The sequence below is a fragment of the Tamandua tetradactyla genome, chromosome 8, assembly GCF_023851605.1.
Source record: "Tamandua tetradactyla isolate mTamTet1 chromosome 8, mTamTet1.pri, whole genome shotgun sequence".
Classification (NCBI taxonomy): Eukaryota; Metazoa; Chordata; class Mammalia; order Pilosa; family Myrmecophagidae; genus Tamandua; species Tamandua tetradactyla.
In genome coordinates, this window is record NC_135334.1 from 13,660,929 (window position 1) to 13,725,470 (window position 64,542).

Sequence of the window (64,542 nt, forward strand, 5' to 3'; positions counted from 1 at the left end):
GTGTATGTGTGTGTGTGTGTGTGTGTGTGTGAAAGAAGGGGGGAAGGGGCAGGGAGGGATGGAGGAAGGAAGTGTTGAGTTGGTATGGCCATCTATGGACAATAAAATTTTAAAATCTGCCACACACACAATTTTAAAACTTTATTACCATTGTTAAAAACATCATATTACATAGAAAATACTCAGCACAATGCCAGGCACTACACAGTTGCTCCAGATGCATTAATTCTCTTTCCCTTTGATTTACTCTCTTTATATTAAAATATGTATGTGTGTTTTATTTTGAGAGACACAAAATAAAGAAGAAATAAAATAGTGATTTTTTTTATGTTCTGCTGTATGAGTTGTTCAGTCTGTGAATTCCCATTTTACAAATGAAATAATTATGACTCAGTGTTTACTATTTTTATTCGTAAACTGGTGTGGCAGCATGATTTATAAACATATTAATGTTTTGTATGCTTTTAAGTTTTAAGTAAAATTTTTATTTCAGCATAGGTATGTAGTTTGATGATTTTTTACATAGTGAATGCATTTGCATAAACAGCATCCTTATCTGAAAAAGAACATTACAAGTAACCCCAATGCAGTTTTCAGATCCCTTTCCAGTCACTGGGCCCTGGCGGCGTGAGGGCAAAAGCTATCTGACTTCTAATACCATAGGCTTGCTTTGCTTGTTTTGAACTTTATTTAAACGGATCATAAAGTATATATTTTTCGTGTCTGGATTCCTTCTCCCTAATAGGTTTGTGACATTTATCCTTGTTGCATTTCATTAAATTTCACAGCTGTGATAGAACTCTATTTTATTAAAATCCTACAATTTATTATCCGGTCTACAGTTGATGGATATATGGGTTGTTTTCTGTTTGGGGCTATTATATATAATGTTGCTGTGAACATTTTTGGCATGTCTTTTTTTCCCTTTTCTTTATCCATATTTTAATTACCATTATTGCACCAATACAGCATACATATTATATACATCTATCTTAAACTTCATTTTCAATTTTTCAGCAATTCAAATACACAATATATTATTATCTTGAAAACAGAAAGAATGCAACATGGAAGAAGATTGAGAAAACAGGTTCACAGTAGTGAGTCCCAAGTGGTTCTGTAGATGTTTTTTAGTGCTTTCCACTAGAACTTAAAAATGTCCTGCCAGGGCTTTGCAAGAACAGAGCTGCCTGAATGGGGCAGGCGTTTCATTACCATGAAAGAAAATGGACCCAGAGTTAAGAAGAGATAAGAGGAAAATTCGAGTAAGAAGATGCAATTTGAAGCTAGATATAAGAACACCATTCAACCCGAGTACACACATCCAAATAGGTAGTAAGAGAAGAAATCATATGCCCCCTCATTTCATCCTCAAAATTGTCTAGTAACAAAGAGAGTGTCCATTCGTCTGAGAGAGAGTGCTCTCTTCACAGCATTGTATAAAGAATGGAGGTGCAGAAAGAAATGAAAATGGTGGGAAGGAAACTTGCTTTTGAGATACCCTGGGTGATAGGTACAACTTTGGGCGAACGTCTCACAACTAAAGCTGCGACTCTCCTATTTCCTTCATAAAAGATGAGAGATGTAGTAGCAGCTTGCTATTGAAGAATCAAATGGATTGGAAAAGAAGTGTCTATGGAAAGGGGTCAGATACTCAGGCAAACAAGGCAATGTGGTTACTGAACAAGAGTTAACTGCTTTCAACCTCTCTGCTCTTTAAATTAGTCTAAACACTCAAAACCCTTCAACTTTAGGTCAAATAAAGGTCACATAAAACACAAAGCTGTGTTTCAAATGCAGCAAATAGCCAAAGCTGCAAGAAAATAAACACTCCTCTAGAATTTAACTTGGAGAGCACAGCCCTTGAATTTCCTTCATCTAAGAGACACCCACTAGCCAAAAACACTGCACTACTTGGCATGTCTTTTGTGAACCATATGCACTTATTTCTGTTGGGTGTATATCTAGGAGGTAAGCTGCTGGTCAAAATGCATGTTTGTGTTCAATTTTTTTAAGTGCCACCAAACAATTTATAGTACCAATATACAGTAGTATACAACAGTATATTGTACCAGTGTTTATTTCTTGCACCAATGTGATTTCTCTTCTCCTATTTTTCCCTTCCACCTATTTCAGGCAGGTAGCCAAGTTTTGTATTTCTGTGTTTTCTGCTTTTTAGCTAAGTAGAACTCAGAAACAATTTGGAGTCAAAGCCCTTCTCTTTTTGAAGCCAAAGTCTACTGAAGAGAGAGTATTGGTTATTCAGGAAGGGTAGGTTCAATTAAGGAAAGCTTTGAGGGCAAGAAGGGTGAAAGAGAGAGAGAGACTCCCTTAGTGTGCTGGTTTAAAACTGTTTTGTACCCCAGAAGAGCCAGTCTTTAATCCTAATCCAATTTTGTGAGATTAGACCTACTGTTTAGGGTGGACAATTTGGGACTGTTTCCATGGAGATTGACTCACTCAGTGGGTGTGTCCTTTTGGTTAGATTATTTCCAGAGAGAGGTGAAGCACCCAATTGTGTGTGTGGCCTTTTGATTATATGGAGATGTGACTCCACTCATTCAAGGTGGGTCTTGATTAATTTACTAGAGTTCTTTAACAGGGGAAACATTTTGGAGAAACCTCAAATGCAGATGCTTGGAGAGCAGTTGCTTCAGGTCAACAGAGATGCAGGTATTTGGAGATGTTTGGAGGGCCAGCAGAGAGAGCAGATGCCTAGACATGGGTGTTTGGAGATGAAGAGCCCAGTAGACATTGTCATGAACCTTCCCATGAGATGCCTAGCAAACCAGAACCCATGAAGGTCCACAGATGCTTAGAGAGGAAATCACTGACATCAGAAGCTGAAAGCAATGGAACTGGGAACAAGGACATGCAGATACCTGCCACACGCCTTCCCATGTAACAGGAATCAGCCTTCATTGAGTCAAGGTATCTTTCTCTGAATGCCTTAGTTTGGACATTTTTATGGCCTTAGAATCATAAATTTTTAACTTAATAAGTTCCCTTTATAAAGTCATTCCATTTCTGGTATATTGCATTTCAGCAGCATTGGCAAACCAATACAGTCAGGAAAGGCAATGGAACTCAGTGTGGCTAGGAAACAGCAGGGGCCAGAGTACCTGAATAGAAGCTTATGCTCTTTTTAGCAGAGTAACAATATAGTTGATTATTTAGTAGAGTAACAATATAGTTGATTATTTAGTAGAGTAACAATATAGTTGATTATTTAGTAGAGTAACAATATAGTTAAACCTAGACACTTAAAACATAATGTAAAACAAAAAATTAATAGTTTTATAAAACATCTTACCATGCCATTAATAATTATGTAGGTATAACGGGCATGAATCAGGGCTGTCCCATGAAAACTGGGATTACTTTAGGCAGCCTCAGTTGGGATTTGGAAATGCAGATGCCTGCATGTTTTGAATATTCCTTAGAATGTTCATGTAGCAGATAATATGGAGAGCAGCTTTACCATAAGGGTTTGGTAGGATTAAAACCTGCAGGTACACCTCCCGCTGTACCTTTGGCCTGCAGCTCATGAGGGCATGTGTGTGGGTGTGTGTGTGCACATATATGTGCACTTCCTTGCATATGTATTGTGATATTTTAATCTCTTCATATATAGCAATAAATAATGGAGAGTAGGTGGTAGTTGCACACTTGAGCAGAACAGCTCATAGTGCCAGAAGCCTTTTTGCTGAGGTTCTCTCAGATAGCATATGGTCCCTACCTCAAAATCAAGCTCAGCCTCCAAGAGTTAATGGAGAGTACAAATTAGTCTCCACACTCAGCTCTCTACAGGATATGAAGTCCCTACAGTAAAGGGAAAGCTTGAGTAGAATTGTGGACCCCAAGATGCTAGGTAAACATCATAACCCAAGTGGTAAACAAAGGCAATGCAATTTCTTCCCTATAGAGACAGATCTCTGAGAAATGCCTAGGGGAAATTATGCCTAATTGAGTCCCTCAGATCATCAAGCAGCATAAAGTTCTTCATGATCTGCCAACTGGATTATAGTGAAAATGAGCATTGCTATTTTTTCTCCTGAAGCTGGAGTATACCATCTGGGAAAATCCATAAAAAGAACTCTTGGTCTATTCCTAGAGCACCTTGTATAGACTGGGGTCTGTTAAATCTCTGATTCTCAGCACCAAGTGAATCAGAACAGTTAACTCTTAAGGCTGTCCACCTTATATACTAACAGGACCATTTTCTCCTCCTGCCTATGGAAAAAGAGGATACATGAGGCCCAGAAGTGCAGGGCCCAGGGAGAAGAAATGTGAATGTTTGAACCCACCTTTTCTGATGGTTTTCTTTTACACTCATCAATCAAAGTTTCTGCGAAATATTGATCGACTCCCTGCTCTCAACATTGATCTTGAGGTGAGACTGAATGAAGGGGCTAGAAAAGGAAGATAGGATATACAGATACAAGTAGGGGCCCAGTTTTCTCTTCAGGCAGGAACCTGGTACCTGGTTGGGAAAAGAATGTGTGAAAACATGGGGATGTGAGAGCTCCTGTCTCTCTAGTTCAGGGATGCTCTTTGGGCACTGAGCCTAGATTGTATTCCAGGCTCTATGGGTGTCTTTCTGAGGGTCCTTAGGCAGCCAGTTTGAATATACTGTCACCTTATCTTTCAAACAAAGGCAGAACTATTGCCTATGAAACAGACTCTAGCTTGGATACATGATCAGCCCAGCAGTGCTGAAGTTTGTTGCAGATGCATTGTTAGTACTCTGGGAGAGAGGAGAATAGATGAGGGCAGAAAGAGAAGGGAGGAACATCAGTGCACTCGTTTAACTTCTAGACTTTTGTCTCAGCAGCCATACTTGTGCTTGGTATTTCTGTCTGTATTTTCTCTCATGTTTCTACAGACACTCTCCAGAAAAGAATGACTCTAAGAAACAGCTCCTCAGTGACTGAGTTTATCCTTAAGGGGTTATCAGAACAAGCAGAGCTCCAGCTACCCCTTTTCCTTCTGTTCTTAGGGATCTATGTGTTCACTGTGGTGGGCAACTTGGGCCTGATGACCTTAATTGCACTGAATTCCAGCCTTCACACCCCAATGTACTTTTTCCTCTTCAACTTGTCCTTTATAGATCTCTGCTATTCCTGTGTATTTACTCCTAAAATGCTGAATGATTTTGCATCAGAAAATATCATCTCTTATGTGGGATGTATGACTCAATTATTTTTCTTCTGCTTCTTTGTCAACTCTGAGTGCTATGTGTTGGTGTTAATGGCCTATGATCGCTATGTGGCCATCTGCAACCCTCTGCGGTACACGGTTATCATGTCTTCTCAGGTCTGTTGTCTGCAGCTCTTTGGTTCATATGTGATGGGGTTTGCTGGGGCCATGGCCCACACTGGAAATATGTTGAGACTGACCTTCTGTGATTCCAACATCATCAACCATTATCTGTGTGAAGTTCTCCCCCTCTTGCAGCTCTCCTGCAGCAGCACACATGTCAACGAGCTGGTGTTTTTTATTGTTGTTGGAGTTGTCATCACAATGTCCAGTATCAGCATCTTCATTTCGTATGCTTTGATTCTCTCCAAGATCTTCCGCATTCCCTCTGCTGAGGGTAGGTCCAAAGCCTTCAGTACATGTGGCTCCCACATAAGTGTGGTTGCTCTGTATTTTGGGTCAGGGTCATTCACTTATCTAGCACCTTATTTTCCTGGATCTATGTACCAGGGTAAGTTTGCCTCTGTCTTCTATACCAATGTGGTTCCTATGCTTAACCCTTTGATCTACAGTTTGAGGAATAAGGATGTTAAGCTTGCTCTGGGTAAAACCCTGAAAAGAGTGCTCTTCTGATGGTCTGTTTCATTGACAGTTGACTCATGGAAAGCATCTGTTGTGGTTACATTCGTGTGTCAACTTGGCCAGATGATGGTTCCAAGTTTCCTGGTCAAGCAAGCACTGGCCTAACCATTACTGCAAAGGCATTTTATGTCTGGTTTATTAAATCACCTGTGTGTTGATTGCATCCATAACTGATTACATCTGCAGTCTGCCAAGGGGAGTGCCTTATGCAATTAGTGACTTTTAATCTAATCAATCGAAGGCTTTAAAGGAGAAGTCAGAAGGAATCTCTCTCTCTCTGCTCCAGCCAGCCAACCTCTCTTGAGAGATTCATTAAAGACCTTCATTGTAGCTGTTAGCTTATGGCCTGCCCTATGGAATTTGGACTTATGCATTCTCACAGTTGCATGAGACACCTTTATAAACTCTCATATTATAGATATCTCCTATTGGTTCTGTTTCCCTAAAGAACCCTGACTAATACAGTTTGGTACTGGGAGTGGTTCTTGAGAAGCAGAATATTAAAAATGGGTTTTTGCAATTGGTTTTCTACTCTGATTAGACTCAAAAGCACTAATGACTCAAATTCCAATCATTAAGATGGCACTTGACAGTCTGTGGCATGAACTGGCAATAGAGATATATGAAATATTACCATTTTATCCTCCTAATTGTATGTTTGTATGAGACAAGACTCTGGGTGACAGTGTTTTTGATACCTTAATAAAATTTTGTGGAGTTAAGAGGTATAAAGGTGATGGTTGATGGTTCTTAGGTCTGCTGGATACAGTTATAAGAGAAAAGGATGAACTGAAGACTTCAAACTTGCAACTTAAATGTTGTATGGAAGATGTAAAAGTTCTATTGTTTCCTGAAAGAAAATCTTATTTACTGTGGTCGCTGACTTGAGATCTCTGTCAACAAGTAGAAGATTTACAACATAAACTAAAATCTCAACTTTGCAGGGTGTCTACTGTTAAAGGCATTGATTGGAAAATAATGTGATCCTGAAAACTGGGATGGGAAAGTATCGGTTGGTAATGAAAGCAGAGGGGACAATGGAACCCTGGATTCTGCTGAGTGCTTGCTAGATAAACCTCTGATGGGTTGCCCTGAGGAAATGGCAACCCTGCCCCGCCTCCAGCCTGCCCTGAGGAAAGACCTTCCCAAGCTCTATACTGCCTTGAAGAAACAGCTTCCCTTCCTCCAGTCTGCCCTGAAGAGTCTGCCATCCAACCTCCACCTAAAGAGATTAACCCTTCATTGCGGGTGAAACCAGTAACCACCTCCTATGGGAAATAGCTCTCGCTCCTCTGCAGCAATTAATCTAGCTTCACTAGGTGGGCTGGTTTGAAGCTGTTATATGTGTGGGAATGGATATAAGAGTGTGGGATAACAGTGGAAGGAATACAAATTTCGATCAAGCTGAATTTATTGATATAGACTCACTTAACAGAGATTCTGCATTCAAAGTTGTAGCTTGAGGGGTTAGAAAGGGTGTTAACAATTTTTTTTTTTGGTGGTAGTGGGGAGGGGTTGACTGAAACAGGATCAAAAGGTGGCCAACATTACCTTAAGTTGAAATGCCAGGATTGACCTGGTGTAATGTAGATGAGGGGATCCAAAGGTTTAGAAAGCTTGGAATGTTAGAGTGAATTTATCATGGAAGACCTTCTCACACACTCCAGGTATATCCAGAGAACACACCTTTTACCAGGACTTTGAGGAATAAATTTGTGAGATAAGCTTCATCATCCCTGAGGAGTTCTGTAGTCGCCCTTCTCTGTAGGTCAGATATTACAGTGGGCATTGCTGCCACTGAGCTGGAATCCTTAAACACAATGTGGTTGATCAGATCCCAAATTAGCAGAAGCCACATGACAGTGCTTAATCACCAAAGGCAAGGCAGACATGGCTACCATAATGGACAGCAGACTCAAAGCAGCAGTCAAAATAAGCTGACTTGCAGAGAATTATGGCATCAGCTAGTAGATCATAGGGTGTCTAGAACTAAAATAGATGGGCAGTCTACTAAATTCTTGTTTGAGCCATATAAGCAAAAGAGGTCTCGGACAAGTGAACAGAAGCCTAACTTGAATTACAAAGTCAGAGAGTCATGGTCACTTAATCAATTCCCAGACTTGAGACAGTTTACAGACCCAGAGCCTCTTGAATGAGGGGAGGGCCAGGTACAACTGAGGAAGGACCCTGAATACTGCCAAAAATTTATGCCATGAATCTTTCTCCAGCCTTCCCCAAGGAGATCTATGCTCTTTTACCAAGTAACTGTGCACTGGGGAAAAATAAATGATAGATATTTGGGGGATTATTAGACACTGGCTCAGAAGTGACATTAATTCCAGGAGACCCAAAATAGCACTCTCGTCCACCAGTCAGAGTAGGGACTTATGGAAGTCAAGTGATCAATGGAGTTTTAGCTTAGGTCTGTTTCAGAGTAGGTCCAGTGGGTTCCCAGACTCATTCTGCAGTTATTTCTCCAGTTTCAGAATACATAATTGGAATCAACATATTCAGCAACTGACAGAATCCCCATATTGTTTCCCTGACTTGTGCAGTAAGGGCTTTTATGGTAGGGAAGACCAAATGAAGGCCACTAGAACTGCCCATACCTAACAAAATGTAAAACAGAAGCAACGTCAGATACCTGGAGTGACTGAAGAGATTAGGGCCACTCTTAAGAACTTGAAGGATGCAGGGGTGGTGATTCCCACTACATCCCCATTCAGCTTTCCTATTTGGCCTGTGCAGAAAATGGATGGACCTTGAGAGATGATAGTGAATTATTGTAAACAAACAAGGTGGTGACTCCAATTGCAGCTGCTGTTCCAGATGTGGTAGCATTGTTTGAGAAAATTAACACATCACCTAGTACCTGGTATGCAGTTATTGATTTGGCAAATGACTTTTTCTCAATAGCTGTTAGTAAGGAAAACTAGAAACAGTTTGTTTTAAGCTGGTAGGGCCAGCAGTATACCTTCACTGTCTTACCTCAGGGGTATTTCAACTCTCCAGCCCTATATCATAATCTTGTCTGCAGGCACCTTATCATTTCTCCTTCCCACAAGGCATCACACTGGTCCATTATGTTAACAATATCATATTGATATGACCTAGTGAGCAAAAAGTAGCAACTACTCTAGACTTATTGGTACGTCATTTGCATGTCAGAGGATGGGAGATAAATCCAACAAAAATACAGGGGCCTTCCGCCTAAGTGAAATTTCTAGATGTCCAATGGCATTAACCTTGTCAAGATAGCCCTTCTAAGGTGAAGGATAAGCTGTTTCATCTGGTCCCTCCTATGACTAAACAAGAGGCACAACACCTAGTTGGCTTTTTTGAATTTTGGAGACATCATATTTCTCATTTAGGTGTGCTACTCTAGCCCAAGTACTGAATGGCAAGAAAAGCTGCTAGTTTTGAGTGGGAACTGGGACAAGAGGAGGCTCTGCAACAGGTCTAGGCTGCTGTGCAAGCTGCTCTGCCACTTTGGCCATATGATCCAGCAGATCCAATGGTGCTAGAAGTGCCAGTGGTAAATAGAAATGTTGTCTTGAGCCTGTGGCAGGCACTTATAGGAGAATAACAATGCTGACCCTTTGGATTTGGGAGTAAAGCCTTGCCATTCTCTGCAGATAACTACTCTCCTTTTGAGAAATAGCTTTTGGCCTGCTACTAGGCTTTAGCAGAGATTGAATGCTTAACTATGGGCCACCAACTTACCATGAGTCCTGAGTTACCTATCATGAACTGTGTGTTGTCTGATCCACCAAACCATAAAGTTAGGCATACACAGCAGCACTCCATCATAAAATGGCAATGGTATATACGACATAAGGATTGAATGGGTCCTGAAGGCACAAATAAGTCACATGAGAAAGTGGCCCAAATGCCCATGACCCCCACTTTTGCCACATTATCTTCTCTTTAACTGCCCAGAACAATGACCTCTTGGGGATTTCCTTCCTCAGTCAACTGAGGAAAGGAAAAACTCAGGCGAGGTTTAAAAATGGTTAGGCATAATATGCAGGTACCATCCAAAGATGGACAGCTGCAGTGCTCTATCACCTTTCAGGGATATCCCTGAAGGACAGTGGTGGAGGAAATCCTCCCAGTGAGCAGAACTTTGGGCAATGCACCCAGTTTTTCATTTTGCTTAGAAGGAGAACCAGCCAGAGGTGCGTTGTGTACTGACTCATGGGCTGTTGCTAATGGTTTGGATGGATGATCAGAGACTTAGGAGGGACATGATTGGAAAATTGATGATAAATAGGTCTGGGGAAGTGGTATGTAATGGACTTTCCTGGGTGGAAAAAACATGAAGATATTTATGTCTCATGTGAATGCTCACTAAAAGGTGACTTTAGCAGAGGAACATTTTAATAATCAAGTGGATAAGGTGACCAGTGCTGTGGGTAACAGTCATCCTCTTTCCATAGCTACTCCTGTCATTGCCCAATGGGCTCATGAACAAAATGGTCATGGTGGTAGGATGGAGGTCAACAACATGGACCTTTTCACTCACCAAGGCCAACCTGGCTACAGCCACTTCTGAGTGCCCAAACTGCTAGCAGCAGATATCCACATTCAGTCCCCTGTGTGGTATCATTATCTGAGGTGATCAACCTGCTACCTGGTGGCAGGTTGATGACATTGGACCACTTTCATCATGGAAGAGGCAGCAATTTGTTCCAAATGGAAAAGACACATACTCAAATATGGGTTTCCCTTTCCTCAAAGCAAGCTTCTGCCAAAACTACTATCTGTGAGCTTATGCTTGGTATTCTGCACAGCAATGCTTCTAATCAATGAACCCACTTCACAACAAATGAAGTGTGGCAATACGCACATGCTCATGAAATTCTCTGATCTTACCATGTTCCCCATCATCCAGAGGCAGCTGGGTTGATAAAATGGTAGAATGGCCTTTTGAAGATGCTATTACAGTGCCAATTAGGTGGCAATACCTTGTAGGGATGGGGCAGTGTTCTCCAGGAAGTTGTCCATTGTCTGAATCAAATTATGTTTTTCCTGTAACCAGGATTCACAGGTCCAGGAATCAAGTGGTAGAAATGGGAGAGGCACCACTCACTATCACCCCAAGTGATCCACTAGAAAAACTTTTGCCTCCTATCCCTGCAGGCTTAAGCTCTGCTGGTCTGTAGGTCTTGTTCCAAAAGGAGGAGTGCTCCTTCCAGAAGATACAACAATAATTTCATTGAACTAGAATTGTAGACTGCCTCTTGGCCACTTTTGGCTTCTCCTTCCATTGAATCAACAGACAAGGAAAGGGATTATTGTACTGGCTGGGGTGATTGATCTTGACTATCAAGGTGAAATAGAACTGCAACTACACAATGGAGGTATAGAAGATTTTCCTGGAATGCAGAATATTCTCTAAGGTGTCTTTTACTACTACCATGCTCTGTGATTATAGTCAATGGAGAAATGCAACAACACAATCTGGGCAAGACTACCAATGGCCCAGAAACTTCAGGAATGAAGGTTTGGGCCACCCCTCCAGGCAAAGAACCATGGCCGCCTGAAGTGCTTGCAGAGGGTAGAGGGAGCATTGAATGGGTGGTGGTAGAGTACACATATGAACCATATGAACTATGACCATGTGACCAATTATAGAAATGAAGATCATGATGGTATGAATATTTCTTCCTTGCTTCGTTATGCGTATATTTGCATTTGTACATAAAGAAAATATCTGTCTTCTTCTCTTTCTTATTCTCTTATCATATGACATAAGTTACATTGTTCATGTCATAGCATTTAAGTTATACAATATCAATTTTAAGAGTGAATGCTACCCAAGGAGTTACACCCTATTCTGGAGAAATTTAGTGCATTTCTGGTGGTACATTGATCAATTTAGTACCAATAGGTGAAAAATAAAAATATGTCTGTTATTGTGTTCTATTTAAAGATTCAGTATAGTGTAGGTGACGTGTTATAGCTGTTGAGTTGACAAGGGGTGGACTATTATGGTTTGGTTCATGTGTCAAATTGGCCAAATGATGGTGTCTAGTTGTCCAGTCAAGGAAGCATTGGCCTTATTGTTACTGCAAGGACATTTAATGGCTGATTAATAAACCAAAAGGCTGATTTATTAAATCATCAGCACGTTGCTTGCATCCATGACTGATTATATGTGCAGTTGGCCAAGGGAACTATCTTCTGCAATTTGGGATATTTGATTTAATCAGTTGAAGGATTTAAAGGAGAATTCAGGAGACTCTCTCTGCTTTAGCCAGCCAGCCTTTTCTGGGGGATTCACTGAAGACTTTCATTGGAGTTGTCAACTCGTGTCCTGCCTTACAGAATTTGGATTCATGCATCCCCACAGTTGCAGGACACACTTTGATAAAATCTCATATTTAAAGACATCTCCTGCTGGTTCTGCTTCCCTAGAGAACTCTGACTAATGCAGTGTCATACTCAAGCATCTTTTTTTTTTTCCAAAGGAGGAAGAATTTAAACTCTTTTTTTCTAAACAGTGTCTTTTTTCCACTTTTAAAATTTGGAAATCTCTTCCAAACTTGGAAGTATCCTCTTCGATTATACTATTTTGTATCTCTTAAGAGTGGTTCAGTGCATGCAACTTAGTATCTATTAAGTACCCACTGTTTATTGAACTCTATACTAGGCTTAACAGATAAATAAGGTGAGTCTTCCTGACTTTTATCTTTCTCTTGGCAGGCAAAATGGCTTTATTCAAGCAAAACCACATTTCTGGCTGGGAGATGGGGCAGACAGTGATATGATGGTACATTATAGTGAATTAAGTTATTTTTTCTTCAGTTATGACAGCAGCCTTATCAAAGACCAAAGGTATATACCTTGGTGCCATAAGTAAGAGTGTTCCAAACCTTAGAGAGGTTGCTTGTCCAGGAAGATAATTTTATGCACATAAATGTAAAACAGGAGATGACCCACAAATGTTACTGAAATGTAAAGATAAACCCAAACCCAAGTTTCAAAACTCCTGCGTGGTAGCCAGGGAGTAAGAAGTCTTTCAATTGAGCCAATTACTTAGCTTCTGGGGACTCAGGTTAAAAGCAAAAGAACAAAGGAGATTTTCTCCTGATCTGCATGATTATGTTAACTGCTACCTCTAACCTATCCTGGATTCATTGTGAAGATTATGGGGACATTTAAAGTGGATTTAGACTTTCTGGTCTCTGAGAATTTGCATCCATATGTCTATGTATATTAGTATTACAGTTAACTATTAGAGAATCAAGGAAAAAGTGGAATCATGTTACACTTCCCACTCTCAGGGAGGTCTGGAAATGATCCGAATTTTGAGTGCCAAAGACCACTCTGTACTACTCTGCTAAAGATTCTGCAATTTAATATTGCATAACTCATATTTTAGAGAACACACCCTCATAAACTGCCCTGAGGACAGGGTGGAAGACAGACCAGGGTCATGCAAACCATGTAGACAGATGGGTTGATGGAGAGTCATAATATTCAGAAGAATGAATGGGGTGCTTTCTGAGTGAGGTTAGAAAGTTGAGGAGTCCTTGAAGAGACTCTTTGTGAAGAATATTTGGTACTTTCTTTTGGATTATGGGAAAATGATATAAAGTAATGAGTCCATATGATTTGCTTTGTTCATATTTCTCTGACAAATTGGAGAGTTTCACAATGTGTGTTGCTGAGAGAACAAGGCAGTAAAGGGGAGTCAGGCCTTCCTTGCACTTACCCCTCTGCTGGCTCTTATGGAGGGAGCAGCAGCATCCTGAGCAGAAAGGTGGCTCATGTCCTCCACGTCGTGACTAGGAGCAAGGCAGTGTCAGGTGGAGCTGAGGTTACCACAGAGAAGCACCTGTATCGTGGAAAGGGCTGAGGAGGAGATGGGAGACAAAACCCATTTTCTCCAAATATGTAAGAGGTAGGAGACCTTTAAAGAAGGTAGGTAAATCTGATGTCTGGACCTTACCTAGATTATGATAATAATGATACTGAACATTTACTGAGCACATATTAACTTATTTATTATAAGTAAGTTAAAGCCATACTGAACCTTGCCAATCTGTCCTCCGGGTATCGCTGAGTCTCATCCTCTAGGAAACTGTGTTTGGGTCCATGGGATCTTGAACTAATAGGAAAGAATCAAGAATAAAGAAGGATGAGATTAAATGTACTTTGATAAGAATATAGCAAAATTAAAAAGTTAACACTGGAAGAAATGAGTAGGAAAAAGTCACAAATCAGGCCCAAAAGGATCAAAATGGAAAAGGATTGATAATGGAAAGTGTCTTTAAAGTCTGAGGATAACTTTCCTACATTTTTTCCATTGAGGAATTGGGTTGTGTAGACATGAGAGTATAAATTTGATTTAATCAGGCACTGCCTTATATCTTTTGGAAACCAGTTTCTTTATGACAGAGTATTTAAAATGACATAAACTCAGAGGAATTTTTCCATGTTCTAGCAACAGCACCTATGATTTCTGCAGAAAATACCATATACTGTAAATTCTGAAGGCCTTCACTTCTCTCACCAATCAAGGATAGGGCATCTTGCATGATGTTCTTTCAGCTTGGTGTTGAGGAAATGTTAGTTCTTAGTGGTCAATGAACTAGAACAGATTTGGAGACTTCTGACTTACAGTAACTGATAGACATGATTTGATCAGTGTCTCATTGTCAGACACCTAAAACGAATCCCTCTGCCACATTACCACAATTCTTTCACCTCACAACATCATGACATCTTGATCTGCAGTAAGACTGATTTTTTTTTTCTAAAGTTGGTCAGCTTTTCTTCTCAGCTCTTCCTGAGACATCTCTCCCTCTCCATGGCTTCAACACTATGTTCAGTGGTGAATCCCGAGTCCAGAACCCTGGTCTTGATCTATGATTATAATCAATACTCAGTTGTAAGTTAGAAATGTAAAAGTATTATCAATGTTCATGTTCAAATAGAAACATCTGATGGTTAGTTAGTGACATAGTTTGGGAATACAAGGGAAGATAAACTATTCTTCACAGCAGGAAGAAATCAATAAAATAAATCAGCTACTAGCTATACTAATTCAGAAAAATGGAGAAAGCACAAATATAAAAAATAAGAAATGAGGGGACAGTAATTATAGAAACACAGGCAATAAAGACAAAATCAACTTTTTTTGCTTGATTCTATTCACATGAATTGAAAAACTTGTATGAAATGTAACTCTAGGAAAATAGAATTTAATAAAACCAATTTAGAAAATTTAAAGTCAAAATATAGAAAGATGTTAAAGGATTATACCAAAAAATAATGAGTCTCAGATGGCTTCACAGGAGAACTCTACCAACAAACAGCTCATTCCAGTAATATTTAAACTGTTTCAGAGACTAGAAAGTGATGAAAACTTTAAAATTATTTTTATGAAGTGTGCATTTCATCGATGGCAAAATCTGACAAGAAAACTACAGACCAACCTCACTTATGAATATCAATACAAAACTCTTAAACAAAATATTAGCAAACACTATTCAGCAAAAGAAAGAAGAATAACTCATCCTATTTATGTGGAGTTTATTCCATGAATGCATGGATGGTTCAACATCTGGAAATCTATTAATATAATTAATTTATTAATAGAGCTGAGGATGAAATCTTATGGTCATCCTGGCAGATGCTAAAAAAGTATTTATTAAAATTCAGCAATTATTCTTGATTAAGTTCATTCCATAAAATAGAACTAGACAGAGCCAATTTGAAGTTTGGACCTCTTTTTTATGGCTAAAACTAAAAACTGTTAGCTTTTTTGCATTCAATTTTATTTCAAGGGATATATGGTATTTCTTGAACTGCCCACTCTTTGGACAAAATTCACAGCAACTTTATTTATTGAATACTTTTTCCTGGCCCTGAGTAATTCATGCTAAATTAGGTAAAATGTAACATTGTCACTGTCTCGTACATGTGCATTTATAGCTCCTTTTATCTCCTAGCTGTTCCTAAGTTTTGGGCAAATATTCTGGGCTCCCTAATTGAGAGAGCAAAAGACACAGCCTACTGTCATTATCTAAGGACCACAGGGCTATCTACAGCATGAAGTTTCTTTGTTTCCTCAGTTTTGTGCAAATATAGCTTCCTAATGCAAATGAAGAAAAGAAGATCTTGTGTCCCACTTTGTGGAGGAAGAAGAATGTGACAGAGACACTTCTTGAGAGTAGATTGAATACTTCCCCATGCAACTCACATTTATGTCTTTTGCTCCTCAGAAGGCAAAAATAACATGCATATGTGTGTGCTGTTTGAAACTTTTATGTACCCAGAAAAGCCATGTTTAAATCCTGATCCAATCTTGTGGGGCCAGACCTACTGTTTAGGGTGGGAAACTTTGATAGGATTGTTTCCATGGAGATGTGACACACCCAGCTGTGGGAATGACCTTTTAATTAGATTACTTCCTTGTAGATGTGGCATGCCCAATTGTGGTCTTCTGATCAGATAGAGATGTGACCCCACCCATTATATAAGGTGGGTCTTGATTTGTTCACCAGAGTCCTTTGAAATGGGAAACATTTTGGAAAAAGCTTTAGAGCCAACATGAGACCCAGACATTTGGAGATGCAGAGAGAAAACACCTCTAGAGAAGCTGTTGGAAACCAGAAGCAGCCAAAGAACCAGCAGACACGGGCCACGTGCCTTCCCATCTGCTGGAGGTGTTTCTGAACTGTAGGTCTTTCTTAAGTCAAGGTATCTTTCCCTGGATGTCTTAGTTTGGACATTTTTATGGCTTTAGAACTTGTAACTTAATAAATTCCTTTTTTAAAAATCATTCCATTTTGGTATATTATGTTCTGGAAGCTTCAACAAATCAAAACAAGATGATCTGATGATCATCTGTTAGAGAGGAGTAAACTGAAATTCTGAGTTAAGAAATCTACCGAAGGTCACTGAAGTGTGGTAAATCCAACTTTACAGCCTACTTTATCTGGATCCAACCTCTGTGCTTTTTTTGTATTAACACACATTGCCTTCCAAGAGGGAATGGAAAGAATCAGGAATATACAATAGAGAAATATGAGAGGAGAAAAAACAGAAATGGTTGAGATTCAACATAAAAGAGAGGGTATCACAGAAACGATGTGCTAGATTCTATAACCTGCATTGGCTTAGATGCCAAAGTGCATACACATGTACTCACATCCTTAAAAAGTTTGTCTTCTGCTGAATAAACAAAGTTGGCAACAAAGAAATATTTAACCAAGGTTTGTTCAAAACAATAATTCTCACAAAGTCGGAAATTGGTCATTATGGGCATGTCAGAATCTCCAGAGATGTCATACACAGGTAAAATAATTATTTATTGTCTTAAAATTTTGTTTATTGAAACTAAAATAAGTTCAAATAGTTTCATAAAGCTACATATTGATCCGAAATTTTGTGGGAAGGTTATATGATAGAATGAGTGAATATATTTTCTTGATACCACTTATTCTAAAGAATGCCAAATAATGTTATTCCTTTGGGGTATACATCAGAGTCTTGGGGGATTTGTGAAATTTAAATGCTCATCAAATGGATTTGAGATGGTTGAAAACATTGGTTTATAAAAATGCATTTAGATCTCCAATTATATTAGAACTATTTAAAACTAGAAAACATTTCCAAAATATACCTAAGTGTTTATAGCACTTTCTACCAACAACTATTATATATTATTCATTAAATAATTCATTAATACAACAAATATTTATTGGGTTCTTCCTATGTTCTAGATGTTGGAGACAGAGCAGAAAATAAAACACCAAGCTCTTTATGAAGCTTTCATTCTAGTGAGCTATTGTATTAGAAGGGTTTGTATATGTTATTTATATTGTGATTGCCATGTCTTAGCCATTCTTTTGGATGATCCAGTGCCCAAAATAGTAGGTGCCCAACAAATTTTGCAAATTGAATATAATCAACCTGTTTAATTTAGATTTTGCTCTAAAGAACATCTTCTTTTCTAAGTTTATGTGTTTGAAAAAGGAGTTGAAGTGTTTATATAAGGAGTTATGTAAAATCCTTGGCTATACATTTTAGGAGCTTAAGAAAGATGCAAAGCATGAATCTCAAGCAGTTTACATCGTGTAGCTTCAAAAATGTGACTGAATCACCAGCACAACCTGGTGGCTGCTTCTATGCACTGCCTGGTTCAGTGATAAAAATCTATAAGCTTCTTTTGTGAGTTGTGTCTGCTTTCTTGCAATTAAAATTCTTATGTCGGGTGGGCAGCAGTGGCTCAGTGGCAGAGTTCTCACCTGCTGTTGCCGAAGACCTGGGTTCATTTCCTGGTGCCTACCCATGCAAAAAGAAAAAAAAGAAAAAAAATTCTTATGTCACAGTTAAAATAAAAATAAGGTTAGTTGTTTCAAATCTGTATGAACTGACCTTCTAATAGCAATGTGATTAATGTGATTGGAAGATTTGTCTCTCCCTGAGGTTAATCAGTTTCTTGAGGGCAAGAACAGTGACATTCACTTTTTAGAAATTATAATCTTGCTCCTCCACAAATAAAAAGTATTTTCTGAATTAAACATAATCATTGCCTGCAGCGTACAATGATGTTTAACTCCTAATAATCTAATGTCATGCATCATGCTCCATCAGGCTTTTGTACTGGGAATAAAGAACTATTGAAATGACAAAAAAAAATCATTGTTTTACCTATTCAAAACATTTTAAAGGGCTTGTGGATTTTTGCATCTGATTGAAGTCCACTTAATAGATTTTGGGAAATAATATCTTTGTCAGATCCATGATATCTATAATCTGAAGAACTGGAGTTAGTCCTCCTTCCAGGTGTTCTGTGGCTAGAAATTTTTAGGCAGAACCTGAATGATCATCTGCCAGAAATGTTTTTAACAATATATCACCATGGACAGGAGTCATTGCACTAGACTACCTCTAATTCTAAAATTTTAAAACCATTAATGTTGTGCTAAAATAATTTCTATCTGCAAATGCAGGATTCAGCAACTGTGAAATTGCCTTAAGAATTTCGGGGAGTCTCCAGAAGCATCTGGTTGTGCTCAGGAACCAGTCCATTTCACTGGTGGCACCACGACTCTTCTTACCTTCTCCTTCAACCTGTTTCCAATCTCAAAGTCAGGTGATACACTTCTCTGGAAGGCTGGGAGAGATGCTGTGCTCCCGCGGCCTCTGCCATATTTGTCTGCTGCCCCTGCTCTCTAGCACTCAGTGATTAAGTCCACGGGAGGACAGATACATCTTTAACGCTCTGTTTCCAGCTCCTGACACACAATACTACCTCCTTGGTCATCATTTCCCACCTCCCACGTACATCTGGTGCTTTCTGGATGTCAGACTCTCTTTTTCAAAAAAATTATTCATCTAAGGTAAAAGCATTTAAATAAGCACCTACAATGTACTGAATCCTGCATTTGATTCTGTGTAGATAGCCCTGAACTGTGCCAGAGTAGTTCTAATTCTTAAGGAACATCCATTCTAGCCAATAAATATGGACATGAAGCAGATCATCCTACCATGAATTAATGAATCCCACTTCATTAGGCAGTATGGATCTCTTTTGATATCATCTAGACACCTATAAGTATTGATACTATTAGCATTGGCAATTACATAATTAATCCTTGTTGAGTTCTATGATGAAATTGTAAACTTTACTCCAACAAAAATAACAATAAAAATCCAAGGGAATCAGACCAAAAATATATTCTCCACAAATGTTAAAATACATATATATATATTTTATATGTAGTAGATAATAAACATCATGGAGAGCCTAGATATTAGGGGAGCTGAGAAACAGAGTATTTTGAAAGCTTGGTCTTTTTTCATTTGTGCTCAGAATTGCATGGAGCTTTAGTTGTTACAAAGTTGGCAGAAGCCTCAGTCAGGTGAGATCACCTGGGCAGAAAAAATGTGGATGCTTTTGGAATTGATACACGGAAAGTTCAGATTCAGGATAATTCATAAAGATATCTGGATGCCGGGGGAGGGGAATGGAGGAGAGAGAGGGAGAGGGAAGGAGAGGAAGTGAGAAGGAGGGAGTGGAGGGGGGAGAGAGAGAGAGAGAGAGAGAGAGAGAGAGAGAGAGAGAGAGAGAGAGAAAACCACAGAAGCAAGAGGCCAAAAGCAACAAAACCCAGAAGAGGGACCACCAGACACAGCCATGTGTCTTGACATGTGACAGAAGAATTCAGGATTGCTGGTAGCCAGTCTTTGGGAAGAAAGCATTGCTGTCCTTTTATAGACACATTTGTCTCCTTTTCCTTTTCTTCTTTTTTAGTTTATGTCTTAATAAGGATTTGGAATTGGTTGAAATTTTTGTGGAAAGAGTTATATAAAATCCACGATTATATATTTTTCATGCCCAAGAGAGGGGCCAATAGCAGGAAGTATTTCAGCAGAAACAGTCTGGCCATTGTGCCACAGTCCTGCCCAGTACTCCTGACCCAGCCCCCTGGACACGGCTGCAGCCATGCATATGGTTCCCAATTGTCTCATTGTGTTTGCTTAATTTGCACCACATTCATTTCTCAGGTGGGGAATTAGTTCAATGTGCCTATCCTCTAAGACTGAGAGATGACTTTAACTTACATGAATCAAATAATTAGGTCCAATTAGGACAACTGGACAATGTTTATTAAAATTATAAATATACATATCCTTATGTACTCTAAAAACTTATATACATGCTTAATGATTTTTTGTTGGGCTATTCATTGGCTTGCCTCAGTTTGCAATTCTCCTCAGGGTTTTCGTCAGAGCAAGTTTAACATCCTTGTTCCTTAGGCTGTAGATAAGGGGGTTCAGCATGGGTACCACATTGGTATAGAACACTGAGAAAAGCTTCCCCTGGCCCATAGAACCAACAGAAGAGGTCTTCAGATGTGTGAACAATCCAGAACCATAGAAAAGAGCAACAGTTATTATATGAGAGCCACAAGTACTGAAAGCTTTGGACAAACCCTCAGCTGATGAGATGTGGAGGATATTGGAGAGGATCAAAGCATAGGAAATGAAAATAATGAAGCTGGATACTATGACAACTGTGCCCACAATAATGGAATCCACCAACTCATTGACATAGGTGCTGCTACAGGAAAGCTGTAGCAGGGGGAAAATGTCACACATGTAGTGGTTGACGATATTGGAATCACAAAAGGACAGTCTGACCATGTCTCCTGTGTGAGCCATGGCCCCAGCAAACCCCATCACATATGAACCAAACATAAGCAGGGAACAGACCTTAGGTGACATGGTGACGGTGTACAGCAGGGGCTTACAGATGGCCACGTAGCGATCATAGGCCATGGCTGTCAGCACATAGCACTCAGAATGGACAAAGAAACAAAAGAAAAATAGCTGAGTGATGCATCCGGCAAAGGAGATAATGTTCTTCTCTGACACAAAGCTCATCAGTATTTTAGGGGTAAGGACAAAGGAGTGGCAGAGGTCAATAAAAGACAAGTTGAAGATGAAAAAGTACATGGGAGTGTGAAGGTGAGAATTCAGACAAATGAGATTAATTAAGCTCAAATTCCCCATCACAGTGACCACAAAGTTAATTAAGAAGAGGAAGAAGAGGGGTAGCTGGAGTTCAGGTTGTTCTGTAAATCCCACCAGGATGATTTCAGTTACTAAGGAGTCATTTTCCATTGCCTTGTCTTCAGGGATATGGTCTGTGAGGAAAGGAGAGAAGAATGCCACATTACAAGGGGACTGTGATCTTTTGTTTCTAGAGTGAGGACTATTGAGGCTTAAGCATGGCTGTGGGGGCTGCATTTTAGAAACAGAGCCATGGCAACGGTGACTATCCATTTTACCTTTCTTCTGTCATTTGAAATTTCCTTCCATGTTTTTTAAATTTCCTCCCCTCTACTGGGAATGCACAATCAAGCATAAAGTCATTTAGTGTGAGCAACAAAATCACGTCCACATTTGAGACATAAGGAAATAATATCTTGCAGGGATAAATGGAATAGCCAAGGTATTGCAGCAGGGAAGCAAAGGGAGCTGAGAATGGTACTTGGAATCACTCACTGTAGAAATTCTTGAAGCTCTGAGACTGGGAAGTCACTGTGATTCTCTCTATACCCATTGCTCGGCCCATTTTCTTCCTTCTACCTTTCAGATACTCAGTAACTAGCTAGGTGAAAGTGCTGAGGATTTCCCCTAATGCCCTACATTCTTCCCACACCTCCCCTTCTTACAGTCTCACCTCAAAATCAGGATGAATTATTCAGGAAGTCAGGGGACCTCCCCAGTCCTCTCCACTCCTGTAGCTGTGGGATGGAAAACATCAGAACAGAGGCAACTCTCTTTCTGCCTGGAGACCTTACTGCCAATGGAGCTTCAGTGTTCTTTCTTCTTCGCTGTCCTGAAGGAGACAAAGGTTCTGATAATAGAGAATAATGAAATAACACAAATCTCAGTCTTTGAGGAGCTGGGATAGTTTTTAGAGGAAAGGACTGTGATTCTGTGGTTTTGCCTAGAATGTCTATTTTAGTGCCAGGCAAATGCATCAACTTTATGTTTCCAAACCATAAACTGGCTGATATTGGAAATTTATCTTACCCTTCATGGATTTCTCAGTAACTTGACTGGAAGCTTGGAAAATGAGCGTCTTATTTAGGATTTCATGCAAAGTTTGACCATGGCCAAGCTCTCAAGGGAAGAAATTACTGAGCTCTATTTACATCTTTTGTCAGTGAGTTAACAGTGGTTCCTTTGGGACTTGTTTTGCTCCAAGTAGCAGTTCACATTAAGAATTTTGAGCCCTCTGTACAGGGAGGGAATAGCCTCCTGTGCATTATCCACATTAACTTCTAGAGCCTATGCTCAATTTTGAGTCATTTGCCATTTCCAAAACTTTTCTACATTCTTGGGGATTGGTATAATATTATATGATAGCTTTAATATTATCTGTCTTCTGGTATCTTCCACATCCAAAGAGAAGTAAAATGTTAATAGAACAGACTCTGGAGTCAGGCTAAAGATGCTTGAATTCAAACTCCTCCAACTACTATATGTGTAATTTTGGAAAGTTATTCTCTCTGAGCCTCTTTATCTGATCTATATAAGGACTTAATAGTTTCTACTTTCTAGGGGTGTTTTGAGGGTTAAATTCCAACAATTCCTAGAGCACTTAGAACACTGCTTGGCATATATTAAGTGCTGTGTAAGTTTTAGGTCTCCTTCTCCATTAACTTATCCTTTACTTGTTATTATCCTTTATTCATCTTTATTCCCTTATAAGCATGGACTCTTGTTTAAGTTCACAATTCTGTTTACCAGACAGCGCCACTTAAATGGCCCCAAATTTAATTCTGCCTGTCTTTGTGGACCCAGAATTTACTCTCTTCTTGTCATCCTTTTCTAAGTTAAGGGTGCCATCATCTACTCAGTTAGCTATTCCAGAAACAGATCATCACTGGGTTCTTCCTTCTCACTCACCATTAGCATATGGTCTTCAGAATCTGTAAGACCAGCTCCTTAAAATCTCCTGAACCTTACTCTTCTCATTTTATTGTTTTTGTGTTAAGATTGTCACCTCACGTTTGGAAAACTCTAAACGTTCCTAATCTAGGGTTCTATCATCACCCCTTGTATTAATAAATAGTGTCCTTCCTTGTCCCTTATGACATATTTACATTTAAATTCTATTTTGCCTGATATTAGCATAGTATTATATATTAGTATATCCTGCTGTATTTTTGGATGCAGCTTTCACGAAACATCTTTTTCCGTCCTTTTACTGTCAATTTTTGTATCTTTGAGTCTAAGATGAGTCTCTTGTAAGCAGCATATAAATGGATCATGTTTCCTAATCTACTCTGCCAATTTGTATCTTTTAATTGGTGAGTTTAATCCATTAACATTCAAAGTTATTACTGGAAAGGCATTTCTTGAATCTACTGCCTTATCCTTTGAATTTTATTTGTCAGATCTATATAGCATCTTCATTCTTTCCTTTTTTCACTTTTAGTCACCCTTACTGGTACTCTTCAATTCTGTGACACCACCCCATGGGGCAGAGTTCAGGGGTTGAGGGGGCAAGGCTTGGGTGCATAGGTGTGGGGGTGGGTGGGATGAAGGCGTGTGCATGCTTAGGGTGGTGGGGGTGTGGGGAGGATGTATGGGTCCTAGGGGGAGTGGTTGGAACATGATTTCTTGGGGTACCAGGTGGCAGGGCTCAAGTGTGTGGGGTACAGGGATGGGGGCATGGGTTGTGGGGGTTAGGACGACACATGTGGGTGTGGTGCATTCAAGGGGGGAGACTTGACTTACTTCCTAACTCTTTCCTCCATGTCTGTGCACTCTTGAGGGCTCTGGGTCTCCTTTTGGAAAGGGGTGTGTAAGGCTCTGTGATGGTTTGGTTCTGGTGTCAGCTTGGCCAAGGATCATGCCCAGTTGTCTGGTCAGGCAAGCACTGGCCTAGCCATGGCTACAAGGATATTTCATGACTGTTTGATAAGCCTGAAGGCTAGTGTATTAAATCATGAGTCAGTTGATTACAGATGTGCAGAATCTTAAAACTGTGTTTTAAAATTTGTTTTCTACTCTGACTAGATTCAAAGGCACTGGATACAGTGATGAGGGAAAGGCACCTTAAGCGCCATATGAATGATGTAAAACTTTCCATGTGTGCCTTGAAAGAAAATCTTATTTCCTGTGGTTGCAGACTTGAGATCTCTGAAAAAGAGACACAGCTTCATTGTGCAAGTAGCAGATTTACAATGTAAACTAAAATCTCAACCTTGTGCTTCTCAAGAATGAGATCTTGAAAAGTGGGATGGTGATATATGGCTTGATAATGATGGCGATGGGGAGATGGAATCCTTGGAATCTGCTGAGACTTTGCTGTAATGGACTGCCCTGAGAAAAGAACTTCCTGACCTCCAGCTTGCCTTGAGGAAACAGCTTCCCAACCTCTTGTCTCCCCAGAGAAGTCTGCCATGCAACCTCCACCTATTGAGATTAACCTTTCAGTGCCTGCTAACACTATAACCACCTCCCCTGGGGAAACAACCCTCACTCTTCTGTCTGGAATGACTAACACTCTTCCACCAGATAAAATGAAATGGAATGCCCTGAGGTAACTGGCTTGAAAAACACTTCTATTTCTTTTCATGACCCATCCCCACCACCCCTCTTTTCTTCAAGACCTATAACTAGACAAAAGTCTCAAGAGGCCCCAAAAGGTGAGGTACAAAGTGTGAACCATGAGGAGGTACCCTATACTCCAAAAGAACTACATAGTTTTCCAATCTATATAGACAGAAATCAAGGAAATATGTGTGGTAATGGATATTAAGGGTGTGAGATAATGATGGAAGGAATATAATTTTGAATCAAGCTGAATTTATTGATATGGGCCCACTAAGCAGAGATTCTGCATTCAATGTCCTGGCTCGAGGGGTTAAAAAGGGCATTAACAGTTTGTTTGGATGGTTGGCTGACAGATGGACCCAAAGCTGGCGGACATTACCTGAGGTTGAAATGTCCTGGTTTAATGTAGATGAGGGGATCCAGGGGCTTAGAGAGATGGGAATATTAGTGTATATTTATCATGGAAGACCTGCTCACACACCCCAGAAATGTCTAGAGGACACATCTTTCACCAGAAACTTGAGAAATAAATTCATGAAACCAGCTCCATCATCCCTGAAGAGTTCTGTAGTCACCCTTCTCTATAAGTCAGATATTACTGTGGTAATTTCTGTCACTGAGCTGGAATCCTTAAACACAATGGGGATGATTGGATCCCAAGTTGGCAGCAGCCATGTTGTGACAGCCATGTTGTAGACATGGTGGGTGTGGCCACCATAAATGGATGGTAGACTCAAAGCAGCAGTCAAAATAATCTGGCTCACAGAGACTTGTGGCATTGGTAAGTAGATCATGGGGTACCTAGAATAAAACAGATGGGCAGTCTATTAAATTCTGGTTGAGATGTATAAGTAGAAGAGTTCTAGGTCAATTGAACAGAAGTCTAACTTGAATTACATAAGTAGAGAGTCACAACCCCTTAATCAATTCCCAGATTTGAGGCAGTTTACAGACCCAGAGCCTCTCAAATGAGGGGAGAACCTGGGACACTTGAGGAAGGACACTTTTACACAGCCCCAAATTTATACTGTTATCCTTCCTCCCAGCCTTCCCCAAAGAGACCTATGACCTTTTATCAGGGTAACTGTGCATTGGGAAAAAGGAAATGATTGGATATTTCAGGGATTACTAGACACTAGCTCAAGAGTGACGCTAATTCCAGGAGACCCAAAATGTCACTGTGGTCCACCAGTAAGAGTAAGGGCTTGCAGAGGTCAGATAATTGATGGAGTTTAACTCAGGTCCATCTCACAATGGGTCCAGTGAATCCTCAGATCCATTCTGTGGTCATTTCCCCAGTTCCAGAATGCATAATTGGAATCAACATACTCAGCATGGTAGAATTTCCACATTGGTTCTCTGACTTATGGAGTAAGGCTATTATTGTAGGAAAGCACAAGTGGAATCAACTAGAACTGCCTCTACCTAGCAAAATAGTGAATCAGAAGCACTACCAAATTCCTGAGTGATTGCCAAGATTAATGCCACTGTTATGGACCTGAAAGATGCAGATGTGGTGATTCCCACCACACCCCATTCAACTTTCTTATTTGGCCTATGCAGAAAACTGATGGGACTTGAATGACAGTGGATTATCATAAAATCAATCAGGTGGTGACTTCAATTGCAGCTGTCGTTCCAGATGTGGTATCATTGCTTGAGCAATCAACCCATCCCCTCACATGTGATATGCAGCTACTGATCTGGCAAATGATTTTTTTTTCAATAGTTGTCAGTAAGAACCAACAGAAACAGTTTTCATTCATCTGACAAGGCCAGCAGTATACCCTCACTGTCCTGCCTCAGGGGTATAACAACTTTCCAGTCTTATGTCAAAATCTTGTCCACAGAGAACTTGATTATTTCCCCCTTCCACAAGACATCACACTGGTCCATTATATTGGATTTAAGCTGGCAGGGCCAGCAGTATACCTTCACTGTCTTACCTCAGGAGTATTTCAACTCTCCAGCCCTACATCATAATCTTGTCTGCAGGCACCTTATCATTTCTCCTTCCCACAAAGTATCACATGGGGCATTATGTTAATGATATCATGTTGATATCACCTAGTGAGCAAGAAGTAACAACTACTCTAGACTTATTGGTCAAGCATTTGTGTCAGAGGTTGGGAGATAAATCCAGCAAAAGTACAGAGACCTTACTTCTCAGTGAAATTTCTAGATGTCCAGTGACATGGGCAATGTCTAGATATCCCTTCTAAGGTGAAGGATAAGCTGTTGCATCTGGCCCCTCTTATGACCAAAAAGATGCACAACAATTAGTTGGCCTCTTTGGATTTTGGAGACAACATATTCATCATTTGGGTGTGCTACTCTGGCCCATTTAATAATTGACCAGGAAAGCTGAGAGTTTTGAGTGAGGACAAGAATAAGAGGAGGCTCTGTGACATGTCCAGGCTGCTGTGCAAGCTGTCTGCCATTAGAACTATATGATCCGCAGATCCAATGGTGCTGGAAGTGCCAGTAGCAAGGATGCTGTCTGGAGCCTTTGGCAAGCCCCTATAGGAAAATCACAGTGCAAACCCTTAGGATTTTGGAGCAAAGCCTTATCATCTGCTGCAGATAGCTACTCTCCTTTTGAGAAACAGCTTTTAACTTGCTTCTGGGCCTTAGTAGAGACTGAATGCTTAACCATGGGCCACCGAGTTACCATAAGACCTGAGTTACCTATCATGAGCTGGATGTTGTCTGACCCATTAAGTTGGGCATTCATAGGAGCACTACATCATAAAATGAGATAGGGGCTTAAGCAGGTCTTGAGGCACAAGTAAGTTACATAAGGTAGTGTCTCAAATGCTCAGGGCATACCACTAGATAACTGCAGGTTATTTGCTTTAGCAGCCAGGAAATAAAAGCAGATGCTATTGCAATGAAATTGTTTTATTAATAGCCTCTTTGGATTGTTCATTGCTGGTGTATAAAAACCCAATTGGTTTTGTTTGTTAATCTTGTATGCTGCCACTTTGCTCAACTTGTTCATTAGTTCTAGTAGCTTTCTTGTGAATTAATTTGGATTTTCTGTATATAGGATCATGCCATGTGCAAAAAGAAATAGTTTTACATATTCCTTTCAAATTTGGATATCTTTTATATCTTTTTCTTGTTTAATTGCTCTGGTTAGAACATCTAGTACAATATCGAAGAGAAGTGGTGAAAGTGTGCATCCTTTGCTTGTTCCTGATCTTAGGGAGAAAACCATGTAGGGTGTTAGCTGTAGTTTTTTCATAAATAGCCTTTATGATATTGAAGAAGTTCCCTTCTATTCCTAGTTTTCTTTGAGTATTTTGATAATGAAAGATTGTTGAATTTTGTCAAATGCCTTTCTGCATCAATGTGATTTTTTTCCTTCATTTTATTTATTCAGTGTATTACATTGATTGGTTTTTATAGGTTGAACCATTTTGTGTTCCTGAGATAATTTCTACTTTGTCATGGTAGATTATTTTAATAATGTTATTGGATTTGATTTCCTAGGATATTGGTAAGGATTTTTGAGTCTATGTTCCTAGGGGAAATTGTTCTGTAATTCTCTTTTCTTGTAATGCCTTTATCTGACTTTGTTATCAGGGCACAGCTGGTCTGAGAGAATGAATTAGGAAATGTTCCTCCTCTTGAAATTTTTGGAAGTGTTTGAGGAAGATTGGTTTTAATTCTTCTTTAAATGCTAGAATTCACCAGTCAAGTCATCTGGTCTTGGAATTTTTGTGTTTTTTTTGGTGGAAGTCTTTTTTATTAATTATTAACTCAATTTCTGTATTCATTATAAGTCTGTTGAGGTTTTCTGTTTTTTTCTGTTTAGGTAATTTTTGTTTCTAGGAATTTGTCCATTTCTGCTGGATGGCTAGTAGGTTTGCATACAATTGTTCATAGTATTATCTTATAATCCTTTTTTCATTTCATTTTTTATTTTAGTATTTGCATCTTTTCTCTTTTTTTTCTGTCAGTCTAGTTAAAGTTCTGTCAATTTTACTGATCCTTTCAAAAAACTAACTTCTAGCTTTGTTCATACTATGTATTTTTTTGTATTCTGTTTTTCATTTATTTCCATTCTAATTTTAAGTATTTACTTCCTTTTGTTAACTTTTGGTTTGCTTATTTTTCTTTTAGTTCCTCAAGATGTGATGTTATATTATTTGGTTTAGTCTGACAAAGCTGCCTGAATGCAACACACCAGAGATGGATTGGCTTTTAATAAAGGGGGATTTATTTAGTTAAAAACTTATGGTTCTTCAAAGGATGGGGTGCACGGGTTGTTCAGTGGTAGAATGCTCACCTTCCATGTGGGAGTCCGGGTTTGATTCCTGGACCCTCCACCCCCCGCGCCCCCAAGAAAAAGAAAAACAAACCATGGTTCTTCAAAGGAAAGGCAGCTAACTTTTATCTGAGGTTCTCTCTTACATGGGAAGGCACAGGGCCATGTCTGCCAGCCTTCTTTCCTGGCTTCTGGGTTTCTACAGCTTTCCCTGAGGCGATTCCTTTCTGCATCTCCAAACATCTGGGCTGAGGGGAGGGCCGAGATGAGATATGTTGAGCTGCTTGGGCTGTGCTGTATTGAGTTCTCTTCTGACCTCTCTCTTTTAAGCCTCCAGCTAATTAAATTAAACATCACTCATTGCAGAAGGCTCTCCTCTTAGCCAATTGCAGATGCAACCAGCCATAGATGAGCTTCACATACTAATGATTCAAGTCCACAGCAGCAGAGCTAGGCACCGTCATTTGGCCAAGTTGACACCTGAACATAACTACCACATGATTGATTTGAAGTCTTTCTTTTTTTAAAAATATAGGCATTCATAGCTATAAATTTCCCTCTGAGACCTGCCTTCAATGAATTCCATAAAAAGTTTTGGTATGCTGTGTTTGTGTTTTCATTCATTAAGTATTTTCCAGTTTCCCTTGTGATTTTTGCTTTAGCCTACTGGTTGTTTAAGAGCGAGATCTTTCTTCAGGTATAGGTCATTTGCCAAGGTCTACGCTATGCATGCATGTGGGAGTAAGTGCTGCCATAGAGGTTTGTACAAGTTACAGTAGTGGCATGTATTTATTATGACCTTTTCAGTACAAATGAAAGAAGTCTAAATGAATCAAACAAACTAAAATTTCATTTACTTGGAAAATCTGGAGATGTATTTTTCTTCAGATAAGGAGTGAACTAAGTGGTTATAAGGGTTGTATCTACCTTTCAGTTTACTGATTCACTTGCTTCTATTTTCTTTTTAGACAAACTACATGTGGAGATAAAAGTTACCACTCTGCTCCTTATAGCTATGTATTTCCACATTAATTACTCTGCATAAATCCTTTAAAAATAAATGCTTTATTTCATCTTATCTTAACCGAGACTTCAAAATAGACTTTACTAACAGTTAGGATAGAAGCAAGGGAAAAATGACTTGACATGAGACCATATTAAGACTCATTTGCTATTGGGGAATATCCCATGCAAGGGAGTGACACTTGCCTGGGCATCTCCTTTCATAACTTCCAGCTTCTGAAATGTGGTAGGCATCAACTTTATCAACCTCCACCCAAAACTACCCCAGGAATGTTTGACACTTTTGGAGACCAAAATAAGGAGGAAAATGAAGTAGTGAGAGAGGAAAGGCTAAATATCTGCTGCTCAATGCCTATATGTTTAATTTTTTTAAATTTATTTATTAATTAAAAAAATTAACAACAAATTAACTAAAACATTAACATGTGATCATTCCATTCTGCATACATAATCAGTAATTCACAATATCATCACTTAGCATATTTTTAATTTTGGTTTTCTGTTGAAAGATGGGTGCGCTGGTTTGAAATGATGTATGGACCCTAGAAAAGCCATGTTTTAATCCTAAACCCATTTTATAAAGGCAGCCGCTTCTTCTAATCCCTATTCATTATTGTATGTTTGAAACTGTAATCAGATCATCTCCCTGGAGATGTGATTTAATCAAGAGTGGTTGTTAAACTGAATTAGGTGATAACATGTCTCCACCCATTTGGGTGGGTCTTGAGAAGTTTCTGGAGTCCTATAAAAGAAGAAACATTTTTGAGAATGAGAGATTCAGAGAGAGCAGAGAATGCTGCAGCACCATGAAGCAGAGAGTCCACAAGCCAGTGACCTTTGGAGATGAAGAAAGAAAACGCCTCCCAGGTATCTTCATGAAACCAGAAGCCAGGAGAGAAAGCTAGCAGATGATGCTGTGTTTGCCATGTGCCCTTCCAGCTGAGAGAGAAACCCTGAACTTCACTGGCCTTCTTGAACCAAGGTATCTTTCTCTGAATGTCTTAGATTGGACATTTCTATAGACTTGTTTTAATTGGGAGATTTTCTTAGCCTTAGAACTATGAACTAGCAACTTATTAAATTCCCCTTTTTAAAAGTCATTCTGCTTCTGGTATACTGCATTCCAGCAGCTAGCAAGTTAGAACAATAGGCTGTTTTAAAAAGTAATCAATACCAGGAAATGAACTCTCCCTCTATTAAATAACTATGAATGAAATTTCAATAGAAGATTATTCTTAGGTAAGTACTGGATAGGGCCAGTGAAGAACCTTATTCTTTACTCAAATTTGCCTACTTTTTTTCCCCTTTCTTTTATTGTTCAATATTTTTATGTTTAAAGCCATTAAAAGAAAATTTTATTTTATTATTTGGCTTCTATTACTTCTTTACTCCACACTCAATACTTACATGATATTAATTTTTCCTCTCTTGGTGTACCAAGAGGCGTCACTTGAAATTGCATGAACTTTTGACTCCCTTCCTGTATATCTTGTGCTGATCTACCAAGACATTCTTTTTTCTAGTTTTCATACTTAGGATGGACTGGATGTTTCTAACTGTTGTTTTAAGGCAAACTAGATCTATCACAAGCACCTCTCTTCTTTCTTTCACAGCTTTTTTCCACCTTGCTGAAAGGAAGGAGTGAAAGGGATCACTTCCTGATATTTAGTGTTTTTCATTCTTAATTTACAGTTATTTTGAAGTTTGGGAATTTTCTGTCCTTGGGTTATGCCAAGACTGTAGTTTTTATAGAGTTTTACTTGCTTTTTCTTATTGTTCTGTATTGCTTTTGGAGGAAATATTGGGATGTAGATCAAGGCAGCTGCCATTTCCGTTTGCTTCCTGAAAGTCTTCTGAGATAATATCTTCAAAATATGTATAAAAGATATACTGTATTGATTTGTAGATGGCTCACTTCTTATTGTTCTCAGAAATATCTTTTGGTTTTAATTTTGTTAAAAAGACCCTCATCCATCATTTAAATTTGTGTTGTTTCAGAAAAGATAAATATTCAAAAGATTATTTGGACCATCACTGGATATAAGGTGGGCTACATTATTCAATTCAATCATTCTGTAGAAAATGATTATGTTGTCCAATGAAATATGGTTTTTAATTTTTTAAAAGAAATAAAGAGCTACTAGGCAAAAACAAATTGCATGAAGGATCCTGTATCTATAAGCAAATTGAATTAATAGTAATTATTCACACACACACACACACACACACACTTTAAACTTTGATGGCCTCACTAGGTAATTCTATCAAACATGTAGGGAACAAATAACATGAATGTTATACAAATGCTTTCAGAAAACAAAGGGAAACACTTTTAACACATTTTATGGGGGCAGCATATCTGACACAGAAATCAGACAAAGAGTCACAAGGAAATAAAATTACACCAGTATCCTTTACAAATGTAAGTGAAAAATTATTTAAACAATAATAGCAAATCTGATACAATATTATATAAAAAGGATAATGCATTAAAACCAAGTGGGATTCATCCCAGGAAATTAAGATCAGTTTAATCTCTAGAAATCAGTCACTATAATTCACTGCATTAATAAAATAAAAAATCAGCTAAGTAGATAACTGAAAAAGTATTTGAGACATTAAATGCCCATTTATGATAAGAATCTTAGAAGATTAGGAATAAAAGAGGATTTTCTCAATTTACTAAGAACATCTACATAAAACCCCTATAGCTCACATCATAATTAATGGTTAAGTAGTAAATGTTTTCCTCATAAAACTGGAAATAAATTAAGATTTTTCTCTGTCCTCTATATCTGAAGAGGAGCTAGCTATTGAAATAAGGCAAGAAAATGAAATAAAATGCCAAAAGATTGAGAAGGAAAGAGTCAAATAATCATTTTTCATAGAAAATATGAATGTGTATGTGGAAAATCCTGAAAAGTACCCAAGACAAAAGTAGTAAACCAGTAACTGAATTTAGCAAGGTCATAAGATACAAGGTCACCATATAAAAATCAATTTTGTTTATTTTAATAGCAACAAAGGTGTGGAAAATGAAGTTGACAAAAATATTATTTACAATAGGATTCCATTCTAAAATAATTAGTATTAATTAAAAACTTCAAAACCTTGCTGTAAGAAATAAAGGAGGATCTAAATAGATGAGAGAAATACTATATTCATAGATGGGAAGACTCATCAAGATCAAAATGCCCATTTTCCCAAAATTGATCTGTAGATTCAATGTAACCCAGATAAAATTATCAGTAGACATTTTTGTAGAAAATGAAAGGTTGATTCTAAAATTTATATGACTATGCAGAGGTACATAGAATGGAAAAAAACAGTCTTAAAAAGGATGAATTTGAAGGGTATGACATCATATGGGCCATGGAGGTACACCATTCAGATGTCATTCAAGAGAACCTCCTGCTGGGAGCATAGTTGACCAGAGCCTTTTTTGGATACTCCACAATGTTCAGGCCAAGGTTATACATAATGTGTGATATCCCTCATCAATGGCCAAGCATGGCTGGGCATATTAGAGTCAGCCCATTCATGCCTGATGTAGGACGCTTCTACCAGGCAACCTTTGCTTGAAAGCTTCCTATCAGCCTATTAGAAATGCTCTGTGGTCAGAGACATTGTGTAGTCAGTACTTTCTTCTCTTTCTTCTTTCATAGATATCAGATTTGTTTCAAAGGCCAAAGGCTCTCTTTGCCACTACTATTCTTTCCTCTTTTATCTCTTAAAAGTGTTTTACCCAATAAATCTCTGGCACATCTAATTATATGTTGGCATCTTTACCGGCACAGGTAGCACCAGGACTAGCAAAGAAAAAAAAAACAAAAACAAACAAACAGAAAACCAGTGTTTGGAGACAAGCCCATTTATCATCCAGCTAATGAGAACAACATCTTGAGCAGAATGTGGGGCATGGGAAAGGCTCTGGTATAAGGAGACAGTTCAATTGTGGAAGACTTCACCAATTATGACTTTATTACAAATACCAGTGGAAAGGAATGCCCTATGGTTTCAAGGTGGGAGTTGGCTAGCTGTCATTAAATAAACTGTGTAGAAGGATAATGAGCAAGTGGGGATAATTAACAAATAATTAAAAGCTAAATATTAGTGCCAAAGTCAAGCTGGTAGCTTCAACAGACATCCTTATCTCCGGCAGTGGTAAAGTTCACACAGTTGTAGAACAGATTCAAAATTTGATAGAATCATAGGGCTTCTAAATGTTAAGCCAAGGCAGGCCATTGTATTAATGTCAGGGTCACAGCTGGAAAATTTTGCACTCCAAAACATACAGGCATCTGTGTGGATGCTTTTGAGGATTTTGACTTTGTAGATTCCTGAAACCTCAGAGCTTGATGAGACTACATATTCCTTCTTTACTAAAAACCAGGTCGTCCCCCATGTGAAGATGTTGTAGAGAACTGTGATCAGTAATACAATGGGGTCCTCCTCGTAGGGTGCTCCCATCTCCTCTCCTGGCTGCCAACATAACTGGCAGAGGATATGCTAGGCCAGACAAGATAGAAAAGAATTAAAAAAAAAAGTACTAAAGGAGCTCTAAGAATCATGTAACATGTACAGGCAGAAGCCAGAGGAGATTGAATTTTGAGGGTACTTGTTCAGATAGGTTAATACATAAGATTGAATAACCAAGAATTCATTGACTTGGGGGTAGTTTCATGACACATAAGATTTAACACTGCAGCAAGAACCCCAAAGAATGACACCAACTTATTGCTGGGGGTGGGGGGCTCTCTCTAAGTCTAGATAAAATAATGGCTCATGTTGAACAAGTGGAGCTCCTAAGCAGTCTTTAAGATTTCAAAAGAAAGAATAAACATGTGAAGAGAGGTGTGCATTCTGGATTAGAAATAACATGTGAGGGCAGAGATCCAACAAAGTATAAATTTTCATGTGCAGGTTTAGAGGTTACATCATTTTACCAAATCCATCCAGCATGCACTGCCGAGAGGGGTATTAGCATCAGTAAGGTCAGTGGTGCTTCTCCTTTACAGGCCAGGGCTGATGTTAGAAAAGGTTGTCACAGAGATGGGGCTATTAATATTTATGAAGACGATGAGACCTCAAAGTAACACAGACCCATTGGAAACACTGAGCGACCAGAAGTCAGGGTACTACAATTACCACAATGTCAGCAGTGTTGGAGTGAGAGAGCAGTTAGAGCTGACATAACATAGAGGTGACTAGCCAGTGAGAGGTCTGCTTAATACCTACCACCAGAAAAAGGCAAAAGTGGAAGAGCAGGAGAAGGAAGGTGGGGGGAAAGTCATAATCCCTTTCTCAGATACCAGAGCTGAGCTAAATTTTAAATTTCCACCTGTTGACTGAAGAAACAGCAACACCCTATTCCTTCCCCTAACATGAACACAAGCTGCTTTCTTGCTTGTGGTTCTTTCCCATCCAAAATGAATCACAGAGCAGGATGCTGTCTGACTCATCGTTTCTTCTTTGTTTTCTCTGGCAGTTATATGGTCCCTTTTCTACCTTAAAAATTTTAATAGTTATTATCATATTAAAATAGAGATAGATAGCAAAATTGTATATATGGTAAAGTCTTTCATAATATTTCAGTGCTCTTATATTGCTGATTTCTGTTCTTTTGTTCCATTCTTTTCATCTGTGATGTAGCGGAAAACCCTGATGAACATGGCTCTTTCTTTTCTTTTTTAATTTTCATTGATAAAACAATGTGCAAGTACATACATTCCTAACTTACAAAATTCCATACATGATGTACAATCAGTGACTCACAATACCATTGTACTGTTGTATATTCATCACCATGATAATTTTTTAGAACATTTGCATCACTCCAGAAAAAGAAATAAAAAGAAAAAAGAAAAAATTTATACATACCATACCTCTTACCTCTTCCTCACATCGACCACTATTATTTCCATCTACCCAATATATATATATATATATTTTTTTAATTTTAACACTTGTTCCCCCTATTATTTATTTATTTATTTTTAATCCATGTGTTTTACTTATCTGTCCATACTGTAGATAAAAGGAGCATCAGACCCAAGGTTTTCACAACCACGCAACCACATTATGAAATCTATATCATTATGCAATCATCTTCAAGAAACATGGCTCATGGAACACAGCTGTACAGTTTTGGGCACTTCCCTCTAGCCACTCAAATACATCTTAAACTAAAAAAGGGATATCTATATAATGCACAAGAATAACCTCCAGTATAACCTTTCAACTCTGAAATCTTTCAGCCACTGACATTTTATTTTGTCTCATTTCTCTCTTCCCCCTTTCAGTCGAGAAGGATTTCCCAATCCCTTGATGTGGAGTCCCAGCTCATTCTAGGATTTCTGTCCCATATTGCCAGGGAGGTTTACACCCCTGGGAGTCATGCCCCGTGTAGAGAGGGGGAGAATGATAAGTTTGCTTGCTGTGTTGGCTGAGAGAGAGATAGGCCACACAACAACAACAAAAGCAACAAAAGAGGCTCTCTGGGGGTGAGTTTTAGGCCTAATTTTAAGTAGGCTTAGACTATCCTTTGTGGGGATAAGTTTTATATGAACAACCCCCAAGATTGAGAGCTCATCCTATTGATTTGATTGTTCCCACTGCTTGCAAGAATATCAAAAATTCTCCAAATGAGAAAGTTGAATTTTCCCCCTTTCTGGCCATTCCCCCAACAGAATTTTGCAAATACTTCTTTATTCACTGTTCAAATCACTCTGGGATTTGTTGGGCACCACAATGGACAAAACCAGAAAATCTCATACCCTATTCGAGGTCCAATTAACCTGTCCATATAAGTAATATTAGGAAATGCACTAGTCAAAATATAAATTTTGTACCAAATAAACATTTTTCACTTTAGTCTCATGTAGAAGTTGAAGTTTTAAAATATGAATTACCATCTATTTTCAACACCCTGCAGTATTGACATTCCTTTGTTCTTCCTCATGCAAAATCATTTTTTAATTGGTACATTTTGTCACTATCATTGTATACTCTAGGCACTCTTAAATTGTACAGTCTCAGTCTTTATTGTCTATCTTTCTTCCTGGTTTCATTTGTGCCCCCAGCTTCTATCATTCTCACATTCAGTTTCATTCAGTGTACTAACATTATTTTATTACAATTAGGTAGTATTGTGCTGTTCATTTGTGAATTTTTACAATCAGTCCTTTTGCACAATCTGTATCCCTTCAGCTCCAATTACCCAACAGCTACCCTATTTCTAACTCCTGAGGGTCTCTGTTCTTAACTGAAATTCTCCAAGCTCATTCATTAATGTTAGTTCATATCAGCGAGACCATACAGTGTTAGTCCTTTCGTTTCTGGCTAATCTCACTCAGCATAATGCCCTCAAGGTCCATCCATGTTGTTACATGCTTCATAACTGCATTCTGTCTTACAGCTGCATAATATTCCACCATATGTCTATACCACAGTTTGTTTAGCCACTTGTCTGTTGATGGACATTTTGGCTGTTTCCATCTCTTGACAATTGTAAATAATGCTGCTATAAACATTGGTGTGCAAATGTCCATTTGCGTCCTTGCCCTCATGTCCTCCAAGCAGATATCTGGCAATGGTATTGCTGGATCACATGGCAATTCTGTACTTAGGTTCCTGAGGAACCTTAAAACTGCCTTCCACAGTGGTTGTACCATTTCACATTCCCACCAACAGTGGATAAGTGTGCATCTTTCTCCACATCCTCTCCAGCACTTGTCATTTTGTTTTATTGATAATGGCCATTCTGGTGGGTGTGATATTTCATTGCATTTCCCTAATAGCCAGGGAAATTGAGCATCTTTTCATGTGTCTTTTAGCCATTTGCATTTCTTCTTCTGAGAAGTGTCTATTAATGTCTTTTGCCCATTTTGTAATTGGGTTGTTTGTCTTTTTGTTGTTGAGTTGAACAACCTCTTTATGTACTCTGGATACTAGAAACTTATCTGATATATCATTTCCAAATATTGTCTCTCATTGTATAGGTTGTCTTTTTCCCTTCTTGACAAAGTTCTTTGATGCCCAAAGGTGTTTAATTTTGAGGAGTTCCCATTTATCTAGTTCTTTCTTCAATGCTCATGCTTTGGGTGTAAGATCTAGGAAGCTGCCTCCTATTATAAGATTTATAAAATATTTCCCTACATTTTCTTCTAAAAGTTTTATGGGCTTAGATCTAATGTTTAGGTCTTTGATCCATGTTGAGTTAATTTTTGTATAGGCTGTGAGATATGGATCCTGTTTCATTCTTTTGAATGTGGATATCCAGTTCTCCAAGTACCATTTAAGAGACTGTTCCATCCCAGGTGAGTTGGCTTGACTGCCTTATCAAAGATCAATTGTCCATAGATAAGAGGGTCTATATCTGAACACTCTATTCTATTCCATTGGTCAGTATATCTATCTTTATGCCAGCACCATGCTGTTTTGACCACTGTAGCTTCATAATACCCTTTAAAGTCAGGTAGTGTGAGACCTCCGACTTACTTTTCTTTCTCAGGATATTTTTAGCTATTCAGGGCACCATACCCTTCGAGATAAATTTGCTTATTGGTTTTTCTATTTCTGAAAAGTAAGTTTTTTTGGATTTTAATTTGTATTGCATTGAATCTATAAATTAATTTAGGTAGAATTGACATCTTAACTATATTGTCTTCCAATCCATGAACATGGTATGCTTTTTCATTTATTTACATCTACTATGACTTCTTTAGTAATTTCTTGTAGTTTTCTTTGTATAGGTCTTTTGTATCCTTAGTTAAATTTATTCCTAAGTATTTTATTCTTTGGGTTGCAATTGTAAATGTATTTTTTTCTTGATCTCCCCAAGACTGTTCATTACCAGTTTATAGAAATGCTACAGATTTTTGAGTTTTAATCTTGTAACCTGCCACTTTGCTGTACTCATTTATTAGCTCTAGCAGTTTTGCTGTGGATTTTTTTGGGTTTTTGACATATAGCTTCATATCATTTGCAAACAGTGAGAGTTTTACTTCTTCCTTTCCAATTTTGATGCTTTGCATTTCTTTTTCTTGTCTAATTGCTCTGGGTAGAACTTCCAACACCATATGATGTTCACTATCACCATATCAGCAATGGTGATAGTGAACATCCTTGTCTTGTTCCTGATCTTGGGGGGGGGGAAAGTTTTCAGATTTTCCCCATTGAGGATGATGTTAGCTGTGGGTTTTTCATATATTACCTTTATCATGTTGAGTAAGTTCCTCTCTATTCCTGTTCTTTGAAGTGTTTTCAACAAGAAAGGATATTGAATTTTGTCAAATGCCTTTTCTGCATCAATCGAGATGATCATGTGGCTTTTCTACTTTTTTTGTTGATATAGTGTATTACCTTAATTGATTTTCTTATGTTGAACCATCCTTGCATACCTGGGATGAATCCTACTTGGTCATGGTGTATAATTCTTTTAATGTGCTGCTGGATTCAATTTGGAAGAATTTTGTTGAGGATTTTTGCATCTATATTCATTAGAGACATTTATCTGTAATTTCCTTTTCTTGTAGTATCTTTGTCTGGCTTTGGTATGAGGGTGATGCTGGCTTCATAGAATGAGTTAAGTAGTCTTCCTTACTCTTCAATTTTTTTTGAAGAGTTTGAGCAGGATTGGTACTAATTCCTTCTTGAATGCTTGGTAGAATTCACATGTGAAGACATTCTCGTCCTGAGCTTTTCTTTTTTGGGAGCTCTTAATGACTAATTCAACTTCTTTACTTGTGATTGGTTTGTTAAGATCATCTATTCATCTATTTCTTCTTCTTCTTCTTCTTTTTTTTTTTTTTTGCATGGGCAGGCACCGGGAATTGAACCCAGGTCCTCTGGCATGGCAGGCAAGCATTCTTGCTGCTGAGCCACCATGACCCGCCCCATCTATTTCTTCTTGAGCCAATGTTGGTTGTTCATGCCTTTCTTGGAAGTTATCCATTTCATCTATGTTGTCTAGTTTATTATCATAAAGTTGTTCATAATATCCTCTCATAACCTCCTTTGTTTCTGTGGGGTCAGTGGTTATGTCTCCTATTCCATTTCTGATTTTATTTATTTGCATCCTCTCTCTTCTTCTTTTTGTCAACCTTGCTAGGGGTTCATCAATCTTATTGATTTTCTCATGGAACCAACTTCTGGTTTTGCTGTTTTTCTTGATTGTTTTCATGTTCTCAATTTCATTTATTTCTACTCTAATCTTTGTTATTTATTTCCTTTTACTTGTTTTGGGTTTAGTTTGCTGTTATTTCAAAGTGAACAGTTAATTCCTTGATTTTGCTCTTCTTTTTTGATATAGGCATTTAGGGCAATAAATTTCCCTCTTAGCACTGCCTTTGCTGCATTCCATACATTTTGATATGTAGTATTTTCATTTTCATATGCCTCAAGATATTACTGAATCTCCTGTTATTTCATCCTTGATCCACTGGTTGTCTAAGTGTGTCCTTAAGCCTTCATATATTTGTGAATTTTCTGGCTGTCTGCTTACTATTGATTCCCAACTTCATTCCTTTATGATCTCAGAAAGTGTTTTGTATGATTTCAATCTTTTTAAATTTATTGAGACTTGCTTTGTGACCCAGCATATCATCTATCTTTGAGAATGATCCATGAGCACTTGAGAAAAAGATGTATCCTGCTGTTGTGGGGTGTAATGGTCTATAAATGTCTGTTCAGTCTAGTTCATTTATTGTATTATTCTCAGTTTCTTTATAGATCTTCTGTCTAGATGTTCTGTCCACTGATGAAAGCAGGGAATTGAAGTCTCCAACTATTATGGTAGATGTGTCTATTTCTCTTTTCAGTGTTTGCCTCATGTATTTTGGAGCAGTCTCGCTTGGTGCATAAATATTTATTATTGTTATGTCTTCTTGTTCAATTGTTCCTTTTATTAATACATAGTGGCCTTCTTTGTCTCCTTTAATTGTTCTACATTGGAAGTCTAATTTGTTGAATATTAGTATAGATACCTCTGCTTTTTCCTGATTGTTGTTTGCATGAAATATATTTTCACAACATTTCACTTTCAACCTATGTTTATCCTTGGGTCTAAGATGTGTCTCCTGTAGACAGCATAGAGATGGGCCCTATTTTTCAATCCATTCTGTCAGTCTATGTCTTTTGATTGGGGAGTTTAATCCACTAATGTTTAGTGTTATTGCTGTAAGGGCAGTACTTTCTTCTACCATTTTGCCTTTTGGATTTTATATGTTATATCCAATTTTTCTTCTTTTTGCCTTTACTGATAGTCTTCATTTCTATACTCTTCTCCACACCCTTCCTGTCTTTTCCTATCTGTCTCTAGTCCTCCCTTTAGTTTTTCTTGAAGCCAGTCTCTTGGTCACAAATTCTCTCAGTGATTTTTTTTTTTGTCTGAAAATGTTTAAATTTCCTCCTCATTTTGAAGGTAAATTTTGCTGGAGATAGAACTCTTGGTTGGTCGTTTTTCTCTTTTAGTATCTTTAATATATTATACCACCATCTTCTTGCCTCTATGCTTTTGCTGAGAAATCTATGCATAGTCTTATTGGGCTTCCCTTGCATGTGATGGATTGCTTTTATATTGCTGCTTTCAAGATTCTTTCTTTCTCTTTCACATCTGACATTCTGATTAGTAAGTGTCTTGGAGTATGTCTATTTGGATCTATTCTGTTTGGGGCATGCTGTACTTCTTGGGACTGTAATTTTAAGTCTTTTGTAAGAGTTGGGAAATTTTCAGTGATAATTTCCTCCATTAGTTTTCCTCCTCCTTTTCCCTTCTCTTCTCCTTCAGGGACACCCACAATATGTATATCATACTTCATGTATTATTGTACAGTTTCTTGAGTCCTTGCTCATATTTTTCCATTCTTTTCCCTTTATTTTCCTTTGCTTGTCAGATTTCAGATGTCCCATCTTCCAGTTCACTAAACCTATCTTCTGCCTCTTGAAATCTTACCTTGTAGGTTTCCACTTTTTCCCCCCATCTCTTCTACTGTGACTTTCATTCCCATAAGTTCTGTGATTTGATTTTTCAGACTTTAGATTTCTTCTTTTTGTTTGTCCCATGCCTTCTTTATATCCTCCCTCAATTCATTGATTTGATTTCTGATGAGATTTTCCATGTCTGTTTGAACATTCTGAATTAATTGTTTCAACTCTTGAATTTCATTTGATTTGTTGGTTTGTTTCTTTGGGCCATATCTTCAATTTTCCTAGTGTGATTTGCTATTTTTGCTGGAGTCTAGGCATTTAATTTCCTTAAGTAGTTTACTCTGGAGATTGTTTTTAGCCTTTTTATTTTTACCTAGGATTTTCTTGCTGAATGACTTTATTGTCTATCTGTTCTTTGACATTCAGTTCAGCTTATTCTAAACCTTTAGCTTAGGTTTTGTTTAATAGGTCAGAAATTTTTAGTTCTTCCTTTTTTGTTTCTTGCCCTGCCTGTATGGTGCCTTTTTTCCCTTAGGAGGGTCTACTTAGGTATTATAGACCCCAGTCAGATTTTCCCAGACCAAACTGGCCTCCTCTCAGGAGGAAAGGGTCACCTGTGTCCATTTTACCTGAGGGTGAGACCCAGCAGGTGGAAGATTTTCTATGAAGCCTCTGGACTCTGTGTCATTCCTATCCTACCTGGTATGTGGTGCTTGTCTGCCTGCAAGTCCCACCAGCATAAAGTAATGTGGTTCCTTTAACTTCAGCAGACTCTCCTTGCTGAGGCTGTGGTTGAGACAGAGGAGAGGTTGTGGGCTGGCTTTAATCACGTCAGTTTTCCAGACCCTGGGGCCTGAGAAGTGCTACAGCTATATCCAAAGAGCATTTAAGCCGTAGAAACACAGCCACAAAAAAGAAAAGAAAAAAATTCCTTTTCAGAGCAGGACCCCGATTCCTCAGGTTTACCAATCAAGGGCTTAAGTTGGTATGTTTCTTTGTGTATTTCTAGGTCTTATGTGTCCCCTCACAGGGCCCAGACTCTTTCAAGTATTTTGTGCTGTCAACCAAAAACCCTCAGTTTTTTTTTTTTTTCCTGCCCTCTCTGCACTGGGGCTAAAAACAGCAACCTCAGCTTTTACTCAAGGCTCAGCTGAGCTGGGGGCCTATTTTTAGTGGTCAGAATTTGTTAAGTAATTCCATAATTGGAACTTGGTTGTGTTCAGCCCCTGCTGCTGGTAAAGTCTCTTTCCTTTCCCCTCTGGGAAGCCACCTATGGGGGAGGGGCACCAGCTGCCATGGCTTGGGGAACTCATGGTCCTGGGGGGGCTCATAACTGGTCCAGCTTGTCCAGACTGAGGCATGCTGTGTGTCCCATCACTGATGTGGTCCCAGCAGTTGTTCTGTAGTGTTCCTGGCTATTTATTATCTGCTCTGGAGGATGAACTAAATCCTGCACCCCACTAAGCTGTCATCTTGGTTTTTCTCTGCTCTAAAGGCTGTGAATACTGCCACCATAAATACCAGTATACAAACGTCCATTTGTACCCCTGCTTTCAGTTCTTCCAAGTATATACCTAATAATGTGCTGCAAGATCACAGGGAGACCGTATACTTAGCCTCCTGTGGACCCATATGCCTCAGAAGGGCTGCAGCATTCTACTTCCTTACCAACAGTGAATAGGTACATCTCTCCACATTGACTCCAGAACTTGCATCTTTCTGTTTATTTTATTTTAGTTTTGATAAAGTATGATGACCACATTTTAAATTTATACGCCTTAAAAAAAAAAAAGCTAGTGTAGAGACTGAATATAGAGGCCTGTATTAGTCAGGGTTCTTCAGAGAAACAGAATCAACAGGGAATTCTCACAAATACAAAATTTATTAAAGTGTCTCACGAGTCCAAAATCTGCAGGGCAGGCTGAGAAGCTGATGATTCCAATGGAGGGTCTGGATGAACTCCACAGGAGAGGCTTTCCAGCTGAAGCAGGAAGGAAGAGAGCCTGTCTCTTCTGAATTCTCCTTAAAAGGCTTCCAGTGATTAGACTGAGCATCATTCATTACAGAAGACACTCCCCTTCGCTGATTACAAATGGAGTCAGCTGTGGATGCAGTTGACGTGATCATGATTTAATTCTATGAAATGTCCTCATTGCCACAGATAGGCCAGCACTTGCCCAATCAGACATATAGGCACCATCACTTAGCTAAGTTGACACATGAACCTGACCATGACAGTCCACCACTTGTCAACTTGGCAACTATATATAGATATATCACCTTAAACCATACCTAATTTCTAAATAAAAAACATTAAAACACACATTTTTTCCTTTCACCTAACAATACTCAACTGTCCTGCATATAATTGGAAACACTTGAACTCTCTCCAGAATGGGGTAAAAGTCCTTGGGTAATATTCATTCTTAAACTTGAGATCTTATAACTTAAATACTATAACAGGAACAAAACAGCATCACTGTCCTTGTTTCTGTAACTGATCATGTGGTCATAGTTCATATTGATCACTACCTTCTTCCATTACCCATACCATGTTCCCTTTACCCTCAGCAAGCACTTCAGCTGGCCATGGTTCTTTGCCTGGTGGGGTGACCTAAACCTTCATTCTTGAGGTTTCAGACCCATTGGTAGTCCTGCCTGGATTGGGCTGTTGCAATTTTCCATTGATTTTAATCACAGGGCATGGTAGTACTAAAAGATGCCCTACGGGATCTCCTATATTCCAAGAAAACTCTTCTTTACCTCCATTGTGTAGTTGCAGTCCTATTTCCCCTTGATAGTCAGGGTCAGTCACCCCAGACAATAATGCAATTCCCTTCTTGGCTTGTTGATCCAGGTGCATGAGCAGCCCAAAGTGACCAGGTGGCAGTCTTAGATTCCAGTTCAATGGAATCGTTGTTTCTCCTGGTGGAATCACTCCCCATTTTGGAACTAAAACCTGTAGACCATCAGTGCTCATGGTTGCAGGGACAGGAAGTAAGAATGCCACTCCCATTTCCACCCCTTGGTTCCTGGACCTACGGATCCTGGTTATGGGAGAAACAGCACCATATAGCAGACGCTGATTCAGAGCACACATAGCTTCCTGGTGAACATTACCCCAGCTCTTCAAGGTATTGCCATGTAGTTGGCACCATAATTGAGTTTTCAAAAGGCCATTCCACTGTTCTATCAATCCAGCTGCTTCTGGATGATGGGAAACATGGTAAGACCAGAGAATTCCATGAGCATGTGCCCATTCCTGCACTTCATTTGCTGTGAAGTTTGTTCCTTGATCAGAAGCAATGCTATGTGGAATACCATGATGATGGATAAGGCATTCTGCAAGCCCACGGATGACAGTTTTGGCAGAAGCATTGTGTGCAGGGAAAGCAAACCCATATCCAGAGTGTGTTTATTCCAGTTAGAACAAATCGCTGCCCCTTCCATGAAGGGAGTGGTCCAATGTAATCACTCTGCCACCATGTAGCTGGCTGGTCACCTCATGGAATGGTGCCATATCGGGGGCTAAATGTAGGTCTCTGTTGCTGACAGACTGGGCACTCTACAATGGCTGTATCCACATCAGCCTCGGTGAGTGGAAGTTCATGTTGCTGAGCCTATGCATAACCTCCATCCCTACCACCATGACCACTTTGTTCATGAGCCCACTGGGCAATGACAGGAGTGGCTGGGGAAAGAGGCTGACTGGTATCCACAGAATGGGTCATCTTATTCACTTGATTATTAAAACCTCCCTCTGCTAAAGTCACCCTCTGGTGCGCATTCACATGGGGCACAAATATCTTCATGTTTTAGCCCACTCAGAAAGGTCTATCCACATAATTCTTCCCCAGACTTCTTTGTCACCAATTTTCCAATTATGGTCTTTCCATGTCTCTGACCCTCCAGCCAAACCATTTAGCAACAGCCTATGAGCCAGTATACAAATGCACCTCTAGCCAGTTCTTCTTCCAAGCAAAATGAACAACCAAGTGCACTGCTCGAAGTTCTGCCCACTGGGAGGATTTCCCCTCACCACTGCCCTTTAAGGACACCCCAGAAAGGGGTTGTAGTGCTGCAGCTGTCCACTTTTGCGTGGTACCTGCATATCATGCTGAACCATCTGTAAACCAGGCCCGAGTTTTCTCTTCTTCAGTCAATTCATTGGAAGGAATGCCCCAAGAAGCCATAGCTCTGGTCTGGGAAAGAGAAGGTAATGTGGCAGGAGTGGAAACCATGGGCATTTGGGCCACTTCTTCATGTAACTTACTTGTGCCTTCAGGACCTGATCTGGCCCTACCTCATATATACCATTTCCATTTTATGATGGAGTGCTTCTGTGCATGTCCAACTTTATGGCTTGGTGGGTCAGACAACACCCAGCTCATGATAGGCAACTCAGGCCTCATGGTAACTTGGTGGCCCAAGGTTAAGTGTTCAGCCTCTACTAAGGCCCAGCAGTAGGCCAAAAGCTGTTTCTCAAAAGGAGAGTAGGTATCCGCAGCAGATGGTACGGCTTTGCTCCAAAATTTTAAGGGTCTGCGTTGTGATTCTCCTATAGGGGCCTGCCAAAGGCTCCAGACAGCATCTCTATTTGCCACTGACACTTCCAGCACCACTGGATCTGCTGGATCATACAGCCCAAGCAGATAGCAGCTTGTACAGCAGACTGGACCTGTCACAGAGCCTCCTCTTGTTCAGTTCCCCTCTCTAAATTAGCAGTTTTTCTGGTCACTTGATAAATGGGCCAGAGTAGCACACCCAAATGAAGAATATGTTGTCACCAAAATCCAAAGAGATCAACTAGGTGTGCCTCTTTTTTAGTCATAGGAGGGGCCAGATGTTGCAACTTCTCCTTCACCTTAGAAGGGATATCTCAACATGCCCCACACCACTGGACACCTAGAAATTTCACTGAGGTGGAAGGCCCCTGTATTTTTGTTGAATTTATCTCCAGTCCTCGGACATGCAAATGTCTTACCAATAAGTCTAGAGTAGTTGCTACTTCTTGCTCACTAGGTCCAATCAACTTGATATTATCAATATAACAGACCAGTGTGATGTCTTGTGGGAGGGAGAAGCGATGAAGGTCCCTGCAGACAAGATTATGACATAGGGCTGGAGAGTTGATACACCCCTGAGGTAGGACTATAAAAGTATACTCAACTCATTTCTCTCCCTAGGAAAAGCAAAGAAACTAATAGTTATTAAACAGTCTTTACATGGCAATTGCTTTTTTATTTTCATTAATTTTTTTCTCTTTTATAAAATCTTTGTCATAAATGGTTGTCAAAAATATGAAACATATGGTATTGCTTGTGAAGTCATTTGCGTTTTCTAGCTACAGAGATGTAACACCCAGTTCATTGCTGTATATGAGTATAGATTTTCTTCCTGGGCTGTATGATTTGGAGTTTGTTCTCTTTACCAGAGTCATAATAGACAAATCATACTATGTCCTTTAATGTCTGGCTTATTTCACTCAGAATTATACCCTCTAGGCTTATCCATTATGGCATATGTTTTAGGACCTCATTTTGTCTTACTGCTACATAATATTCCATCATGTGTATATGCCATGCCCAATCTCTACCCTCTTTCTATCTCATGATAATCTGCATTCTCAATTTCAGCTCTTAAAGTTCTCTCATTAATGTTAGTTCATATTAGTGAGACCATATAGTATTTGTCCTTTAATTTCTGGTTCGTTTCCTCAACATAATGTCCTCAAGGTTCATCCACATTGTTGCATGCATCATAGCTTTGTTCTAATATATCATATCTTATTATTATTTTTCTCTTTTTACCCTTACTTATAGTCTTCATTTCTAGCTCTTCACCAAAACTCTCTCTCTCCTGTCTTTTCCTATCTGCCTCTAGTGCTCCCTTTAGTATTTCTTGTAGAGCAGGTCTTATTCACAAATTCTCTCAGTGTCTAGTTCCTGAAAATATTTTAAACTCTCCCTCATTTTTGAAGGACAGTTTTGCCAGGTACAGGATTCTTGTTCGACAGTTTTTCTCTTTCAGTATCTTAAATATATTACGCCTCCATGGTTTCTGTTGAGAAAACTGCACATTGTCTTATCAAGCTTACCTTGTATGTGGTGGATCATTTTTCTCTTGCTGCCTTCCGAATTCTCTTTGACTTTTGACAGTCTGATTAATAAGTGTCTTGGAGTAGGTCTATTTGAATCATTTCTGTTTTGGGTATGCTGCGCTGCTTGGATCTGTAATTTTATGTCTTTCATTAGAGAGGGAAAATTTTCAGTGATAATTTCCTCCATTATTTTTTTCTGCTCCTTTCCATTCTCTTCTCCTTCTGGGACACAAATAAACATGATGTACTTCCTGTTGTCATTCAGTTCCCTGAGACTCTGCTAATATTTTCCCACTCTTTTCCCAGTCTGTTCTTTTGTGTATAGGATTTCAGACCTACACACTAATTCTAGTTCACTAATTCACTAATTCTTTCTTCTGCCTCTTCAAATCTATTGCTGTAAGTGACCATCGTGCTTTTCCTCTCTTCTATTGTGCCTTTCATTCCCATCAGTTCTGCTATTTGTTTATTTAAGCTTTTAAGTTCTTCTTCATAGTTGCCTAATATCTTATTTATATCCTTCATCTCTTTTCCATACCTTCCCTCAAGTTGTTGATTTGCATTTTGAATTGATTTAGCATGCTTATTTGAAAATCCTTAATTAATTCTTTCAACTCCTGTATCTCTTTTTTTTTTTTTTTTTTAAGGAAAGACAGAGAGAAGGAAGGAAGGATAGAAGGAAGGAAGGAAGGAAGAAAGGGAAACATCTTTAAACATTTTCTTGTTTTATTGTATTCTGTTTCTCCGTTTTTGTTACATGGGCTGGGGCCGGGAATCGAACCGAGGTCCTCCGGCATAGCAGGCAAGCACTTTGCCCGCTGAGCCACCGCGGCCCGCCCTCCTGTATCTCTTTTAACATGTCAGTTTATTCCATTGTCCAGGCCATATCTTCATTTTTCCTGGTGTGACTTGTAATTTTTTGCCAGTGCCTAGACATCTGATTTCCTTGATTAGTTTATTCTGGAGGTCTTTCACTCTTTTACTTAGGGTTTTCTTTGTGGTTGACTTTGCTCTCTATCAGTTCTTAGGCTTTGTGTTTTGGTAGGCTTTGTTTTACATCTGTTCTTCAGCATTCAGTTCAACTTATTCTAGACCGCTGGTGTAGCTTCTGTTTAACTGATCAGAATTTTTCAGCTCTTGTTTTTTCTGGTTCTTGTTGGCTCTGCCCCTGGTCACCCCCAGAACTGGATGCTCACAGCAGCTTCCTTAATGGATGGGGGTAGACACTAGGCACCGCGGCAAGACCTCTGTGGGTAAAGCAAGCCTGCTGGTCCCCGTGGTGCTCTGCTTTTCACTGGCCCACAAGACCTAGGTTTGGTTTAGGTCACTGTTTTAACAACTGGGTCATCTATATTTCTCAGCCAACAGAGGGGTAGGATCCTATACAGGGATCTGAACCAGTCCCAATGGTTCTGATATATTTTCTGGAGAGTATCTGAAAAAGCTCTTCAATTCCCTTTGCATTTTCTGTCCCGTCCAGCAGATGGCACTGTGCAATAACTTAACGTCGTCAAACGCTTCTTTCCTTGCAGGTCAGAAGGACTCTGACCCGGAGCAGCCAGAATTTCAGGTTTCCCGTAAACTCACTTTGCCGGCCAAAATCTGACCCCCGCCCCCCACTTCATTTGCGGCAAAAGACCGCCCCACCCCCAGGCTGAACCCGTATTCGTCCAAGCACTAGAGGGGATCAGACCGCCAGCTGCTGTTTCCTTCAGGAATGGGGGCAGGGCTTTTGGACCCAAGGCTGGAAATACAGACTATGTCCAAGTTTTCTCAGATTCTATTCCTCACTGCCCTGGGTTTTGAGATGTCCTCCCCTGTCCCATGGGTCTGCAAACAATTAGGTTCTATCTCGCTGCTGTGAATATAGGTTCTATCTATGTTCTGGGTCCTCAGTGGAAGGGATCACAGCTGCTGCTTCTTTGCCCACGTGTGCTGTGTGTGAGACTGGTTGTGGGGGTGGGGAGGGGACTGTCTGCTCCAGTGCTGAGGTTTCCTACCTGACGTTTCTCTCTTCAATTCGGCATCTTTCGGGTTCTTCTCCAGTCTATACCTTCTTCCAGAGCGCTAAAAAATTCAGATTTGTCCTTTTTTTTTTTTCATTGAATCCCTAGGGAGAGATTTTCAGTAACTGTTTACATCACCATATTGATGATGTCACTGGTTGCTTACAGTTTTAAGATTACACTTGCGAAGTTGGTGTTACACTAATAGTGGAATGACTGGGTTAACTGGAAAGTTTAACTTTTAAGAAACTGCCAATGTATTTTCCAAAGAGGATCAAGAGTTTAGAGTCCCATCAGCAATATACGAGGGTTTGAGTTTTTTCCACATTTTCCTCCATACTTGATACTGTCTGTTTCAAATTTTATTCATTCTAGTGTGCAAATAATTTTGGTTTTAATTTACATATCCCTAAATAATAATGATACTGAGCATCTTTTCTTAACCTTATGAGGCATTTGGTGAAATGTGTAATTTAAATATTTTGCCAATTTTCTAACTGGGTTATTTAACTTACTGAGTTTTAAGAGTTCTTTATATTTAATTCATGCAAGTTCTTTATCAGATAAATAATTTGAGAATTTATTCTCACGTTTTGCCTTGACTTACCCTTTCTTAATTGTGTCTTTTGATGAGCAGATATTTTTAGTTTTGAAGAAGTCTAATTTATCAATTTTTTCTTTTATGGATCAGGCTTTTTGTATCAGGTCTAAGAATACACAGTCCTAGATTGTGATGTTCTTAGTTTCTTCTAAAAGATTTACAGTTTTACAGTTTACAGTTAAGTCTGTGATCCATTTTTGAGTTAATTTTTGAATAAACTGTGAGATTTAGGTAGAAGTTCTACTATTTTTTGCTCAGAAATGTCTGACTCCTCCAAGTCCATTTGTTGAGATGCTCCTTCATCAACTTGCTGTTGCACATCTGTCAAAAATGAGTTGGGAATATTTAGGCCTCTCTCTGTGTTCTCCATTCTTTTTCAATGATCTACATGTTTATCCATCTGTCAATACCCTACAGTCTTGATTATTGTGGTTATATTGAAATATTGAAATTGGGTAGACTGATTCCATCCACTTTACTCTTTTCTTTTTAATTTGTTTTAACTTTTCTTGTTCCTTTGCCTTTCCACATATATTTTATAATAATCTTGTCAATACCTAAAAAAAACTGCCTTTGATTTTTGATAGGAATTGCATTAAATAATAGATCACTTTGGGTAGAATTGATATCTTTATTATACTGAGATACAGAAATCTTCCTATAAACAGCATAATATGTATCTTCATTTATTTTTTATCTTCTTTAATTTGTTTCACCTGGGCTTTATAATTTCAGCATACAGATATTATGCATTTTTTTATTAGATCTATACTTTGGTAATTTTAAAAATTAAAGTGAAAAATATTGTGTTTTAAATTTGTTTCCCCATGTTTTTTGCTAGTATATAGAAATATTGATTTTTGTGTAATGATTTTGTGTCTGTAACTTTGCTGAGCTTGCTTATTGGTCCTAGGAGGTTTTTTAAAAATTGTGTTTGTGAATATTTTGTGTTTTTTTATGTAATCGATCATATCATATACAAAGAGGAATAGTTTTCTTCATTTGTTTCTGATCTAGTCTTTTATTTTATTTTCTGGCTATATTGCACTGACTGGTATTTCCAATACTATGTTGATAAGAGTGATAAGAGCAAACTTCCTTCTTTCCTTCCAGATTATAGGGTGAAAGAATTCAGACTTTCAACATTAAAGTATGATATTAACTGTAGTTTTTATTTTATTTTTGACATTTTTATCATTATTAAATGTCCTTCTTTGTATCTGATAATACTCTTTGTCCTGAAGTTTGTTTTGTATAATATTAATATAACCAGTCCAGCCTTCTCATGTTTACTCTTCGCATGGTATATCTTTTCCCATTAATTTACTTTCATTTGTCTTTGAACTTAAAGCACATCACTTGGAGAAACATATAATTTGGTCTTTGTCTTTTGTCTTTTATTTTGACAGTTTTCACGTATATAAAAATATTTTTTTTATGGTAGAGTAATTGTAGGCTTATAGAAAAGTCATTTAGAATTCCAACATACCTCCACGTACACGCAGTTTTCCCTATTGATAATATTTTGCATTAGTGTGGTACCTTTATTTCAAATGATGAAATAGCGTTATTATAATTATACTATTGGCTATAGTCCAAAGTTTATATTAGGGTTCATGTTTCTATTGTACAGTTCCAGATATTTAAAAAAATGTTTTCTAGTGGCAAAATACAACCTAAAATTTCACCTGTACCCACATTCAAATATTTAATTCAGTGGTGTTAAGTTACACTCAGGATGTTGTGCCACCATCCCTACCATCCAATTCTAAAATTAATGAAATAGTATCCTTTTGCTAGTTGCCTATAAAATATGCATATCAGACACTGAGCATTTATATGGTTTAAAAGACCATAAGAAATAAATTTTACTGAAATTTACATCAATTCCTACTAAAACTAATATGCTACCTAGAACTATAATTATTAAAATTTGCTTGACATTAATTGTATTCAAATCTTTATATGGGACACAGAGACTCCTTTACCCTATTCCTTGGGGATTATATAGCCCCTGATGGGTAGTTAACATTTACTATCATGAATTAGGGTGTAAGCACAGACACTGTCTTTTCTCTGCAGGTCCCATCACGAAGGGAAGTCCTAGGGGAGACCTATGCCTGGATTTCTACTCAACTCTGCAAGAATTATAAAGCCTAGGTAAATTCCAGGTGCTCTGTGATAAGGGAGCTTCGGTGTCCCTGCACATAATCTCTTGGCTAGAAACATGATTTATACCTCAGAATTAGTTCTGGAATATTCTGACTGTGAGAGCTGTTGTTAAACCCTCTTACCATTAAAGCAAGAAGATTCTGTGATTGTATTTGGTTAGCTTTGATATCTGCGAAGCCAATTCTTCCTCCAGAACAGTGGAGGTGAAATACACATAAAGTGTCAGCATTGAGGTCTTTCAGTGGAAAGAGGTGAGTTAATCAAGGTTCTATTTTTCCCTCATATTCTCTGTGTTGTGGAAAAATGATGAAATGTATTATATAGAATGCCAAGAAACTCAGAGATGTGGAGCTCTGGTTTTATTGCCTGCATTCTGCCCTTTGTGTTAGTTTCACACAAGTCTTGTAGCAAGACAGATGTAGAAACAAAAGTGACAGAACATAGGTATGCCAGAGGAGGGAGAGTAGATATGTCTCCCTCTTAAAAACTTATTGACATACAGGGAGGTGTGACGGTGGCTCAGTGGCAGAATTTTCGCCTCCCATGTCGGTGACCTGGCTTTGATTCCCAGTGCCTGCCCATGTAAAAAAAAGATTATTAACATAATATATATGTGTGTATATATATATATATATGTATATATACACACACACACATATATATACATAAACTCTCATGTGTATATATATATATGAGAGTTTATAAATCATAAGCATACAGTTTGATACATTTTCACAAACTTAACCACTAATATAATTGGCACACAGACTAATTAGGTTTCTCTTTCATGCCCTCCTACAAAAACCTGGGAAAGCATATTTAGCATCCTTTTTTATTCTCTGTTCAGCTGGGATAGAACAGAGGAGAAGAATGCATAGAAATACTGAAGTGTATGGTTGCTATAAATTTTAGGCTCTCTTCTATACTTGGTGCTAGTTGTTGACTTACAGTAAGTATCTGGAGATACCTTAGACTATGAGGACTCCCTTACAGGAAACAGAATGTCAGTATGGTCTCTATCCTAGAGAAATATTCTCCAGATTGAGTGTCATCACAAGGGAACTAAAGCGTCAAGTATAGCAATGGAGATATGAGTAAGAACTAGAAAAGAAAGGGCCAGATGAATGAGAGGGAGAGATGAGGAGACATCCTCACTACCAGAGCTCATTGGCAGGTTGGCTTGTATCCCAACTCCCCATCACTCTTTCTTCTAGGAAAAGACAGAAGGAATTGATCCTTACAAGACAGTTTATGAAGATAAAAGACAGAGTAACTAACATGTTGAAGGATATGTGTGGCAGTACATTCAGATCCCATGCAGCAGTGGAGGATTTGAAGTCTACCAGTCTGAATCCCCTTCTCATGAGTGAGAGTTTATAAGGACAGAGCTGGATTCTCCATTCATGTAATTTCCTTCTGTCCTAACAGATCTCTGACGAGGAGAATGCTGACCAGAAATGACTCCTTAGTGACTGAATTTATTCTTGCTGGACTAACAGATCGTCCAGAACTTCAGCAACCCCTCTTTTACCTGTTTCTAGTGATCTACATTGTCACCGTGGTGGGCAACCTTGGTTTGATTACTTTAATTGGGCTGAATTCCCACCTTCACATCCCCATGTATTATTTCCTCTTCAATCTTTCCTTGATTGATCTCTTTTACTCTTCTGTTTTCACCCCCAAAATGCTGATGAACTTTGTATTAAAGCAGAATATCATCTCCTATAGGGGGTGCATGACTCAGCTGTTTTTCTTTCTCTTCTTTGTCATCTCTGAATGCTATATGCTGACCTCCATGGCCTATGATCGCTATGTGGCCATCTGTAATCCATTGATGTATAAGGTCACCATGGCCTCTCAGGTCTGTTTGGGGCTGATATTTGCAGCGTATGTGATGGGATTTGCTGGAGCCACTGCACACACAGGGTGCATGCTTAGGCTGACCTTCTGCAGTGCTAATATCATCAACCATTATTTGTGTGACATTCTGCCTCTCCTCCAACTCTCTTGCACCAGCACCTACGTCAATGAGATGGTAGTTCTCATTGTGGTAGGCATTAATATCACTGTGCCCAGTTTTACTATCCTAGTTTCTTACATTTTTATCCTCACCAGCATTCTTCATATCAAATCCACTCAAGGAAGATCAAAAGCCTTCAGCACCTGTAGCTCTCACATCACTGCTATTTCTCTTTTTTTCGGGTCAGCAGCTTTCATGTATCTGAAGTATTCTTCTCCAGGATCTATGGAACAGGGGAAATTGTCTTCTGTTTTCTATACTAATGTGGGGCCCATGCTCAATCCCCTGATCTACAGCTTGAGGAACAAGGATGTCAAAGTGGCCCTGAGGAAAGCTCTGATCAAAATCCAAAGGAGAAACATATTCTAATTTGGAGCAGTGAAAATGTAAAGAAGTACAAGGACCTCCAATTTTTATTGATGTTTTTCATGAAGAGACTTTGTTCATGACTATTTGGATTGTGCACATTGTTCTATTCAGTGAGGTTTAATAGACTTGCCTTATTTCCTTTTTTCCTAACCTTGACCTCTCATTTCTTGCTTCCTATCACTTGTTTCTCTTACTGGTTTACTAAGTGAATAATAGCATGTTTATAGAAGGAACATCTGCACTGACTTTTTTTCTTCTTTATTGTTTTTACCCATACTCTCTCCTGTTCTACCCTAACCTGAACACACATGGTGAGTTGTGTAAGTCACGTGGGATAGTTAACACCTCTGCCGGTTCACCTAAACTCAAGAACGTCAAATACTATAGAAACTTTCTCTTTCTTCTCAGTATCGTTTCTGGCATGGGCGAAAGGATTCCATGAAATGCCTTCATTAAAAACTGTGTCTGCAGCATCAAGTAGAACCAAATCCCTGGATCTTTGTTCTTTTCTCCTATTTTTAATTTCCTTCTTTTTATTAAAATGACTATTCTTGTTTCCTTTTGAGAATGGTCAAAATTGTACTACATGCCACACACTTCTGAGACCCTATGCCAGTCCAGGGCATTTAATACTGAAGATAATACTTATTAGTCCACCTTTTACTGCCAAGGACAGTTTTTTTTTTTAATTAGGGAAATTATTTACAGTATAATCATGCATAAAATGCAGGATTCCCATATAGCACCCCATTGTTAAAACTGGTGTGGAAACATTTGTTAACAATTGATGAAAGCCCATTTTTATATTTGTACTATAAACTATAGCCCATGGGTTTTTTATGTAATGTTGTTCCACTGCATAATTTAAAAAAAATATTTATCCTAGTACCGTATATACAACTTAACATTTTCCCCTTTAACCGCATACAAATACATAATTCAAATACATAATTTAATGCTATTAATTAAATTCACATCACCAATCATTGTCAAAATTGTTCATAGACAGTTTTAACAGAGGATAAGGATAGGAGTAATAACATGTTTATCTCAGGATCCTGATAAGGGTAAAGCCTGATTTACACTATTAAAATTGCATTCAGTAGAATCCAAAAAAATTAATGTTTTGAAAATGAGAATATATTTCTTTGTTTTCTTTAACTTTTTAAATTGTATAATATATATACAAAGCAAAGAAATAATAAAGCAATAGTTTTCAAAGCACTCTTCAACAAGTAGTTACAGGACAGATTCCAGAATTTGTAATGGGCTACCATACGAGCCTCTTATGGTAGGTTTTTCCTTCTAGCTGCTCCATAATATAGGAGGCTAGAAGGCATAAATATTTTTTTATCATCACAATTAACTTTTTCTCTCTTTTGTGAAAAATAACATATATACACAAATGCAATAAATTTCAAAGCATAGCACCACAATTATTTGTAGAACATATTTCAGAGTTTGACAGGGATTACAATTCCACAATTTTAAGTTTTTACTTCTAGCTGCTCTGAGAATCTGGAGACTCAAAGAGATACCAATTTAATGACTCAGCAATCATATTCGTTTGTTAAATCCTATCTTTACTTTGACATTTCTATCCTTCTCTTTAGGGGTGTTTGGGCTATGGCCATTCTAATTTTTTCATGTTGAAAGGGTCTGTCACTAAAATGGGGTAGAGAGATGGAACTATCTGACGTTCTGGAGAGGCTGGGCCCTCTAGGTTTCAGGACTTATCTGGTCCAGGAAACCATCTGGAGGTTGTAGATTTCTGGAAAGTTACACTAGTGCATGGAACTCTTCTGGAATTTTACATATTACCCTAGGTGTTTTTAAGGAGAATATATTTCTTAATGTGAATTTTGTTTACATCAAGATCTATCATGAAATAAAGGTGAATATTAACAATAGTTAACCATTTTCCTAGAAACATTTTGTGAATTTCTTAACTTCTGTTTCATCAATAATAAAATAGACATGTTTAGAGTAGAAGCCATACTTTTAATTCTTCAATTGTTTTCCTACTTTACATATGTAGAACACTGGATGGTTAAGAAATACTTATTAAAGAGGGTAAACTTGTTTCAATGATGATACAATTTTATTACTATAAATAGCAATTAGTAAAATATGATAACAAATAACAACAATAACACATAAAAAGCAAGGTAATTTGGAAATTTAATGCGCTTTGCTTTCCAGTAGCAAATAAATCCAAATAAATAGGATTTTGGATTTTTATTTTTAAGTAATTAATTGGTGCTGAAACCCGGGAATGAACTTTTAATTTATTTTTAATTTTTAATTTTATAGATATTTCTGCGAAAGTACTTTACAGAATTCCACTATGCCCTTCATCCAGCTTCCTTAAGTGTTAACATCTTATATAACCACAGTATCATGACCAAATCCAGGAAATTAAAATGCTTAATAGTCAGACCTTCTTAAAATATCTAGAATTGTCCCAGTAATGCTGCCCACCCTTCTTTGTTTTTGATCCATGGGGCAATCCAGGATCACACACTGAGTTTAGTTGTTATGTCTTTTCAGTCTTCTTCAACTTGGGACAGCTTTTTAGGTTTTCTTGTATGAATTTAACTTTTAAAAATACTAAAATTACTTTGCAGAATGACATTCAGTTTGGATTTGTCTGAAGTTTCTTATAATTTCAGGTTATGTGTATTTTGGCAAGAATACTAAAAGAATTGGTTTATACCCTTCTTAGTTTGTAACAGGTGCCATTTCAATAATGTCAATTTCTATCAGTTTGGTTAATGTGGTGGTGGTCAGGATAATGTTAGTCTTTTGTAATACACTTTATTTGTTACTGTTGTTATTTAATTTAGGATTTTCAACCACCTTGGTTTAACTTAATTACACACACACACACACACACATATATATTCGTTTGTTAAATCCTATCTTTGTCTTTGATATTTCTATCCTTCTCTTTAGGGGTGTTTGGGCTATGGCCATTCTAATTTTTTCATGTTGGAAGGGTCTGTCACTAAAATGGGGTAGAGAGATGGAACTATCTGACGTTCTGGACAGGTTGGGCCCTCTAGGTTTCAGGACTTACCTGGTCCAGAATAATGTGTGCGTGTGTGTGTGTGTGTGTGTGTGTGTGTGTGTGTGTGTGTGTGTATTCCTGGGCAAGCACCAGGAATCGAACCTGGGTCTCTGACATGGCTGGCAAGAACTCTGCCACTGTACCATCATCGCCCACCCCATATATATTTTTTAATGTATGAAACTTCAGAATGATTTTGAATGTCAGAATTATATAGAGAGTGATACTCAGAAATTCTTATACCTGGTTTCAATTTCAATTTTTTTTTTGTATATGTGAAGCATGGCATACTATAGATACCATTTTTTCATTAAGAAATAATTCACACATCATAAAATTCACCCTATTAAAGTATAAAATTCAGTGTTTTTTACTATATTCACAAGGTTGTGCAATCATCACCACTATGTAATTACAGAAGATTCTCCTGACTCTAATAGTAACCCACGGCCCATTAGAGACCTTCCCTTTACCACTCCCTCCATCTCCTGGCAACCACTAATGCCTACTCTGATATATCATTTAAAAGGAATTATTCAGTATGTGGTCTTTTGGGTTTGACTTCTTTCACCTAACATGTTTTCAAGGTCCATCCATGTTTCAGTGTATATTAGTACTTCATTCCTTTTTATGGCTGAATAATATTTTGCTGTGTGGATATACCACATTTTGCTTATCCATTCATCAGTTGAGTTGTTTCACTTTTTTTGCTATTGCCAAAAATGTTGCTGTGAGAGTTGTGTACATGTTTTTGAGTGAACATACAATTTCAATTTTCTTGGGTAGATGTTTAGAATTGAAATTTCTGGGTCATATGGCAACTCAATATTTAACTTTTTCAGGAACTGCCAAACTGTTTTTCCAAGAGGCTGCATCATTCTACATTCCCATCAGCAATGTGTAATTGTTGTTTGCCAAAACTGCATTGGCTAAGACTTCTTGAACAGTGGATAGTAACATAGTTAGTGGACAGCTTGCCTTCTTCCTATCCTTAATAGAAATGCCTCCCAGATGCCCCATTAAGTTAGATACTGGCCTTAGGATGAATTTGTTTGTATCTCATCATCTTAAGTATGTATCCATCAGTCTATTTTTTTGATCAACCATGGGATTGAATTTTGTCAAAGCTTTTCCAAAATCTGTGGGGATTGTTGGGGACTCAATCATGTGCCCCACACAAAAACACACTCATATTCTAACTTCTGTCTTGTGGGGAGTGTGAACCCATTTGGAAGTAGGTCCTGTGAAGATGTTATCAGTTAAGGTGAGGCCAAATTTGATAAGGGTGGGCCTTAATCCAATATGGTGAAGTCCTTCTAAGCATAGGAAATTCAGATGCAGTCAGTAAAGTGAAACCAGTATTGGAAACCACAAAAGGAGACCTATATTGGCATATGACAGGGACAGAAATCAAACCAGGACCAGAACATTGCAGACTTTGTAAAAGAAGTGGATTTTGGACTTCCAGCTCTGAAAGCAGTGAGACAGTAAATTCCTGGGGGTTAAATCTAACCAGTTTGTGATATTTGTCACAGCAGCTCTAGCAAGCTAAGAGAGAGATAATATTTCTTCTTTAAATCTATTAATGTGATGTGATATTAATGGATTTCCTATGTTTGAAAGAACTTTATGTTTCTAGAATAAATCCCACTTGGTCCTATTGTATTATTTTCATACTATGGTTTGTGTTTCTGTTGGCTAATATAGTAGTTAGCAGTTTTGTATTGATATTAATAAGTGATAGTGAGCTATAGTTTTATACTTGTACTATTTTAATCAGATTTAGGTATCAATGCTATAATTGCTTCACGAAAAGAACTAGGAACTTATAATTTATGTCTTTGGTTTCTTTCATTAGTGTTTTAAACTCTGCAGTATAATCATGAGTTTTTTAGATCTGTGCCTAAATATGTTATATTTTTGGTCTTATTGTAAATGTACTAAGTTTAAAAATAGCTGATAGCAGCTTTATTGAGATATAATTCACATACCATGCAATTCTCTTGTGTAATGTATACAATTAAGTAGTTTTTTGCTTATTCACAGTGTCATGCAGTCAAACTGTGCAGCATTCTTGAATATAGAACATTTTCATTGCCTTAGAAATAGTCCCATTTAGCCATCATTCCTTGATCCCTCCATCTACCATGCCATAAATAATTACCGATCTACTTTCAGTTTCTATAGATTTGTCTACTTTGAATGATTCATATAAGGGGGTAATACAATATAAGGTCTATTGTCATTATTATTTTTTTCAAATTAGAGTAATAATTCAAGATTCAGTCATGTTGTAGCATATATCATTAATTCATTCCATTTTATTGCTGAATGACATTCTATTGTATGGTGTGGTAGTTAGATTCAGTTGTCAACTTGGCCAGGTGATGGTACCTAGTTCTGTTGCTGTGGACATGAGCCAATGGTACATGAACCTCATCTGTTGCTCATTACATCTGCAGTTGGCTAAGAGGTGTGCCTGCTGTAATGAACGATGTTTGATTTAATTGACTGGTGCTTAAATGAGAGAGCTCAACGTAGTACAACCCAAGCAGTTCCACATACCTCATCTCGACACTTGCAGCTCAGTCCAGGCCTTTGGAGATGTAGAAAGGAATCACCCTGGAGAACAATGTTGGAACCTGGAGGCCTGGAGAGAAGGCCAGCAGAGATTGCCTTGTACCTTCCCATGTAAGAAAGAACCTCAGTCAAAACTTACCTGCCTTTCCTCTGAAGAACTATACATTAACTACATAAATCTTGTTTTATTGAAAGCCAGTCTGTCTCTGGTGTGTTGCATTCCTGCAGCTAGCAAACTAGAACATATGGATATACCATATTCCATTAATCCATCAGCTGATGGGCCACTGTGTTCTTTCAATTTTTGTTTTTATTACTAAGGTTACTATGAACATTCTTGCGTAGAAGCACAACTATTTTAAATTTGATGTAGTCAAATTTGTCTATTTTTATTGTTGTTGCTTTGGTTATTGATATCATTTCTAAGAAAGCACTGCCTGACCTAAGGTTATTAAAAATACTCCAATAGTTTCTTCTTCTAAGGGGTTTATAGTTTTTTATCTTACATGTTTGAGTCTGTGATTCATTCTGGGGCAGTAATTTGATGGCTTAAGTTATACTTACACCATTGCAGAAAAGACCATTCTTTCTCCATAGAATTGTCTAGGCATCGTTGTTGAAAATCAATTGACCATAAGTGTGGTAGTTTACTTATGGATTTTCAATTTTATTCTGCTGATCTATATGTCTAATGTATATATTATATATAGAAATACCTAGATATGTAGGTATAGATATATGAACGCATACACTCACTCAAACACACACATTTCTAAATACTTAAATACAGGAAATATTTCTCTGTGTTACAGCTCTTTGATTTTCTTTCCCATATCATTTGTGTGAGTTGTAAATTACCCTTGCCTCATTTCCTTAGGGTTTTTCATTTCCACTTGTTAATGGTTAAAAATGATAGTGGAAGCAGTTGCAGAATGCTTTCAAGCTATTATTTTTATATTTGTAATTACTCCAAGCAAGAAAAGTAAAGGTATAGGAAAAAGAGAAACATCTTTTAAATTTTCTTCTCTTTGAAATTTGTAAGAAGGCGCATACCTAAGGACCAAGAGTTCCTTCTTTGCTATGCTATAATTTTATGTTGTAAACTATGTAGAGAATTTATTATCTAGGAAACTCTTAGGGGCAGAAAATCTCCAATAAGTGCATCTTTGATAGGACAGCCAGTATCCACAATAGTGTAAACTCCAGCTTTTTGTATTTCTCTTGAAATTATACATATATAGCCAGATTATAGGCTATAGTAGGACACTTTCCTGAGACAAAATGTCTATAAATGTCATTTTTACTTTTATTCATATATTCCCAGGTTTTTGATCCAGTCACAAATTCAAATTTTAGCAAGTTTTGAGGCAAAGAAATATATACATTCAAACAAGATTAACTTGGTTTTGAACAGGGGAAATTGAATGGACTGGCCATATGGATTGATAGACCCCCTTTGTGCTTCTCCATCTTTATTCTATTTGTAAGAGAGAATCCAGACTAGACAGGTCTTAATACATCATAACACTGGTTTGAAGCTTTACTATCGGCAGTCAGAATTTCACTGAGATGGAGAACTAGAATTGGTGCAAGGATGTTGTTGAAGGGAGCCTAGGATCTCTTTCTTAAACCCCACACGTGTTTGTGGAGTTTCCAGAGAGATTATAAATTCATATAATTAATTTCTCTTAATTTATGAGCCTTATTCTGATAACAAAGGCATTACGCCAAAACTAAATGTCAACAGGTGGGGGGCATGGGGGAGAGGTATGGATTCTTTGTGGAAGAAAAGGAAATGTCTTATATAGATTATGGTGGTGAAGGCATGGCTATTTACTTAGGCTGGATTGTATTATGTGTAAATACGAGTGTTTAAAAATGAACAGAAAGAAACAAGTGCTAGAGAAAATACAGAGAAAAAGATGTACCTGTTCACTGTCTGTAAGGAAACTTGAGAAGGGCAGCCCCTTGGAGGACAGTGTGGTGGTTCCATAGGAGGCTAGAGGTGGGGTTGCCTGAAACCTATTGCTCAGTATATACATGGAGGAACTGAGAAAGGGAACACAAATGGACATTTGCACACTGGTTTTATGGTGGCAGTGCTCATGATTCAGAATGGATGGAGGTGGCCTAAGGGTTCAATGACTGGGGGAATGGAAGGAGGAACTGTGGTATATACACACAATGGACTGCTGAGTGGCCTCAAGAAGGAATGAAGTTTTGAGGCAGGCAACTAGGTGAATGAACCTTAAGGACTGTATGCTGAATAGAATGTCAGAAACAAAAAGACAAATGTTATAATTCCTCACTCATATGGACCAATAGTAATATTATTACTCAGTGAACTGAGGTCAAGAGCATGGGTTATCAGGTTGGGGCCTATTGTATAGGGTCCTAAATTGGAAGATTTTAGCAGTTGTATATATTTAGGAGTTATAACTGTTATTTCTAAATTCTGAGATACTGAGCTCTTTGTATATAATGTGGTCATTCCAAGAAACTTCAGGTATTTATGTGACACCTGTAACTCAGAGTTAGAATGCTGAAGCTATGAAAGTCAGAACTACTCCATATAGGAACTATTTAGAAAGTTGAAAAGGTGATCAGATTGCAACAAGAGATATGAATGAAGCTGATCTGAATAGGACTGGGGTATATCAGAATACAGGGTAGAGGATGATGTAGTCCATATTTTAAAACTTCAACTTCTGTGTGAGACCAAAGGGAGAAATGTTTATTTGATGCAAAATTTATAGTTTGGGTAGCACATTGCCTAATTTAACTTGTATGTTCAGTTTAACTGAACACCATTCGTACATGGAATCTTGAATAGGTGAGATCTTGTTGATTTGTCCAGGTTAGTGTGATGTCCCAATATATCCCAGAGTAATTTGGGCAGTGAATAAAAATGTATTTGCAAAGTCCTTTTGGGGAACTGAGGAGAAAGTAGGAAATATTCAACTTCCCCATTTGGAGACTTCCTGATATTCTCACAAGCAGTGGGGACAATCAAATCAATAGGCCGAGCCCTTGATCTTCAGGTTTGCTCCTATGAAACTTATTCCAGCAATGAATAGGCTAAGTCTACTTAAAATTATGCTTAAGGGTCACCCCTGAGAGAACCTCTTTCGTTGCTCAGATGTGGCCTTCTTCTAAGCCAAGTTGGCAGGTGAACTCCCCACCCTCCCCCCTAAGTGGGATATGATTTCCAGGGGTGTAAGTCTCCTGGGCAACATGGGGTAGAACTCCCCAGATTCCCCTGGACTCAATATCATGGGATTGAGAAAGCCTTCTTCACCAAAAGAGAGGAAGAGAGAAATGAGACAAAATAAAATATCAGTGGCTGAGAGATTTCAAACAGAGTTGAGAAGTTATGTTGAAGGTTATTCTTAGGCATTATATAGACACCTCTTTTTAGTTTATAGTGTTTGGAGTGGCTGGAGGGAAATACCTGAAGC

The 64,542-nt window shown here is 38.3% G+C and overlaps 3 protein-coding genes across 3 annotated transcripts; 2 read left to right on the forward strand and 1 right to left on the reverse strand.

Annotated features, from left to right (window-relative positions):
- Positions 1-4,902: 4,902 nt before the first annotated feature.
- LOC143643191 (olfactory receptor 8B4-like) lies at positions 4,903-5,832 on the forward strand. Its single transcript, XM_077111951.1, has one exon. The coding sequence runs from the start codon at positions 4,903-4,905 to the stop codon at positions 5,830-5,832; it is 930 nt and encodes a 309-aa protein (XP_076968066.1).
- Positions 5,833-20,562: 14,730 nt separating this feature from the next.
- LOC143643192 (olfactory receptor 8C8-like) lies at positions 20,563-21,489 on the reverse strand. The gene has a single exon (XM_077111952.1). It carries the CDS (start codon positions 21,487-21,489, stop codon positions 20,563-20,565), a length of 927 nt encoding a protein of 308 aa, XP_076968067.1.
- Positions 21,490-54,488: 32,999 nt separating this feature from the next.
- LOC143643193 (olfactory receptor 8B3) lies at positions 54,489-55,434 on the forward strand. The gene has a single exon (XM_077111953.1). It carries the CDS (start codon positions 54,490-54,492, stop codon positions 55,432-55,434), a length of 945 nt encoding a protein of 314 aa, XP_076968068.1. The 5' UTR covers position 54,489.
- Positions 55,435-64,542: the final 9,108 nt, after the last annotated feature.

Excerpts from the sequence above, each read along its gene's own strand:
- LOC143643191 (XM_077111951.1), top strand. The coding sequence starts at position 4,903 with ATGACTCTAAGAAACAGCTCCTCAGTGACTGAGTTTATCCTTAAGGGG.
- LOC143643193 (XM_077111953.1), top strand. The coding sequence starts at position 54,490 with ATGCTGACCAGAAATGACTCCTTAGTGACTGAATTTATTCTTGCTGGA.
- LOC143643192 (XM_077111952.1), bottom strand. The coding sequence starts at position 21,489 with ATGGAAAATGACTCCTTAGTAACTGAAATCATCCTGGTGGGATTTACA.